Below are 72089 nucleotides of genomic sequence, written 5' to 3' on the forward strand. Positions count from 1 at the left end.
GCGAGTAATAGACACACAGATCTGCAGTGTTCGTTTTACTCTTTGCCTCTACAAAGTGTGAAATGAACACACACGCAAAAGTTGCAGCACCAGCATGGGGAGATAATATATTTAAAGCCAGGAAATCATCATGTCCTGTCATTTAATCTTTACACTATCTTGATCTTTTTCTCGCCTGCATTTCTAAAATCCACTCACCATTGCGCAAATGTTGAAAATATTTAAGCCACATTTAGATTCATGAGATAACATCATCTCTTAACCACGTTGTTTTCTGGGAAAACAATCATCTACGAAGATCACTGTGATGTCACCACACGTCATAAACTTAAAAACACGAGTAGGTGTTGTTGTGCAGGCAGAATAAATATCTTAAAAACAAGAACCACGCTGCCAAATAATCTTTCTTGTGAATATTTTGATGACTATTGTTCTTGACCTCTTGTTCAGATTAAGAAGTGAGAAGATATTGTATGGCTCTCAATAAATAAATAAATTGATGTAAAATAACCATTTGTCTTCCTTCATCTACATTGAAAAAAGATTTTTTCTTTTTCCTAGTAACATGTCATGGGTGTAACAAAGGTAATACTAGTGCTTTAATAAAAGGAATGACTTAGACTAGCTCAATGTGTCATGATCCTGGGTCATTTGAGTTTTCCGGTTTGAGTTTTCTGTTTTTTTTTGTCATTTTGTATTATGTTTCGTGTTTAAGACCTCTTTGGAAGTCTTAAGTTGATTGTGTAGTGCCTAGGTTTTTTCTGTGTAGATTTTAATTGTTTTGTATTTCCACTTGTGGCTTGTTCCTCTCCTTGTGTTTCCCTCCTTCATGTGTATCTGTGTTTCCTCAGCCCGTCGTGTCTCTCTTTTTCTCTTGTGTTCCCTCGCTCCCTCTCATCTGCCCCGTCCCATCAGTTTCTGGGGTGAGGGGGGCTAGGGCCCGGTTGGTCCCTGCTCGGGTTTTCAGGCCGTTTGAGGGTTTGCCAGTCCCTTCACCCGTACAGGCTCCTCAGGTGGGCCCAGCAGTTGCTGGTGCCTGTCACGGCTCCCAGGTTGACCGCGGCCATGTACCAGCTCACTCCTGCACCTGTAGCTACTCCTCGGGGGGGCGGGGGGAGTGACTGGTGTCCAGTCTGTCCCGGCGGTGAGGCGTGCCAGAACACAGCCGACCTATGCACCCATACCTACTCCTAGTGTAAAATCTGTGTGAAACTCTGCACTCAAGTTTCAACTTACAAGTTCGAATTTTGACCCTATTTTTCTTCCTTTCAGCTGATTGGTCAGTGTCATGTCAATCACAAATTGAACAATCCAGTCATAGAACAGATGGGTTTGGCTGTCAGAGGGGCACTTTTTTGAACTGCAGGTCCTTGAAGGGTAATACAGTTTGAAGCTGAAAGATTTCTATGTAAATATCACATAAGGCTCATAAGCTGTTGAAAGGATACAGTTGTGGTATACCAGTGGTCAGATATACCATTATTACTTTAGCATTACTTTGACTCAAAATCAGGGTTGATCCGGGACCACTGCTATGAGTCACACTATGCTGGGTGACCATATTTTGATTTCCAAAAAAGAGGACACTTGGCCCAGTCATGAAGAACTTTAATAATACTGTTTGCTTAGAGAATATTTGAACATATTTAAACGATGCCTTCTCTGTGCGGTTAATGAACGGTGAAATAAAAATGTCATATAGGCTTTAACATGTCAACAAGGGCAAAACAAAAAACAAAAAAAAACCTTTGGAATTAAATAATGGTACAGAAATAAGGCGTCATCTGTATGAGAAAAGCTACCAGTACTGGGTCGGTACGAGGGAAATTTCTTTTGCAGTTCATCTGAAAACCTGCAGTTGCGCTTTGGCATCTTTTAAACATCATTATGATTTTTTGCCCACACACAAATCTTTTTTACACATACAAATCCTGATTTACAAGTACAAAATATTTATGACCACAATTTGAGCCTATACATGATAAACCTAATAAATGAAGAGGCGCACAGTGAAACTGTCAGGAGTTGTGTCGTGGACGAGAGGAAGAAGGAACCCAAACGCAGGACTCGCAGGTGGGTGAAGACTGGTGAGGATTTATTATAAGGAGTGGATGAACAGAAGGTAAACGGACACTGACTGGCTGGACAACTGAATGGCTGACTGAACTGAGGAAACGCACGGGAAGGACATCACATGAACATCAACATCATCAGTGACACGACAGAGAACTGGTGAAACCGAGGAACTTAAATACACAGGTTGAATGATGACAATGATTGGAAACAGGTGAGTACAGGGCTGAACATAATCTGACTAATGACGCGGGAGACAAGCTGACACGGGGAAAAAACAGGAAGTGAGGACATTAATGTGGCGAACTAAACTGAACATGAACAAACTGAAATCACTGGGTCAACGACCCAGGAACCCTGACAGTACCCCCCCCCCCCCCCCCCCCCCTCCAAAGGCCGGCACCCGACAGCCAAAAGAAAAAAAAACCAGAACAGGGCGGGCGGAGGGGGCCCAGGACGGAGGGACGGAGTCCACACAGAGACAGTCCAGGCGGGCGGCCACGTGGAAGGCAGCCGCGACCACTAAGCCGGTCCGGTGGGCGGCTGCGGCGGTCGAGGTGAGACTGTTCCGGTGGGCGGCCACGTGGTCCGCGGCCGAGACGAGACAGTTCAGGGGGCCGACCGTGCGGAAGGCAACGGCAGCGACGTGGACACAGTTCGGGAGGCCGACCGTGCGGAAGGCAACGGCGACGATGACAGCGCTGGTCTGGGGGCCGACCATGTGGAAGGCAACGGCGGCGACGTGGACACAGTTCGGGAGGCCGGCCGTGCGGAAGGCAACGGCGGCCACTCAGGCAGAGGCGGTCCGGGGGCCGGCCGTGCGGAAGGCAACGGCGGCCACTCAGGCAGAGGCGGTCCGGGGCCGGCCGTGCGGAAGGCAACGGCGGCCACTCAGGCAAAGGCGATCCGGGGGCCGGCCGTGCAGAAGGCAACAGCGGCGGCGAAGGAGACGACGGAGCAGTTCAGGGGGCCGACCGCGCGGAAGGCAGCGGCGGTTCTCCAGTGTTAGGCGTGCTGGCCATGGCCCGGTGGGCACAGGACCAGACGAGGCAGGATCAGGCGACGGCGGGGCCGGACCAGGCGAAGCACAGGCCGGAGCTGCAGCAGGCGAAACAAAAGCCAAAAAGGCTGGGCCAGGCGAGGACGAAGGCTCTGAGGCTGGAGCCGGACCAGGCGGAGCAGAAGCAGAGGCAGAGGCCGGGCCGGGCGTGGGTGCAGCTGAGGCAGAGGCCGGGCCGGGCGTGGGTGCAGCTGAGGCAGAGGCCGGGCCAGGCGTGGGTGCAGCTGAGGCTTCTGGCTGGAGACAGGCAGGGCCAGTAGGCGCGGACGCCTCTGGCTGGAGACAGGCAGGGCCAGTAGGCGCGGACGCCTCTGGCTGGAGACAGGCAGGGCCAGTAGGCGCGGAAGCCTCTGGCTGAGGAGCGGCCGGGCCAGCGGGTGCGGAGACCCCTGGCTGAGGAGCGGCCGGGCCAGCGGGTGCGGAAACCCCTGGCTGAGGAGCAGGAGAGCTCACAGCTGGCTCTGGGTGCTGTGGCTGCAGGTCCGGGAACTGAACGGGATGGTGGACAGGCGACTGGGAAACAGGAGGCGACTGGACTACAGGGCACTGGGCGGCAGACTGGACTGGCTGGAGGACGGGCGACCGGGGGACAGGAGCAGACTGGACAGGAGCAGACTGGACTGACTGGACAGGGGACTGAGCTACAGGAGACTGAAGGACAGGTGGAGACTGAGCTACAGGTGGCTGGAGGACAGGTGGAGACTGAGCTACAGGTGGCTGGAGGACAGGTGGAGACTGAGCTACAGGTGACTGGAGGACAGGTGGAGACTGAGCTACAGGTGACTGAACTGACTGGAGGGCAGCAGGAGACTGGACAGCAGGTGAGTGAACTGACTGGACTGAGGAGACTAATGGATAAACAGAGGTCGGTGAGGCTAATGGCTGAGCTAAAGAGTGAGCTAGTGAAGGGGACAACAGTGCAGCCTGGGCTAATAAAGCTGGGGCCTGAGCAGAGGACACCTCAGCTAGCCTAACCAGTGATAGTGCGAGGGCATGAAAAGTTGGATCAGGAGGTGGATGAAGAGGTGAAGTAGCAGGTGGACTGGTTAGCTCTTCCAAGCCTCCAGGGGGTCAAGCTGGGTTCTGGTTGCCCTCAGCCTGGGCGCTGGGACGGGCACGGAAGGTGGCTGGACACCAGTCACCCCCACCTGAGAAACAGAAGCAGGTGTGGAGGTAGACCGGGTCACAGCTGCCCTCCTCCTGGGGGCTGGAACTGGTGTGGGCGTAGGCTGGGCCCCCGTGCTGGTGGGAAATGGCTGAATAATGGGTGTGGAAATAGTGGCGGTGTGTGTGTTACTGGCAGGTTTATTGGAGGTTGTTCTGGTTTTTCTGCCATCACTATTTACAGTCTTTGGAGAAGAGCAGAAAAACTCTTCCCAGTCCACGTCCTCGTCTAGGAGGGAGACTCCCCATGAATCAGAAGTGGGTCTGTAGTGCGTTTCAAGTGAGTAATCAGATGGTGAGTGCAAAAAACAGTCACTGGAGCTCACCATCGGGAGTGGCTGAAAGTAGTCCGTTTTATGGTTTGTGTTTTTAGTAACTGTGGATTTCCTACACTGAACACATATGTTCCTTTTCCTGCATGCACTTTTTTTTTTGCATTGACAGAAAATTTGCGACTAATAAATTACTTTTTAGTTTCTAGCCTAATTATTTCATTGATATAATTTGTAACCTGGAACAACAGCTGAATTCAAGCTGCAAAAACACATGCTGCCAATAACTGGCAATAACAAGAAAAAAGAGAAAATCAATGTGCAAAAACGGAAGACTTGTGGTTTATGTTCAAGGTTCTCACGCCAAATGTTTCCTGTCTCACATATTTATACAAATTTGTGCATCACATCCTGTTAGTTTATCTTGGCACCATCTCTCTCCTGCGCTTCACTTAAGGAAATGTATTAGTATTCTACTGTTGCAGCTTCTTTGAAATATGCACTCTATATTGCTCTGGTCAATTATTTTCTCTATACAATTACAGAAACTTGCATGAAACATGTTGTCTAGAAATAGCTCAACACAATAACACTCTAATATCCACTGTGGCTCAATCTTTACTGTTGGGGTTTCTGAGCTCATACAGGTTCTCATTGTCCCTCTGTGCTCTGATATTTAAACTGTGGGGATTCGAGTGAGACTGATGCAAGTTAAAGTAAGTCATTAAGCTTTCTGTTTTATCTACAGGAGAAGGACACCTGTCAATACATGCCTGGAGTACATAAAAAGGGGGTTAGGGTCATGAATAAATAATGAGATCTATGGCCAAACTACTGTATTTGAATGCATTAGTTGCAGTTTGAATGGCTGTACCTAAAGCCAATGCACCTTGGTTGCACTGATTGAATTTATAGGATTATAAAACTTTATTAAATGTCTTGTTAAACAAAAAGCTTGAAATGCTTTTTGCATGACAGTCCAAATGATCCTGAAGTGAGTGCTGTTGAAAACACCTCATGGCATCATGTTGTGTTTGAATGTTAGGGAACTGGACTTTTATTATCCCCAAAAAATGCATGCATTCATGATTTACTGAGACTGCAGCAAATGAAAGAGGAATGAACAACTAAACTTATCATGTTTTCGATTGTTGTCCCTTTCTTTTATATAAGACCTTTTCCATTTTAACTTGAATTGTCAAGCTGCAAGTAAAAGAAATTAAAAATGATACGAGGCCTAAAGAGTAATGGAAAGTTAGAGAGAGGAGGAAACTCACAGTGTTATGACAGTTGAATATTATGAGAATACCCATAATCGCTGGTAATCAGGACCCTCTATCCTCTGTGAAAAGCATTTGCAGGGAGACAGTCTACTTTAATTTTTCCTCTCTTAAATTTAACTTTATGGTATAAAAGACATGGATTGATTTCAAAACCAACAATGTAAAAGGTCAACCAGGCCTATTGCATTGCTAAGGAGTAACGAAAACTATGAACACAACAAACAGGTAACCGGAGATTGTGATAGCTGGTACGAAAAACGGGAAACAGATTTTGTGCCTACAGTCAGTCACACAAGGTGAATACGCCCACATAATCACACATTTTGTCACCTTACACCTCAGCTTGATCTGTACCCGCTCGCTGTTTGAGTGCTTTGGACTTTTCGTTTTTATTTTTTTTAATTAAAAAAAAAGTCTGCGGTGACACGCCATCTCCTCACAGTATTAAGTGAAATAGAACAAGAGTGACTTTCGTTGACACGAAACTTTTAATTCTTCTGAAGTGAGTGCAGTTAAAACTCATGACGTCACGTTGCGTTTGCATCCTGCCACCGAACAGAGGGCTCATTTCATGGCTGCAATTGGACTGAGATATTAAGCTGAATTTCAAAAAGACTGTGATACCTGGTGTAATTTTACAGGACAGAAGCTGAAGCCCCAGCAGGCACCTAACTGCTCAAGATGTGGAAAAACCTCCTGCTTTCTGCAGTTGGTCCTGGAAAAATCGGCACCGTCGCGACAGTCATCGGGATATTCATTGCCACTGTTCTTCTGCAGACCGCGACGTGCGCTTGCAGCACTTTTGAATGTAATGAAATCGTCGTCGTGCCTGTTTTTTTAATATTTTTCCTGGTGCTCCTGATAGACCAGACATTTCGGAGCACCGCGAAACATCCATCTACGTTTTTATGCCTTGTACTCAAGCGCGTTATCAGATCGTTTCTAATCAGTCTGCTGTGGATTGTAGCATTGTTGATTTTCACGGACTGGTATGGTTGCTGTAACATTGATGAAAACACGAGTAAGCTGTTCTGCAAATCTGAGAACCTCACAACCGAACAAGAAGCTCGAAAATCTGAAGTGAAAATCAAGTCAAGGGTGAGGACTTTCTTGCTCTATGCTCATTCGGCTTTTTTAATGAAATTACAGCAAACACACATTAATGCTGTTATATTTTGCATGCTTGTTGCTTCTTTTTCAGCTTGCTGCTTACTCTCTGCTCCTCGGCATGACTCTTGCAGCTTTCTTCATGACTTGGAGTGGGTGGAGAAAGTGGTTTGAAGAAAAATACAGTTGGTGCAACAAGAAAACTTTTTACTACAAACTGATTTTGGAAGAAGAGAAAAAGGTTCTGGAGGAGCTTTTGAGGAAAGAAGCAAATGAAACTCTGACTAAAGAAATCACGAGCAACATAAAAAGGAAAGACTGGGACGGCTGTTTTAACGTTGCTCAACAAATGATCAGTAAAGCAAAACATCAAAAACCAGAAGCAACCAACCAGCAGATCAACTGGATCAGTGAGGGGAGCTCCAGCAGAGGGGGACAGCATCATCAAGCAGCAGCACATCAGCAGGTAAAAGGCTCTGTTATATACAGATGTTACAGCTGCCAGACTCTGCCAGTCTAAAATGGCGGAACTATTTTTTCTTGCGTTCTGATCTGCACAGGCACCCAGGTCACCATCATATGACTGCAGCTCACTATTAATAACTTTAACATGTGATGTTGTAGTTTAGTTAAAAGTTAACTATAAACCCTAAAATACATTTGTGTGCAGAAACAAGATAAATGTCTTAAGCCGTTCCTTATTTGAACAGATGGATCTACACATATAATTTGACACAGCGTTTTTACTAATTCGTAAAACTCTTTTGCAGGCTCAAAACTATGAACTTGATGAAGTTGCACAAGGTAAACACACCAACACTCCTTAATTCACCACGCAGCTCTCATAAGATCAACTAAAGTCGCTTTCACTGCAATATACTAAAAACCTTCACTGATTTGATGATGATGATCTTCCCAGTGACCACTAGAGGTCTCTGCTGTTCCTGTTTTCACTGAAACTCTCACATTAAGGGTTCAGGGCTTGCTTTGACCCAGCTCCATGCAACACTTGTTATGCATCTACCAAGCGAGCAGAGGGTTGAAATATCTTATATCTCATAGCTCATAATGAGGCTTTTAATATTGCGCTGGTGATGGTTGGAGTTCATTTTAATCACTTTAGAGATTGGCCACAATGTGTTACTGTATAAAATATTCGTGCATGTTATTTGACTCCTACCCTCCTGCTGCACCAGAACTGCCAGAATAACAGTTTTATTTCCTCAATAATAAAGTTACTATCAAAGCTCAGAGTGTAGCAAATTAAGCAAGTTACTTTTCAGAACCTCCCAGTCCTCTTATTTCCCCTTTTTCCTATCCAAAGAATGTTGAATGTAAAAACCTACAGCTGCAATCGGGAGAGATACCAATAAACAACAAAAAAGATCTATCTTATCTTATAATAATGATGGATTGCATTTACAATTCCACTATTCATTTACACACTGGTGAATGCAAGCTACAGTTGTAGCCACAGCTGCCCTGGGGAAGAAACGACAGAAGCGAGGCCATATCAGAATCAGAATCAGAATCGTGTTTATTGGCCAAGTATATGTGCAGACACATACAAGGAATTTGGTTCCGGTAGATGGAGGCTCTCAAGCACAGCAATGTAAATCACACACACACACACACACACACACACACACACACACACACCTGTGTAAACCAACTATAAATAACGAATCTAAACTTCTATACATAAAATACAGAAATGAATGAGGTGGAATGAATACTACAGAATGTACATAAGGTGCAGCTGCAGTCTGGCAGTGGGAGCAGTGTGTCAGGTCAACTGTTAAGAAGGGAGATGGCGAGGGGAAAGAAACTGTTCCTGTGTCGGGGGGTCCTGGTCTGCAGGCTTCTGTACCGTCTGCCAGAGGGCAGCAGATCAAAAAGTCTGTGTGCAGGGTGTGAGGGGTCTGCGATGATTTTCCCTGCCCGTTTCCTGGTTCTTGAGAGGTACAGATCCTGGATGGAGGGCAGGGGGGTGCCGATGATCCTTTCTGCTGCCCGTACAGTCCGCTGCAGTCTGCTCCTGTCCTGTTTAGTGGCTGCTCCATACCAGACTGTGATGGAGGAGCACAGGACAGACTCAATGACCGCAGTGTAGAACTGGATCAGCAGCTCCTGTGGAAGACTGTACTTCCCCAGTTGTCTCAGGAAGTACATCCTCTGCTGGGTCTTTTTGAGGATGGAGTTGATGTTGGTCTCCCACTTCAGGTCCTGGGAGATGGTTGTACCCAGGAACTTGAAGATCTTCACAGTCGACACAGGGCTGTCTGATATGGTGAGGGGGAGCAGAGTTGAGGGATGTCTCCTGAAGTCCACTGTCATCTCTACAGTCTTAAGAGTGTTCAGCTCCAGACTGTGCTGACGGCACCAGAGTACCAGCCGCTCAACTTCCTGCCGGTATGCAGACTCATCACCATCCTGTGTATGTATCACGCCATCGGCCCCTCTGGCCATCACCAGTAGGCAGTAGGTGAAGTGTCTTGCCCAAGGACACAATGACCGAGACTGTCCGAACCGGGGCTCGAACCGGCAACCTTCTGATTACAAGATGAACTGCCAACTCTTGGGCCACGATCGCCCCTGTGGTCTCCATCCTTTTAACTCTGTGACTCTGTGGACAGGTAATTTCCTTAGGGATTAATAAAGTATAGTGATTCTGATTCTGATTCAGCTAAACCTGAAATAGTTAGTACAGTTGAAGTCTGGACCATTAACAGTAACTCAGTAAAACATCTCCATAGCAGAGATGTTGTAAGACGACCATCATATATGAGTGAGGCAGAAATGAAATCAAATTATAAATATTTAAAACAGGGAAGCATTTTATTCCAGTAATGACAGAAATAATGAATTGCTCTACAAAAAATGAGGTGTTACAGCCCGTTGGTAGGTTTAGTTCTTTTTTACATGTTGCCATGGTGAATCATGTTATCAGAGCTCCTCTCATGAATCTTTTCCTCTTCTAGTCATCCATGTACTTAACTCAGCATGCTTCCTGTAACAGGGTCCAGAAGTACACAGTTCAAAATACAATTTTAGAAGATCACAAAACACCCACTGTCCTGTAGACAGCTCAGTAAATGACTCCTCAGGCTCAAGTTAAACAGTCAAACCATTTCCAGTATATCTTTGTTTTATGTTCATTTCTTGGATTTTCATTTTTCAAGTCTTGTTTATTTTTATTCAGTTAAACACTTCATTTTAGTTTTCACTACAGTTTTAAATGTAATCATTTTGCTCTGTACAGACACAAATCTTTGGTTTCTGACAAAAATATTTTCCACCCTGTAGAAAACACAGACACCATGCCGTTATTTAACAAATCCGCCTGAAAGAACACAGTTGACACAGTGACGCAGCTCCAGAAACAACGCAAGCGACCACAGACAAGTTATACACCTTGACAGAGTGGGCGCTCCTTGTCATCACAGCTGAGAGGGGATAAAAAGTCTTAATGTTCAGCCTAATGTGATTAAAAATGATCAGAGTGCTAAAACAGAACTTTTCCCCTTTTCCCTAAAATCTAAGTTTGATCGACATATTAATGAGAAAAGTTGTTTGAGTAGTAAAAATGACTGTTCTAATGTCATTGTTGTGTGTGTGTGTGTGTGTGTGTGTGTGTGTTAGTGGCTAGATCCACTGATCTCAATGAATAACCCGACTTTTAAATCGATTTAATAAAAAAGTTGTATGAAATAAACAGTGAATAACAAACAGAGTTTAAAAAGGATGCAATCCTCAGTATTTGAATTAAAAAGGGATTATGTTACAATGAATGTTCATGTGAAAATGTGCTAAAGACAAATCTAATTGAAATAGAATTACATGAACTGAGGCTACGTCCACACGTACACGGGTATTTTTGAAAACGGAGATTTTCCATTTTCGTTTTAAAAAATAATCCCGTCCACACGTAAACGCAGAAATGAAGGAAAACACTGCTATGAACATGCCAAAGCAGCAGGTGGCGATATATTCCTAACCGTGCAGAATTGTTGGCCAATCAGAAGTCTAGAAGCCTCGGTGGGAAAAAGTAAACAAAGCTGGGGCATAGAAGCAGAACCGAGTCGTATGTGTGGAGGGACAGTAACTGTGTGTATATGTAAGCATTTAAACACTGCAGAGAGTAGAATTAACAGTAACAGTAATGTAGAAATTCATTTCACCGAAACAATAACGTGGCGCACAGTGTGACGTCAAAAAACATGCACACCTTTGACGCTGCGTTTTCTGCGTTTTTCTCGTCCACACGTAAATGCAAAAACTGAGTTTTCAAAAATATCCACCCTGGCCGGAGTTTTTAAAAATCTCCATTTTCAGTGACCAAAAACACCGTTTACGTGTGGACTAAAGGTGCAAACGCATAGAAAAATCTGCGTTTTCAAAAATTCCCGTGTACATGTGGACGTAGCCTAAGTGAAACATGAAGTGATGACCGAATATTTATATGTGATGTGAATTCTGTTATGAATGACAAAGGAAAAATGATGACCTGATTTTAAAGTTTAAACTTGGTGTTAAATCTTCTACGTCAGCTAGACAGAGATACGATGATACAGTGTGGCTGGAATGATGGATCTAATGAATGATTAGATGTTTGTAATGTGACTGGATGTCCGGAAGGGTGAAGCTGGATTCCATCTCTGAAGATGTGACATTCAGTGGCAGAGGGGGACTTAAGGGTCAGCATTAGCATTAGCTCAGAGTAGGTTAATTAGATAAGTGTAATTCAGATGTTTTCATTCATGTTTTATGATTTTTACTATTTGATTTTGCTTTTGTTTTGCTCTCACTAAATTGCTTTATTAAAATTTCCTGCAGCTAAAACCTGTTGTGGATATTCACTTTTAAAGTCTTTGTGAAAGAGTAAAACTCTTTATCAGTGCAAATTGCTCCAATGCTTTACATTACAACATCTGATCACCTTCCCTCAAGACTTGCTGTTCAGGCCTCTAAAGTCCCATGACTGATTGGGACAGTATAGGATTTGACCTGCAAGGCTACTCAGGTGTGGTCATCTTATCATCTTAACACGGGGGACACATGGACGATTTCTAGGTAGTTAGTGCTGGGCGAGTCCCCTCACCCGCATTGGCTCCAGCTGACCTCTGCATTATCAACTGTCTAAGATTCATAGGATGAGACATTAGGGGTTTTAATCACTGAAATATTTGCAAGTTAGCTGAGTGATGCAATCTGTCTTTATAATCTTTGTCAGACTGTGTTTGATAAATCTAAAGAAATGTTTCTTACATGCTTCATATTCTCTGGAGCCTATTGACCAATCAGCTTTCACATGAACATGCTTAATGACATATAAATAAAGATAAATAGATAAATAGATTAAAATAACAGACTATGTATAATATGCTAAACTGCTGAACAAAATTCCCAACATTCCCATTCATGAATCATTATTGTTTATTACAGTGAGTGAAAAGAAACAATACGCTCAGCCTGAAAACAACCAATGACAAAAGTACAGAAAGTCATTTATTAATATCAGTTCTTTGTTCCTTCCCTCAAATACAACCCACATGTGTGTACCCCTACAGGTGGCAGGAAACAACTCAGACTTACGCTTAGAGACTTACAGCATTGTGCAGTTTCTTGCACAGCGAAACTGGGAAACCAGAGTGATACACCTGCTGCTGTCAGACCTGCAGGTATCAGGCTGTGATCTTCTCCTTTATAGTGGACAGAAATTTTGGGAGTGGCACAAATAATTTGTGTGGCATCTTATTGAATGCAGAACAGCTGATTGTTCTGTAAATAGTTTGAAATGGTTATAAAGGGTAAATGTCATGGTCCTGAGTCTGACAGCTCAGTGTTTTGTGTTTCTTCATATTATTCCTTGTTCTTGTTTATTCTGTTATGTCTTTGGGTTCGGTTTGCCATTCGTTAGGGGTTTGTTTTGTGCCTGCCTGCTCCCACTTCTCTGTGTTCCCTCTGTCTGTCCATGGTGTCACTGTGTCTGCTTGTGAGTCTGTCTGTTTAGTGCAGTGTCTTGTCTGGTTCTCTGTGTGAATCTCCCTCCGTCATCCTGTGAATTCTGCCTGCAAGTTGCTTTCTCTCGTGTTTAGGTTTAAATTTAAGTTGTGTTTTTTGCCACACTCCCCTTTTGTTTGTTATCACTCGGGTTCTGTGTCAATAAAGCTCTCTCACTTCACTGCATATCCGCATCTTGGGTCCTTTGTTAAATTCACAGTAAAAGGTAAATGGATGCAAATAACTTTGTTGTTTGCAAAACTTGTGCATATGATTTTAAAATTTACAATTTATATTTGCATTTAAAGTTATGAAATATGATTCAGTAAACACGTTTGTGGTTGTTACAGTAAAAAAAAAACTATTTCTACTCGGATTTAATGTTTTTTGTCTGATTTTAGACCAATTGTGTTAATACAGTATGTCAAATTGAAAACATAATTGTACTTTCAGACACGTGAGGTTGAGCTGAACAGAATGATACCAAACAAGGCAAATAAACAGTTTTTAAAGGTGAAATGTAGAGGAAACATCAAAAGTAGTTTAAAAAAATGGCCAATTACATCCTGGACCCCAGAGGGTTAAATATTTTTTTTGAAAGTAACGCAATAGTTACTTTCAAGTATTTAATTTCTTTTAGAATCTTGTAACTCAGTTACCTTTTTTGAAAAAGTAACTAGTAACTATAATAATTACTTTTTCAAAATAACTTGCTCAACACTGCTGTAGATGTCCCTCCAAGACATCTACAGGAAGCGCTGCCTGAGGAAAGCGGGGAGGATCATCAAGGACTCCAGTCACCCCAGCCATAAACTGTTCAGACTGCTTCCATCAGGAAGGAGGTTCTGCAGCATCCGGTCCCGAACCAGCAGACTGAGAGACAGCTTTTTCCATCAGGCCATCAGACTGCTGAACACGTCATAGACACCTCAGCTTCACTACTGGAACTTCAACACTATGCACTCCATACTGTATATAAATGCCACTTGTTTTGCACATATTCAACTCTGTATATTTTTATATATTTTATTTATTTATTTATTTTTACTATTTAATTTGTAAAACTGTGTATACACACACACACACACACACACACACACACACACGTAGGACAATATTTAGTATACACATCCAGAAATGCATACACTATTATATATTGTACATATATTTATTAGTTTCAGGTTGGCCATTCTTGTATTTTGCTCGTTTGTGTTGTTGTGTTTGCACATCTCTGTTGCTTGTGGGGCTCGCACACAAGAATTTCACTCGCATGTGCTGTGCCAGTGTGCCTGCACATGTGATGTGACAATAAAAGTGATTTGATTTGATTTGATTTGAAGTCAGCGCTTTAAGAACAGGAATGGCTTAAATTTGCTAAATGGTGTCATTAGTTTTTCATTTGTATTTCTAGTGTTGAAACAGTGACAAATGGCCACTGCACTGATGATGGGTGATGTAGGTTTAAATCTTTGATGTTTAGTGGGGTGGCTGTAGCTCAGGTGGCAGAGCAGGTCAGCCACTAATCAGAAGGTTGGTGGTTCGATCCCAGGCTGCATGCCAAATATCTTTGGGCAAGATACTAACCTCGTGTTTGCCTACTGGTGGTGGTCAGAGGGCCCGGTGGCTCCTGTGTCCGGCAGCCTCGCCTCTGTCAGTGCGCCCCAGGGCAGCTGTGGCTACAATGTAGCTGCCATCACCTGTGCATGAATGGGTGAATGACTGAATGTAGTGTGAAGCGCTTTGGGGTCCTTAGGGACTAGAAAAGCGCTATACAAATGCAGGCCATTTACCTTTATATGTCACTGATTAGCCAATCAGTATTCAACAAAACACATCAAGTATGAAGCTACATGCTGTTGTTTTTTTTAACACGACTAGGTTTAAAGAGACCTAGTCGTGTCTCTTTAAACCGGCTTTAGAAATTGTTAGAGATGAGCAGATTCACCAATCTGCAAAAAACCCTGTCTACAAATTGTTTTGTCTAATTCATTTTCTACAGTGCAAAATGTTTTCAAAAGATTCTAAAAATCAGGAGAAATCAATGCGCACAGACATAAGGCCAAAAATCAACACTGAATGCCAATGAGCTTCAGACACTTCAGCCACACTGCACTAAATACATCTAAAAATGCAGGTTTAAGCCTGCAGAAAGGAAGTCTGGTACGATACACAATCTGTATATTTCAAGTTATTCTAAATAGTCTTACCATTGAAACATCTTTCAGTATCCTGCTCTGTTTGCACACTACAACGTGGGTTATCCACTTATCTGTACCTTAATTTTAATAACTGTACAGTTCTGTTTTGGTAACTATTGTCCATGATGTAAATATATAAAAAATGTGTGTGCTTCTGTTCCATGTCCTGTTTCCTGTTCTGTTTGTAAATGTGTCTTTTTGCTGCTGTTACAACAAATTTTTCCCCTTGTAGGACAATTGAAGGATGATTCTATTCTATTCTATGTGAGCTTAATTCAGAAACACCAACATTGTTTCTTTGCAAAACCTCATAAAATGGACTGAGGCAAAATGGCAAACAGTCAGAAAACAATGGGACAATACTCCTCTCCCAATGGTCCAGTAACCGGTGTCCTTGGTTCCCAGATGTTTACACACTGCTGACAAAATAACAGAGGATGCTGCAGTGGTAAACATGGCTCTGTTCCATGCATCCATGTATTTTTAAATACAATTTAGTGGCTGGATTGATTTAAAAACCAAAAATGCAATGAGTCAGCCAGACCTGGAAAGATTTGCAGCGTAAAAAACACCCATAAACACATCACAAGGGTAACCAGACACTGTGATAGTTGGTATGAAAAACAGGAAACATTTGTCTTCCTGTGGTGTTGGAGTTGTGTGAGAAGAGTCTTCTGTGTAAAACATTACCAAATACAAAAACTGTAAGCCTGACTTGCTGCTGCAGTTAATTGTGATAAAAAGTAATTAACCATCAATGACACCCTGACACTTTGTGACAGCCAGCCCCATAGTGGGGTTGTTTGCCAAAGGTTTTCTATATCTATTATGGCCCTTATGACAGGTAGAAAACAGATCTGACTCCTTAATACAATCACAGATTTTAACAATAGTGTCATCTGTTAGGCACAAGTCATTTTTTAAAAGTGAATGCAATTTACCTAAAGCATAATGCTGGCCCAACCCATGCACGTTTTGCATCTCTTCAACAATTGTCTGTATTGTTGAAGCTGGAAGGAGCAGCTGTCCTTGCAGTTTTAGGTAAAACAAACACACATTCCTGAGGAAGGCCTCACTGAAATTCTGTGGCAGTTCAGTGCCTTCATTTGTTGTTGCCTCATTTAAGCTATGTGGAGCATCTTCACCTGCAAATACAGCAGAAGACTGAGGAAGTGTCCCCCTATAGATGTCGCTTATGCTTTCAACAGAACATTCTCTATGTTTTCTGGACATATGAGCAGTAAATGATGATTTCACAGAGAACATACTTTTACAACCAGTTACTGGACATGCCACAGGTCGCCCCTCCACTATATGCTGTGTTAACATAGCATAGCATAGCATCTTTATTTATAACGCACTTTACATCCAACAATGTTGACCAAAGTGCTACAAATATAAAACAGAGAGGAAACAGTTTAAATTACATATAAAATATCTTAAAATTAAAAATAATATGATCAATAAGAAACGTATTAAGAGACATCAACAAGTCCTGCTGTGCTAAAAGCCAAGGTAAATAAATATGTTTTAAGACGTGATTTAAAAACAGATAAGGAAGGTGCCTGTCTAACATGTAAAGGCAACTCATTCCACAATTTTGGTGCTGCCACAGCAAACGCCCGATCCCCTCTGAGCTTACGATTAGTCCTGGGCACGCTCAGGAGGAGCTGGTCTGCCGACCTGAGGGACCGGGAAGGTATGTATCAGAAATCAGAAATCAGAAATCAGAAAGGGGTTTATTGCCAAATGTTGAGCAGGTTTACAACATTAGGAAATTGCTGCGGTGCTTCAGTGCAAACATAGTGTCATAAATAGCACTTAAATAGACATGAAAAAATAAAAGTAGGAATAAGAATTAAAAGTGCTACGTAGAAAGATATGTGCATGAGATATACATGAGATATATACATGAGAATAAGAATTAGAGTGCCACGTAGAAAGATATATACATGAGTGCAGGTGGTGATCAGTGCCAAACATGGAATGATGCAGTGACACAGCGTAGGGTCATGTGTTAGTGGTGGGAACAGTCATACGGTTATTGTTCATGTGTCCCACAGCAGAGGGGAAGAAACTGTTCTTATGGCGAGAGGTTCTGGTGCGAATGGACCGGAGCCTCCTGCCTGAGGGGAGCAGGTCAAACAGACTGTGTCCAGGGTGAGAAGGGTCAGCTGAGATCCGGGCTGCACGCCGCAATGTCCTGGAGGTGTACAGGTCCTGCAGAGATGGGAGTCTGCAGCCAATCACCTTCTCAGCAGAGCGCACAACACGCTGCAGTCTCTGTTTGTCCCTGATAGTGGCTCCAGCGTACCACACGGTGATGGAGGAGGTGAGGATGGACTCGATGATTGCGGTGTAGAACTGCATCATCGTCCGTGTTGGCAGGTTGAATTTCTTCAGCTGCCTCAGGAAGTACATCCTCTGCTGGGCTTTCTTGATGACGGAGGTGATGGTGGGCTCCCACTTCAGGTCCTGGGTGATGGTGGTACCCAGGAAGCGGAATGAGTCCACAGAGGTGATGGGGGTGTCAGTCAGGATGATGGGGGGGAGTGGGGCTGTGTGCTTCCTGAAGTCCACAATAATCTCCACTGTCTTCTGGGCATTCAGCACCAGGTTGTTGTGGCTGCACCAGGACACCAGACGTTCAGCCTCCCTCCTGTAGGCAGACTCATCCCCGTCCGAGATGAGCCCAATAACGGTGGTGTCATCTGCAAACTTGATTAGCTTGACAGACTGGTGGGTGGAGGTGCAGCAGTTGGTGTACAGGGAGAAGAGCAGAGGAGAAAGAACACAGCCCTGAGGGGAGCCGGTGCTGATGGTCCGGGAGTCCGAGACATTCTTTCCCAGCCTCACATGCTGCTTCCTGTCCGTCAGGAAGTCAGTGATCCACCGGCAGATGGGATCAGGCACATTCATCTGGGAAAGCTTGCCTCGGAGATGGTCTGGAAGGATGGTGTTGAAGGCAGAGCTGAAGTCCACAAACAGGATCCTGGCGTAGGTTCCTGGGGAGTCCAGATGCTGCAGGATGAAGTGTAGGGCCATGTTGATGGCGTCGTCTACAGACCTGTTGGCTCTATATGCAAACTGCAGGGGGTCCAGGAGGGGGGCCGTGAGGGTCTTGAGATGGGAGAGAACTAGGCGTTCAAATGACTTCATGACCACAGATGTCATGTCAGAGCCACGGGTATGGATGAAGAAGCTCAGAGAGGTACACAGGGGCAGCATTTGACAAACATTTAAAAACAAATAAAAGCAGCTTAAAATGGATCCTAAAATGCACGGGCAGCCAATGAAGTGAATATAAAACTGGGGTGATATGCTCGTATCTACGAGTGCCAGTTAAAAGGCGTGCAGCAGCATTCTGGACTAACTGCAGTCGAAAAACAGAAGATCGACTCACCCTAAAATAAAGAGAATTACAGTAATCCAGCCGAACGGTTACAAAAGCATGGATTACTGTTTCAAATTGCTGTCTCGTAAGAAAGTGCTTAATTTTGGCCAGTTGCCTCAGATGAAAGAAACTAGACCTTACAACCAACCCGATCTGGCTTTCAAACTTAAGCTCAGGATCCATTTTAAAACCCAGATTAACAATCTCTGGTTTACAGAATGATTTCAGGGATTGCAAATCAACACACGGAACAGCAGTGGAGGCAGGTCTGAACACCATTACTTCAGTTTTAGAATCATTAAGACAAAGAAAGTTTAGCGACAACCACGACTTGACGTCCTCCAGACATGTTTGTAAACGATTTACAGACGACCCATCTTTCTTTTTAAGAGGAGCATAAATCTGGCAGTCATCTGCATAATAGTGAAACGAGAGTCTGTGTTTTCTAAAAATTGAGCCCAATGGAAGTAAATAAAGTGAAAACAGGATAGGGCCCAGAATGGAACCCTGTGGTACTCCATGAGACAACGGAGCACGGGAGGACTCACAGTTTCCTAAGCGAACTGAAAAGGTTCGGTTTGTTAAGTAAGACCTGAACCATTTCAGAGCCACACCTGTTTTACCGACACACTGCTCCAAACATGAGATTAAAATTTCATGGTCTACAGTGTCAAATGCAGCAGTTAAATCGAGTAAAATAAGAATGACACTTTCACCAGAATCACATGATAAAAATATATCATTAAAAATTCTTAAAAGTGCTGATTCAGTGCTATGCATTGCTTTAAAACCAGATTGAAAAATCTCCTGAACATTTTGTGCATTCAAGTATGAGATCAATTGGTCATATACAATTTTTTCCAAGACTTTAGATAAAAAGGGCAGCTTAGATATTGGTCTAAAGTTCTCAACAGCGTTTGTATCTAGCCCAGGTTTCTTAAGAAGTGGTTGCACAATTGCATCTTTGAAATTCTTTGGAACCATACCTGAAGTAAGGCTGCTATTTAAAATGCAGCCTTACTTCAGGTAAGGTGTTAAGGTGTTAAGTGGGATATAAGTTCTTTCACTGTGTGAAATTGGCGCTCACAGAGTGTAGTGGCCAGTGTTGGGGAGTAACGGAATACATGTACCGCCGTTACGTATTTAAAATACAAAATATGAGTAACTGTATTCCGTTACAGTTACCGTTTAAAAAGGTGGTATTCAGAATACAGTTACTTTGTTGAAATACATGGATTACACTGTGGTACTTTCCTGTTTCATATTGTTGCGGGTCAGGACTGTTTGGGTTTTGTTTGACAGCTACGCTCTGTTGTTCCAGGCGGCAGCGTTATGGTTGCCATGGTTACAGGGCGACGCTCTCTCTCTCTCTGCGACTGTGTGTTTCCTGGGTGAGAGAGCGCCTTTTCGTTGTTGTTGTTGTTGTGCTAAGCTAACAGGCAGAATGCTACAAGCATAGCTCTAAAGAATGTAGCATCATGGGCAGTGTAGTCCGTGTTGCGGGGAGAATGGACTGCCATACACATTATGGGTCTGTGAGCGCGAGGAGGGAGAAAAAGGGAAGTGGAAAGGTACGAGTTGTCATCGAGCAAAAACGGGAGCTGGACGCATGTAAATATAATAATAACCACTGCAGCCAAGAAGAGTGCCTGACGAGCCCAGTTGTAAGTAAGCTATTAAGACTCGACTGTACACCGTGTTCGTGTTTTCCTCCGAAAACAATAAGTTCCGTTGGAGCAGTCTTTTAACGCCTCTCTGTCTCTCGCAAGAAAAGTTGACCCACACAACAAAGTAAAGCTATTTTTCGGCTACGAGCCGACAGGGACCCCGCCGTATTAGTCAGAGGTCCCTTTACTACAGTTCGGAGTCGCGGACCTTCAGTGATAGTAATAAATCACACAGCAATAGTACATTCATGTAGTTGTAAAAAGCATGATAATATATTAAGTAATCCAAAGTATTCAGAATACGTTACTGTCATTGAGTAACGTAACGGAATACGTTACAGAATACATTTTGGGGCATGTATTCTGTATTCTGTAATGGAATACATTTTAAAAGTAACCTTCCCAACACTGGTAGTGGCACATTTCAAGTCCGTAAAAATGGCGCTACCAGCAATAGGGGGTGCAGGTACATTGTGAACCTGATAGAAACGGGCTTTAAAGGCTGCGTAAGCATAAATGTACACCTGCATTCACTACCGACGCATTTGAAAAAATGATGGGGGTCGTTCCTGTGAACTCTACAATGCAGCACATAACCCCTCAACGTCTTCAGCGTTTTGTTGCAAAAAGAGCACGAAATCATTGTAGCTGTCGACAGCACATTTGCTTTAGGTTACTAACCTCCTATGACCTTTCAATAAGCACTGCTTGAAAACAGCATGGAAAAAATAGGACTAGCCTATTTCTCGGTCAGACGCCATTAATACTATTACTGGAAAACATACTCTCATGTATTTAAAGATAACAGAAAATGCAATGTTAGCTTACCAAAACTTTTGCTTGTGCTAAAATAGCTGAATATCTCAATGTATACACATCTCCACCACTCTGCTCGCAGACTGAGCGAGTAAAGGCACGAGCCGCCAAGCTTGCTACTCCCGCAATAATTTAAGTAGTCCAATCAAAGAACAGAAACAAACTCTCACGCTCAGTGATTTGCCAAGGTAGAGCTCGTGTAGTTTTAAATACTAACACACTTTGGGCAATTAAGAAAAAATAAATATTTGAGCAAATGATTAATTTAACTTTTACTAAATCTGGCTAAAATTGATTGAACATGGTGCAAAATTAAAGAAATGACTAACATGGAGGAGATGACCAGCTGTCTATTTGAAAGATAATCAGCCCAGCACAGACTCTAGTCTGGCCCACTGGCCAGCTTTGGAAATTTGGATTTTAACAAGTTTTGGATTTTTCTCCCACTGAAAAAGACCTTCCCCATAGCCATTCATACTACAGCAAAGTAATAACAACTAAATGAAAGAAAAGTTCCTGTCTTTTCACTGTCTATAAAAAAACAGGACATTTTCTATGAATCAACAAATCCTTTCTATTTTATAATTACATGACAGTCTGGCCAGTGGGCTGCCATAACTTTTAGGTCATTTTTAACATTTATTTATTACAGTTTAAGACTAAAGACTTATGCTGAATGATTTCATTTATTTACTACAGCAGTTTGTCTACTGTTGAAATTGTACTGTCATATAAAGATATCTCTGATAACTTCTTTACACTGACAGAAATTGTACTGGTCTGGCCCACTTAGAAAGTGGTCTGTATGTGACCAACATTGTAAATGAGTTTGAATGAATTTGTAAAATGTAATACAGATACTTTCTGAATTTAAAAGAAAATTAACAAACTATGTCATTTTAACATTATTTTGTTACTGTTTCAGTTGTATGTGTTGTCTTTTAAATTACAATTTTTTGGTGTTTATAAAAGAGTAAACTGTAAACTAGGGGAGGGTCTGTGCTGACGGACGTGGGTTACTGACCTGGTAGCCTGGCTGCCCCTGGGTGGGTCCGGGATGGGCGTGAGGTTCTGGGGGCGCTCTGTCTCTGGGCTGGGGCCCTGGCCGGACCTCGGGGGCTTGGGTCCTGGTTGGTGTGTTGCCGGGGTTGTGGGCGGGCGGGTGCATGGGGGCCCAGCCCTGGCGCGGGGTGCCGCCGGTGCATCGAGCCACCTGGGGGGCTCTTCAACTGGTGGGGGAGATTGTCACATCTTGCAGGAGCTCTCCTCTCTTCAGGAACTCTCTCTGCAGGAGGGGGAGATACAGGAGAGGTGGAGGAAGATCTCAGCCTGGGTGTTTATTGTCTTATGTAGTCTGGAAGATGAGTGGATGGTGGGGTGGGTGCAGTTTTCTCTGTGGTGGGGTTGGGTGGACTGTCCCGGGCTCTGTGGGGCCGGGTGGCGCTGCTGCACTGGGCCCCGGTCTGGATGGGCCTGGGCCCCCTTTCCCTGGCGGGTCGCGGAGTATGGGGGTGCCTACTGGGGTCAGCGGGGGAGCTGGCCCCAGGGAGGGGTCACTTGCCCCTCCCTTCCTTCCCTCCCCATCTCCAGCTGCCTCCCTCTTCCCGCTTCACCACAACCACCCACACATGCAGGGCCTTGGAGTAGGGGTATGTCACCAGGGTGCAGAGGAAGCTACCCCCCCCCCCCCCCCCCCGTCCCCTTCTGGCTGCCTCTGCCTCAATTTTATCTCACAACTTAGACATTCACATTACTCACACTCTCATTACACATACATATAGGATCTTGGGGGTGGGCACGATACACGGAATCCAAGTTACCATCAGGGTGTACACCTCACCCCTGGCGTCGTTGCCCACCTCTCAATTTTAAATACACTTAGTCATTGAGGGCTAGCAGGAGGGACTATGCGCTTACCTGCTGCTCTCTGGCAGGTAGCTCCATGCCCTCCTGGGTTTTAATTGCACCTTAGAACACACATGCATCAACACTACAATGAGCGGGTGGAGGGAGGTTTGGAGTCTTCTCCCACCCCCGTTCTCTGCGGCCTGCTGGAGCGGGGGGGCTAGGAGGAGGAGTTGGCCGTCCGACTGCAGTCTGGAGTGTGGGGCCTCCCTGCTGCTGCGGAGTCGGGGCGGTCTGCCTCTCCCCACCGCAGGGAAAAGGGTAACACCACCTGGGTCTGGGTGCAGTTCCCCCCCTCCAGGGGGCAAGGGTACCTAGACCCGGTTTGTAGAGTACGCTTGGGGAGTGTGATCGTGTGTACAGCGTCTCTTTATGTCTGTCTCCACGTTGGTTGAGTGTGGAGTAAGTGCATATGAGAGCATGAGGGTGGGAATGGATGTTTGTATCTGTGTGTGCCTGTATGTCTGTGTCTATATGTCAGGTTGGGTGTCAGGCGCCACCTCTCTGGGGACATCTCAGGCCCTCCAAGGTTTGGAGGCCTATCTCCCCCCACCACCACTTCCCCTGCCAGTGGCGGACTCCCTCAGACATCGGTGCGTTGGTGGTTCTTTGTGTCTGGGGATGGGCGTCCAGGTACACGCCGGCTCACTCCTTGGCGGCCGCTTATCAGGGCCTGGAACCTGGGGCTCGCTCGGGCCACTTCGGAGGTGGGGTGCCCCCGGCCTCTCGGCCTGGGGCTCGGTCACTCAGGCACAGCTGGCTGCCGGCGGAGCTCACGGGCGCGTCACTGCAACTCCCCCTGGCTTCTGCTCCGCGGCTGCTGGGTGAGCCCTCATCTGGGACTCTCCTCAGCTCTTTCTGGGACAGTGGCGCGGCTGCCCCTCTGTTGGTCTTCCTTGGTCTCTTGTGTTCTGAGGGCCTCTGGATGTCTGGAGTTTTGATCTCCTCCATACCTGCTTCATGCCCTGGAGGACGGGGCTGTGGCCCCCCCACACCCTCTAGCAGATCATTACATGAAGGAACCTTTTAAAAACAAGCGCGTCCATGCTCACAGGTGTACACACGGGTGATCACACCCACAAACTACACCCTTTTTGGCTCCTACCTCAAAGCACACTGTGTTCTGTTGATCTTATGTGCTGCACAATAATGTTTAATATTTAGTATTTACTGTTATATTCCCATATATCATTGTGATGTTGTTTATTCTATTACTCTTGTTCTCTTCTGCTTGTTTTCTTTTTTCTTTCTCAACAGGTGATCCAGGTGATCGATAGATGCATTTTTTTTTCCTTTTTTTGTTTTTTTATTTTTATTTTTTTCATTTTATTTTTTTTATTTATTTATTTTTTTCTGCCCATTCTGTTGGTTTTTGTTTTTTGCCCTTCTCCCCCGTCCCTCTTCTCAGCTGTTTCTCTTTCCCTCTTTCTTTCTCCCCTTCTTTCCTCCAGTCAAGTCTGTCCCGTATTCAGCAAGTGAAAATAAAATAAACAATAAAAGGTGAATCAAATGGACCATTATGGCAAGGCTGGGATGGTCAATTTGGTAAAGTAAATCCGTTGGGCATCTTTCTTTTCCTTTAGACAATAATTCTGATGCAAAAGAGCCAAACGGGACAGGCAAAAAAAAAAAAAAAAAGAGAACGAAAACAAGCCTGGTGGAGAAATAAAAAGACAAATGCAGGAGACGAGAGTGTTTATCTTCTTTTTTTTAATTCACAAAGTTTTGGTTCAACTGACATAAAAAAAAAGGAAATGAGCATTAATTTAAACATTTATCGTCACTTTTTTTCCCAAGCTTTATTTTCATTTTTAAATTGGAAAACAAACAAAAACAACAAAACAAAAACATTTATCATCACTTTATTTTGACCCTTATACTCTCCTCCTCTTTCTCACCCCGAGTTACTATTGAAAGGAAAGGAAAGGAAAGGAAAGGAAAGGAAAGGGAAGGAAAGGAAAGGAAGAGCAGAAAAGTAAACAAAGCAAGACTGAAGAAACATAGAAAGGAGAAAGTGAATGATAGGAAAGGAATGCACTTAAGAATCAAAAGAATAGGAAAAGAAAGAAAATGAAACCAAGTCAGGGGAGAGAAGAAAAATAAAGAGAAAAAAATATTGAAAGAAAACCAAATAGGAGACCAAATAAAGGAAAGGACAGAGGAAGCAGGATGCAGGCAACATAGAAAGGGGAAAAAAGGAGGATGAACTGAGCGCTCGACCCCTCAAGTGGCTTCAATTAAGAAAATTACAGAGAGATCGAAGGCGAAACCAGAGCTGTCAGCTGATTACAGGGCCAACCCTGTGCTGCAGACCCAGAAGTAACCCCAGCCTAAACCTGAACCCGGACCAGCCCGAGTCCCCCCTCTCGTTATTTTAGGCTCAGCATGCTCGGTGTGGAAACACTGAGTCTGCTGCTAACAGACCACATCAAACTCTCTCCGACTTCACTCATTTCAGCTGCTTTTATTTCAGTTTTATTTGCCCTAAATCATCCTCACGACGCCCTGAATGACACGGATCGCGTAGCCTCAGCTGGAGTTAGCTTCTATTAGCTTCTGATAGCTGACTTTAGATGGTTGATTTTAGTGTCTGATATAAAAATTATTGTTTTTACTGTTTTGATGCTTAACTTGATTATATGTCATTATAATAACCATTAATCAATGATTCCAGCATTTTTAGGGGTTTAAATGTGTGTCTGCTTTTAGGAGGGCGGCTGTGGCTCAAGTGGAGCGAGTCGTCTACCAAGTGGAAAGTCAGGGGGTTGATCCCGAAGTTTGTATCTTTGGGCGAGATATTGAACCCCTGATTGCCCCTGAAGCATCCAGTCTGAATGTGCGTGACAATTAGAAAGCACTCAGGCATAGATAAAAGCGCTCTGTGTGTGTGTGTGTGTATTATAGTATATAGGAAGATGATATATAAGTAACAGTCCATTCATCATTTTTCGTAGACAGTCGTCCAGTTGTGTCAAACCCAGAACGTCCACAGAAAAGCGCAGAGCAGCGGCGAGGTCATCCTTAGACTGTGAAGTGAACAGAAACCATCAGAGAGATGACTAATCAGAGAAAAGAACACTGTGGTGTGCTCGGTACGATAAAGGAGTCCTGGAAGAATGACCCTGAAGACAATCACAAGGTCTTTTCTTCAGAATTATGTGAAGAACCCTCTCCAGGAAGTAGACAGATCTTTGTCCATGTCTTTTATGAAGGGAAGTCTCCACCTAATAAAGTACAAAGGTGAAAACTAGTGACAAAATAAAACAAAAAGTTAAATAACTACATTTTCATGTTTGGGTCAGGCTGGCCGGTTCTGTCCCTCCTCTCCCTCTGGGTGGCTCTGGGAGGGATCATTTCGGGCTCTGCCTTTGGGCAGGTCTCATTCAGAGGCTGCTACGACCCAGCTATGGTGATGGATCTCTGCTTGATCGTTACCTCCACTCTGGGGAGCTTTGTAGCCAGAAAACTCTTACCTGTGGAGGAGTTTCCAGTCACTGGTCAAGTCCAGCCCTTCATCCAGCACCACAAACTTTCCTTTCACCTGTAGACTCTGCCCGCCCTCTTGCAAGTACCATGATCATCGTCTGTCTTTGGACATCAAACCCGCTCGGACGTCCGGCGCTCTCTTTTGTTCCTGGCCACCCGGCTCACTCATATTTACATCGCTTGTTGTAAATAAACTCCATAAATCTGCCTAAAGCCGTCTGGGTTTACTTCCTAGGTTCAGTTAAAAAAGAAAAAGAAAGAAAAGCGTCATGACACAAATAATTGAATAAATCTGTGGTGCTTACATCTCACATTTAAAATCTTATCAATACCCATCCCTATCCACAAGTGTCTATACTGACATGAAGATGCTGTTTGCACAGTTGCCGCTGGAGGTCAAAGTCAAGTCAAAGTCAAAGTCAACTTTATTTGTCAATTCTACCACATGTACAGGACATACAGAGAATAGAAATTTCGTTACTCTCAAACCCTAGATGAAATAGCAAAAGAACATTTAAATATAAGAGAGTGATTAAGAAATGCAAGTAAAATAATTAAAAAGTAAAAATTTAAATAAATACAATACAATTATACCAAGAAAGCTATACAATATACAATATACAATATTCAAGTAAGGGTAAATGACATTGAGTGTAAACCAGGCAGAGTAGTGCAAATAGGCAAATAGTGCAAATGGAGATTTAGTAATGTACGGTAAGAGATAGTGTAACAACAAAGTCTTATGAGGTAATGGCAGTCCAATGCTCCACAAGGTGACTGGTAACTGGTGCAGGCCAGTGAGTGAATCAGAGAGAGTGTGTGTGTGTGTGTGTGTGTGTGTGTGTGTGTGTGTGTGTGTGACAGAGTTCAGTGAGACCATGGAGGAGAAGAGGGGAGAGGGGGCAGAATCGGGAGGGAGTTAAGCTTCCTGACAGCCTGATGGATGAAGCTGTCCTTCAGTCTGCTGGTCCTGGCCTGGAGACTCCGCAGTCTCCTCCCTGACGGCAGCAGCTTGAAGAAGCTTTGCATTGGGTGCGTGGGATCAGCCGCTATGCAAAGGGCTTTTTTAGTCAGACGGGTGCTGTAAATGTCCTGGAGGGAGGGGAGAGAGACACCAATGATCCTCTCTGCAGCTCTCACTATGCGTTGGAGGGTTCTATGACAGGACGCATTGCAGGTTCCAAACCACACAGTGATGCAGCTCGACAGGATGCTCTCGATGGTGCCTCTGTAGAAAGTGTGCATGATGGGGGCTGGTGCTCCTGCTCTTCTTAGTTTGCGGAGAAAGAAGAGACGCTGCTGTGATTTCTTGGCCAGTGCTGTGGTGTTGTACGTCCAGGAGAGATCCTCTGTGATGTTCTGTGATGTTCAGCAGAGGTCTCTGCTGTACCCATTTTGACTTAAACTGGCTCACATAAAGGACTCCCTTGTAGCGCTACTGTTAAGTTTGGAGACAGAGCATGCATAAAGACTGTTAAAGGATGAGAAGACCGCTGTAGTTCTGCTGCTGGGAGCCAGGTAACCACTGCTGGGAAACTGAGAGTATTGTATTAGTGATCAAACTATAAAAACAATCCTAAACACAAAATTAAAGAAACATACAAACAGATCATGTCACAGCATAACGTTAGTGAACTCCCAGTTTACCAATAAAGCCTGTGGCCAGTAGCAGCCACCACAGCACTAGAAACAAAAAAGGAAAAACTACTACTATGTGAATCTCAACAATTAATTTGCAAAACAAGCAAATGAAAGCTGAAACTATCATAGAACATACAGCAGTCAGTTCTCTGCCTGCAAACAAACAGAATACTGTTATACTGTTTATAAGAATGGCACGGTGGTTAGCACTGTTGCCTCACAGCAAGAAGGTCCTGAGTTCAATTCCACCATCAGGCCGGGGTCTTTCTGTGTGGAGTTTGCATGTTCTCCCCATGTTTGCGTGGGTTCTCTCCAGGTACTCTGGCTTCCTCCCACCGTCCAAAGACATGCAGCTTGTGGGGATAGGTTAATTGGATAATCCAAATTGCCACTAGGTATGAATGTGAATGGTTGTCTGTCCCTGTGTGTTGGCCCTGCGACAGACTGGCGAACTGTCCAGGGTGTACCCTGCCTCTCGCCCTATGACAGCTGGGATAGGCTCCAGCGCCCCCCGCAACCCTGAAAAGGATAAGCGGAAGCAAATGGATGGATGGATGGATTTAAAAACCAAAAATGTGGTGCCTCAGTAACAAAAGCCATGAACACAACACAAGGGCTAATAGTGCCTGTCACACGTGGTACAAAAACAGGAAACATAACCCTCTCCCTGTGCGTGGTTGGCTCAAGATGCTATCTGTGAAATCTGTTTTAAGCCAGCTGCTGTGTGCCAGCCTTAGAAATGAAATTTAACCAAGCCAGCAACAAAAGTCATTTTTTAATGAAAAAAAGAACAAAAGAATTCATATGAATGTTAGTCCAATAAAAATCATCTGAAAGACCTGAACATAATTGAACTTCCTTTAATTTATTGAGCAATAAAGCACAGTGGTTGTCACTGTTGCCTCACAGCAAGAAGGTCCTGAGTTCAATTCCACCATCAGGCGGGGGTCTTTCTGTGTGGGGTTTGCATGTTCTCCTTGTGTTTGTGTGGATTCTCCCGACTTCCTTCCACCGTCCAAAGACATGCACTTAGTTAGGAGTGAATGTGAGTGCGAATGATTGTCTCTTTATATGTGTTAGCACTGCGACAGACTGGTGACCTGTCCAGGGTGTTCCCTGTCTCTCACCTTAAGACAGCTGACATAGTTTCCAGCCCCCCAGGGACCCTGAAAAGGATAAACTGTAGAGAATTGATGGATGGAGTAATAAATTATTTGCAGATTGCACTCTGAAGCTACACAATGAAACTACTAAACAATGTAAAGAAAGGAAGTGGTCTAGATATATGCAGTGACAGAGATGAAGGCACATCGCATGAAAAGGAATCAGAAAGGTTTTATGAAAACAGAATTTTGACTAGATAAAGTAACATGGTGTGAACATGGTAACAAATGGACTGGTATTTAGAGGAAACAAAATAAATAATATGAGAGTAAAGAAAGAATGTCAGGAAATGAACAGATGCAAAGTTGAAAACTTTTCTGTGGAAAGATGAATTGTGATGTGAAATTCATTTTGGAAAAGATGGATGCCACGTGCTCTGGACTAAAGAGTAGGGAGACCATCCAGCTTATCATCAGTGCTCAGTTCAAAATCCTGCATGTCTGACTGTATCAGAGTTTGTGAGTGCCTATGAAACCGCTAGATCTGACATTCATTTTGCACATGTTGTATCTCTCGGCACCATCAGTGCTCTAAGCTATTTACAGTACAGATTTTTAGGACAACATGTGCTCCCATTCTCATATCTTTTTTTCAGAAGTCACAAAGTCTCAAGGACATTAAACCACAAGCATAATTTGAAGTATGATTTTAGAAGTTCACAAAACACTAGAGATCTTTGTGTCAGTTATTCAATACATTTTTACATGCATTTTTTAGAATACATTGATTTACAAACCAAAGCCACAGTGGGTTCACCAGACCTACAAACATTTGCTGTAACAAAAACCATTGACTGGGCACCACTGCTAACAGAAAATATGATAATTTGCATGAACACAGGAAACATTTGTCTTCTTGTGCTGTTGTGGTTGCCCCAGAAAGGGTATCCGGTGTGAGATGATGCCAAATCAAACAGCACCTACAAACGTGACTGACTGTATTAAATTTAGTACAGTAGCATTAATCTGCCTCCTGCAGATCTGCCTTTTTCTCGGTAACACCATCTCCAAACCATACATCACAGCAGGTCTCACTGCCATCTTGTAAACTTTCACTTGTTCTGCCACAAATCACCCCTGGCAGTCATCTCCACTCACTCCACCCTGCTTGCATTCTTTTTCTTCTTTGAACTGGAGGGTTATGAATTCACATTTATAACTAGGCGAAACAAAGGAGGAGGAGGAGTGGCCTTGTATGTGGACAAATCTTTGAAATTTAATGTGGTGGAAAAGATGACGATGGTGATTGATAATGTACTAGAATGTATTACAGTTGAAATTTGTAAAGAAAAAAGTAAAAATGTAATCATTAGCTGTATATACAGAGCTCCAGGTAGTACACAGCAAATCCAGCATGTCCAAATTAACACTGTCGGATTTGATTTCAACACTATTAAAGTGTCTATATGGGTCCACACCAGAAAGTGTTAATTTAACTCTTTTTGGAGAGTTGGTACGTTAACTCTGATTTAGTGTTAAACACCAAATCTGTCTGGAGTTGATAATTTAACACTTGGTGTTAAGAGTTTATATATTAACTCTCAAAGAGTATTTTAGTTTAACTACGTAAGAGTTATCTTCTAATTCATTCTAAAAAGTGGGAATTTTACTGTTCTGAACTTCTAGAAATTTCTTTTGGAAATAAACATTTACTAAAAAGATGCAATGGTTTTTGAAAAACATTTATTCTGAACTGTGCACCTCAATTTCAAAACATTTTCTGAAAGATGTAACAGTATACATGTTCTCACTTTCATTAGAATTTTGTTTATCAAAAGGTCTGACATGGTAAATGCAAATAACAGCATTCTCATCACTTATTTCTTCAATACAATATGCATGTCCTTCATTCATCCCTTTGTGGAACTTCAACGCACTTCTGCTCTCCCCCATATTCCATCTTCACAAGCATATCCTGTGTGGAGATTGAATAAAAATTAGTTGACACTAATTAATGGCACAAATAATCCAGTAAACAATTGCAGCACAGTAAAAAAAAAAAAAAAAAAAAAGGGAATCCTCTTTGAGCCATTACTTGTGTAAAGTATTTTCCCAAAAGACAAGGACACAGGCAACAGGTAATACTGAACTAAATGTAAAACCTCAACCTTTTTCATTTTTACCTAAACCGTGTGCACAAAACTCTGGAGGGATCTATGCTAACGTAGAATCCAGTCAGGACGTCTGCTACTGCTGTTTGCTCGTTTATTTTTTATTTTTTATGGGCGATCGTTTTCAGGCTTCAAGTAGCACCATTATACCAACATTTCACATTCTAGACATTGTTTTAGGTGTATTTGACCAAAAGTTTGACTGAAAATTCACATGCAAGCTTTTTTTCATGGCTGTGGTATTTGCCCGCAAACAATACCTTTCAGCTAGCTAAAACAGAATATTATGCTATCAGCGAGCAACATGGCTAATGCCTTTCACACAGCTTTGTCTCAACTCCAAAGAGCCACAGAAGTAAAAGCTCATAATAATAATTGAAACAATCTTTGAAAAAATGACTTACCAAGCATGGCAAACAACTCAAATATGTAGAGCAAAATGTTCTGAAACGGCTTCACTTCAGCTTCGATTGGAGCCGTGCTGGGGGCGGAGTCTGTGAATTTACTCTGTTGGTGTCATAGCCCCTCTAGGAGTTCAGAGTTAAGAGGTCAAGAGTTAATGTTTCCATTGTAACACCTCCAGATTTGACAGAGAAACACTCATTTTTAACACTCGATTTTAACTACTATCATTTTACACCTCAGAGTTACATTAAAAGAATGTGACTCTGCTTAGAGTAAAATTAACTCTACTTTTGCAAAAAGACTATTAACACCAAAACATTTAACACTTTTGAATTTGCTGTGTAGTATTGAGACATTTAAAGACTGGATAGAAGAAACATTTATTGAACTAGCTCACAAAAAAGTTTTCATTTGTGGAGACTTCAATATTGATTTGCTAAACCCAAATAAACATAAAACCACTGAGGAATTTATAAACACAATGCACTGTATGAACCTATTCCCTAAAATTACTAGACCTACCAGGATTACATCACAATGTGCAACTCTCATAGACAACATTTTTGCAAATGACATTGAAAATAAGACTGTAAGTGGACTCCTGATTAACGACATAAGTGACCATCTTCCAATTTTTACAATCTATGATAGGAATTACAAGATCAATAAAATGGACAGTAAAAAAGAGTACAGACGAGTAAGAACAGAAGAAAGAATGAATGCATTTAAAAAAGATTTATTGAAGGAAAACTGGGGTGAAGTATATCAGGAACAGGACGTTAATAGTGCTTATAATGAATTCCTTAGAATATTTACATTACTGTACAATACCAACTGTCCAATAAAGCAATATAGTAGGAAACAGAAATATATGGACTGTCCATGGATAACAAAAGGTCTGCAAAATGCATGTATAAAGAAAAATGCTCTATACAGAGAGTTCTTAAGAACGAGAACTAAAGATGCTGAAATCAGATACAAAAGATATAAAAATAGGTTAACTAATATACTTAGATTTAGTAAAAAGGAATACTATAAGAAGCAATTAGATATAAATAGAAATAATAATAAAAGATTATGGGAAATCCTGAACAGTGTTATAAAATGTGGGACTGGACAAAAGAACTATCCCAAGTATTTCATTTGTAATGACCATGAAGAATACAATATGGATGTTGTGGCAAATAGTCTCAATGAATTCTTTGTAACTGCTGGACCTAATTTAGCAAGAACAATCACTCATCCTGGGAAAGCACAGGAAAAACCCGATACACTGATTGACAGAAATCCATATTCTATGTTTCTCACAGCCGTTGATGAAAATGAAGTTCTTGAAATTGTCAAAAAATGTAAAAATCACAAATCTTTGGATTGTAATGATATTGATATGATAGTGGTTTAAAGAGTCATTGAGGCTATTATAAAACCATTTACATACATCTGTAATTTATCATTTCAAACTGGTCGATTTCCACACAGATTGAAAATAGCAAAAGTTATACCTCTATACAAATCTGGAAACAAACACCATTTCACAAACTACAGGCCTGTCTCTTTACTACCTCAATTCTCAAAAGTTCTTGAAAAACTGTTTAAAAACAGACTGGAAAAATTTATAGATAAACATAAACTACTCACTGAGAGTCGGTACGGATTCAGATCAAGCAGATCAACATCATCGGCACTATTAGATTCAATAGAATACATCACAAATTCCATAGACAAAAAGCAATATGTGGCTGGGTTATTCATAGACTTGACAAAGGCATTTGACACTATAGATCATGATATATTAATAAGAAAACTGGAACGTTATGGTGTCAGAGGGGTAGTTTTAGATTGGGTCCGGAGTTATTTAAGTGACAGAAAGCAGTTTGTGAAAATAAATGGTGGTTGCTCCTTATGTATGGACATTGCTTGTGGTGTACCCCAAGGGTCAGTTTTGGGTCCAAAATTCTTCAACTTGTACATTAACGACATCTGTAAAGTGTCCAAAGTATTAAAAATGGTTCTCTTTGCTGACGATACAAACATTTTTTGCTCTGGTGATGATCTGCAGAATTTATTGGAGGATATGACAAATGAAATAAGTAAAGTGAAGTTCTGGCTTGATAAAAACAAATTATCATTAAATTTGAATAAATCTAAACTTATGTTATTTGGAAATAGTAGTTTAAATACAAATGCAAAGATTCAAATAAATGGTGTTGATATTGAAAGAGTCAGTGAAAATAAATTTCTGGGGGTAATAATAGATGAAAAACTTAACTGGAGAGCTCACGTAAGATATATTCATTCCAAAGTATCACGAAGCATTGCAGTACTAAACAAGGCAAAACAGGTATTCGACAGAACATCACTTCATATTCTCTACTGTTCACTGGTTTCACCATACTTAAACTATTGTGCAGAGGTCTGGGGCAATAACTATAAAACCACATTACATTCACTTTTTACTCTTCAAAAAAAAGCAGTTCGAATCATCCACAATGCAGGTTATAGGGAACATACAAACTCACTATTTTTGCAGTCTGAAATATTGAAAATTGACGATATAGTGAAATTCCAAACAGCACAAATTCTATTCAAAGCAAAAAATAAAGAACTGCCAGGTAATATTCAGAGTATGTTTTTTTTGAAAGAAGGAAGTTATAATTTAAGGGGTTTTTGTAACTTCAAAACAATGAAGGTACGTACTACAAGAAAAGGCTTTTGTGTTTCTGTTCAAGGGGTGAAACTATGGAACAAACTGAATATGGAATTAAAGCAATGTCCAAACATAAAACTGTTCAAAAAGAGTTATAAAAATATGATCTTCTCGATCTATAAAGAAAAGGAAAATATTTAAATTAAGTGAATGTCTCTATTTAAAAACAAACAAACAAAAAATTCATGATGTGATATTATAGTATATAGTATATCAGAAATCTGTTCACTATTTTTATTACAAATTATATCAGTAAGGAAGCTGACTAAATATTCACTGATAATTTATGGGACAGGGGTGGGATTAAATAAGTGTATACTTCTTCCCACTCCCTTTCAACATGTAAATTAATCAGAATGTTTTTTGTATGTAATTTGTATAGTATTTTTTTCTCTCTTATTTCTTTTCTAAATGTACTTGTATATTGTTCACATGTTGAAATAAATTACCAAACCAAAACCTCTCTTGTTCATGTTTGCTTGACATTTTTTGTTCAACACTGAATAAAAAAGTTGGTTGAGCCATTGCCATCTCTTTACAGTAGACTCCACAGGCTGTGGTGACTAAATTGTGTTAACCACACGTTTTAACATCTCATGACATAAATAACATAAATTCACTTTGTATCTGTAACACTCTACGCTTCAAACTGTGAATAGAATTCATCATTCCAACCATAGCTGGACTGGCCATCGGGCATACCGGGCATTTGCCCGGTGGGCCGCTGGCGATTTTTTGTTTTTATGGGCCGATGGATTTTTTTTATTTTATTATTATTTTTTTAGGAAGGGTATATATAATGAAAGGCGTTGGATTGGCCAATTGGTCATGATCGACTCTGGGCTGGACCAATTACAGCCGAGGAGGCTGGATGCACCCTCCCCCTTGTTTAGCAATCACGTGATTTTCGCGCATTGCATGCCGGGAACTCGTGGCAAAACAATCCAAGTACCGCATCAAATGCAAACATTTGCAGCACCGCAAAACGTTCATTCTCCGGTTCCAATACCTTCTTTTTTTTCTTTGCCGCACAAAAAAGGAATGTACAAAACAAAAGGAGAACAATGCCGGTCCGTACAAAGACAGACTCGACGAAAAGACAAAGAAAAGATACGAGGACAAAATCAAAGGAGTGAAAGAGTGGACAAAAGACGTCAGCGTGCTGCCCAACTTTCACCACGCTCAGATTTATAATTATACGGTTCTTGGAGTGAGTGCATACACTCATGAAGTTTAGTAACTTCAGGTCACTGCAACAAGCCCAGGTACAGTTTACCGACGGATGGGTACAGGACCTTGAAACGCACCGTGTAGAACGAAAGACTATTGTACATATCATAAGTTTACCAGTCTCACAAATCGTCTTCATAAATACACATTCATTAACAGTTTATTAATAGGACCTTTGAGCTCAACGGTAATTAATTAGTAGTGGAAATAATTTCTGGTAGTGTAACAGTGTTTATGTGGTATTATTCCACTTGCCACAAATATCAGTGTAATGGGGAAACAGCGCCCCCCCTCTCGGTGTGGCTGGCTGCAGTAATCGCTGCCAGTCTGCCGTAGCCATACGAGAGGTGAGTTGTATTGTTCCGCACACAATATAGCTAAGTAGTACAGACACATAAAACATGTTTGATTAGCTGAAGAGCACCGAGTGTAATAAGTGCTTAGTGGACACATGTCCAACACCAGTTTTATGTACTTTTCATTTGTTTTTTAATGTGTGAAACTGTATGCTAAAGCGGAATGCTAATGAGATGTTCTGCCGTAGTGTGCTGTGCGGAGTGGTGTGTGGCGAGCCTGTGCACTGATAATACACCGTTGTTTCCATTCAGGTACATCATTTGTTGTTGCTGTTATTTTATTGTATATTAGAAATTGTAATATTGCTGCAGTAATCGCTGCCAGTCTGCCGTAGCCATACGAGAGTGTGCTGTGCGGAGTGGTGTATGGCGAGCCTGTGCACTGATAATACACAGTTGTTTCCATTTAGGAAATAAAGTGGCAACGATCGATCAGAGACTCCTTGTCTTTTTAAAAACACTACACAACGCAGAGTCGAGGAGTCTGTTTGGGCCGAACTGTTGCAGCGGGATGAAGCAGAAACCGGTTACAGTAGCATTACAGAAATGTAGCAGTGACAATAATATTGTATGTTGTAATCGCAATGGACAATTAGTGATACAAAACAACTGTTTTATCTTGTGAATAAAAGTATATGGTTTTGTCAGTGTACCATGGTTATAACAGAAGCGAAACGCAATATTGTGTCAGGACAATTCACTATTTATGCACAATAAACAAAGGAGCATAGCGCGACAATTTCTGTTCAGCGCCAGACTTGCTTGTAACCTATATCACCAATTATGTTAAGAAAAATGACGTATTAACTACTACAAAACTCTGACCTTTGTGGGAATGCTTGGATCAGACTAACATGTGAGCTGGAGTGTTCTGAGATGTTATATTTGGTATATCCAGACCATCCGTCAGCTCTTACTTCGGAAACATGGCTTAAAAATTTTCACTTCAACGACGTAATCCGATAAAAAAAAAAAACGATCTCTTTACCCATCGGCTTCCCGTGGCTGTCATGCGACCGGCTATTGCAGTTAATAATACAACAGCTTCTTGCCATTTTTTGGGTTTCTTTTTATCGCTGTGTAACTGAGTTCAATTGAAAGCCTGCGTGCGCTAGTACCTCTTGCCACAAGTTCCCAGAATCCTTTGCGGTTTTATCCCTGAATGACGTCACATTTCAATCTTTATCCTGGTGGGCCGGTCTCTAGTCAAAATGCCCGGGCCGATTTTTTGTCCCAGTCCAGCCTTGATTCCAACTCATTCATCAAAAAACCTGTCGTGACACACAACCTCATCATAGTATAAAGTGTTTGGGAAAAGTTTGAAATTCGCTGACACCACATTGGAAACGGTTTTGAACAGAGTGCTGTTTAAACTCCTTCTCATGACGTCACGTTGCGTTTGCATCCTGCCACCTGTAGGAGCAGCACTCGTGGTTCTTATGTGAGGGTGGGAGCAGAGAGCTCATATCATCACTTTGACTGGAGGACTTGCTCACTTCACAGCTGCTATAGGACTGAGATATTAAGCTGAATTTCAAAGAGACTGTGATACTTGGTGTGAAAAGCAGGAAATATTTCTTTTTCCGTGTCTGTAATTTTACAGGTCAGAAGCTGCAGCCTCAGCAGGCACCGAACTGCTCAAGATGTGGAAAAAACTCCTGCAATATGTTCGTAGTGGAAAAATCGGCACCACTGGCACAGGCTTTGGGATTTTCTTTGCATTTTTCTATCTGCAAGCCAAGATGTGCGCTTGCTCAGGCCACACTTTTGATTGCAATGAAATGGTGGTCGTGCCTGTTCTTTTAGTATTTTTCCTGGTGCTCCTGATAGACCAGACATTTCGGAGCACAGCGGAGCATCCATCCACGCTTTTATGCCTTGTACTAAAGCGCGTTATCAGAGCGTTTCTAATCAGTCTGCTGTGGATTGTAGCTGTGTTGCTTTTCACAGACTGGTATAGTTGCTGTACCACTGATGAAAAAAAGAGGAAGCTGTTCTGCGAACCTGAGGGTCTCACGGCTGATGAAAAAGCTCAAATACCTGAGCTGCAAATGAAGTCAAAGGTGAGGATGTTTTGTTATTTTTCACACACAGTGCACATGTAATGTTATTGTTCTGTTTTTTTAATTTATGAAAGTATAATAAATACACACACACATTAATGCTGTTATGTTTTGTATGTTTTTTGCTTCTTTTTCAGCTTGCTGCTTACTCTCTGCTCCTCAGCATGACTGTTGTTGCTTTCTTCATGACTTGGAGTGGGTGGAGAAAATGGTTTATAAAAAAATTCAGTTGTTGCAACAAGAAAACTTTTTACTACAAACTGATTTTGGAAGAAGAGAAAAAAGTTCTGGAGGAGCTTTTGAGGAAAGAAGCAAATGAAACTTTGACTAAAGAAATCACGAGCAACATAAAAAGGAAAGACTGGGACGGCTGTTTTAACGTTGCTCAACAAATGATCAATAAAGCAAAACATCAAAAACCAGAAGCAACCAACCAGCAGATCAACTGGATCAGTGAGGGGAGCTCCAGCAGAGGGGGACAGCATCATCAAGCAGCAGCACATCAGCAGGTAAAAGGCTCTGTTATATACAGATGTTACAGCTGCCAGACTCAGTCAGGGATGTCAGACTCAATCACTGAAGGAGCCAGAACTCAAAATATACTTTAGGTGTTGGACCAAACAGGATGAACATTATTGAACAGACCAAAGGTAACCCTGTTTTAAACAGAAATGCAAACTGAAATATTGACATATTAAATTATGTTGCCGTTATTGGGCCTAGAGTCAACAAGTCTGGTCTAAAATGATGAAACTAGTTTTTGTTTGGATTCAGCTGACCATGAATAAGTTGAACTTGTAATTTTGGTGCAAGTTAACTGGAAATCGAAAAATACATTAGTTTACACTTGTGTTTCCTCCTAGTTTGCAAATAGATAAATAAAGGTTAATAAATAATAGGATCCATATTAGGAATCTGCTGAACACTAACACTGTGCAGAAACACAATGAAGAGCCAATAATTAGTGCACAGAGATTCTGTCATTTCTTTTTTCAGTGAGAAATACATTTTTTATTCATTCATAAAATTATTTTGCAGGCACAAAAGTATGAACTCCAAGCATTGTCACAAGGTAAATTAACCCACAATCCTTATTTCATCTTACAGCTCTTGACATCACTCAACTTCCCTTTTACTGTGAAAATACTGAAAATCAGACACTTCATTATGTTTCTTCACTGATGTGAAGACGGTGATCTGCACATTTGCCCCCCAAGGTCTCTGCTGTACTTGTTTTCACTAAAACCTTTTTGCTGGTTTTACATTTACAAAACTATCATAATGACTATGGAACGCAAGGACTGCTATAATGAATTAATTAAATACACCATTAAATAATTAATTAAATGTGGCAATAATTAATTAAAATTTGAAATAATAAAAAAAATTAACACATTTAATTAAGTAATTATTGACACATTTAACTAATTATTTATTTATTTCACATTTTAATTAATTATTGCCACATTCAAATAATTATTTAATGGTGTATTTCATTAATACATTATGGCTGTCCTGGCGTTCCATAGATGACACAGCAGACAGTAAATTTCTAAACTATAAAAGTAACAGGGAGGAGAGGGCGGGGCGGCATCTAATAACCAACTCGCAAAATAAAACAAAATAAAAACAAAACAACAAACACGAAAACACCAGACATCATGATACAGACTTATAATTTGCACCGATGTTTTTTCGAAACATGAAAAGTGAGCGCGAGAGCCCTCGATGCGCCGGCTTGCTGCTGAAGTCAAAGTAAACTTTGTCATCTCCGCTACATAGGTGAGCCACACGATCGTGGCTCAAGAGTTGGGAGGTCGCCTTGTAATCGGAAGGTTGCCGGTTCGAGCCCCAGCAGTCTCGGTCGTTGTGTCCTTGGGCAAGACACTTCACCCGTTGCCTACTGGTGGTGGTCAGAGGACCCGGTGGCGCCAGTGTCCGACAGCCTCGCCCAAGGCAGCTGTGGCTACAATGTAGCTGCCATCACCAATGTGTGGATGACTAGATGTGTAAAGCGCTATACAAATAGAGGCCATTTACCATACAGTCCAATATATATAGAGAGACGAGACGACGAGGCTCCAGTTAAGTAAACAATAAATATAAGAAGAGTAAGAAAATAAATATACACTTTAGGACTCGGGGTAAAGGGATCAATAACAATTTATAGTTTGATGATTTAAAGTTGCACACACAACCCGTCGAAAGGGGAGGGGCTGCTTCCAAATAGAGCACATTTCATTCATAATGATGTGAATCCAAGCCCATTATGTATTCATGATCTGAATCCTGGGTTGTGTGAAATCCCAGAAATAAACCTTAGACAAAGTGAATCTGTGAACTAAGGTGTAGGTCTGTTAGGTCATGTTGTGGTGATCCTCGAGTTGGTGGATTTGTGTTCATACTGGAGGGCAAAATTAAAACCAATGGAAGATGGACAAGAAACGTTGAAAGCCATCAGGTGCTCAGTTTAGAAATAATAGAAAAGAAGCGAAGAGAAACGAGCAAAAGATGCAGGCAATACAGGCCAGAGGGAGTGTTCGCCCGGGGCGCCAAACAGGCTAGGACCGCCACTGCAACTAGCATATGTATCGTCCCATTTGAATTAATGAAGGATGAACTTATTTTAGTGTTATAAATTTTAACTGTTAGAGTTTAATTTAACCACTAGTGTTTTTGATTGTTGAACAGGCTACAGTGTCTTAATTAATCTTTCAGAGAGCAGTGAGAGTGAATTTTGGGGGATTTTAAAACACTTTTTTTCTTGAGAAATGACAACGTAACAGCCATATTCATTAAAATATAGTTTTATTAAAAGTTTAAATGGAAAGAACATTCTGGAACAGTTGGGAATTATTATAAAACCATTACAGTCATTAAACAATGTCCTCACTTCTGTATCATAAAAAAATCACCATAGCTACTATTTTTAATTGTTACTGATATTATTTAATACTTAGTGCAGGAAACTTGCTCATTGCAAAGTAGTTTGTAAACAGTGGTGGGAAACACTGTGTTTGCTTCGCCAACCCCCCCTTTGATCCCTGTTTAATGATCTCAGTTGGCTTTTAATTACTGGATTCTAATTTAGTTATTGTTAGATTGTTACATGGGAGTTATTTGTGTTTGGAGTTGCAGAGCAGAACCACCAAATAATAACCTAGTGTATATATATCTATACTGGGCTTTTCTATTCTTTTTCTGTATATATGTCTATGTGACATATCTGAGTGAAAATGAGGCTTAAATTACTTTTGAAATTCTAAAATGGGATTAAATGTAGTCTAAAGGGAATTTTAAAATCCAGACTGCGTGTGGTCTGAACATTACAAGTAGGAACTTGTTCACAGAATGCGATTCGATCATTTAAATAATGTTAAACAAAAATTTTAATGGGTTAGTTTTTGAAACTTTGTCGCTCAATATATCTTTCGCTGAAAATGGTCACTTGGAGGCTTTAGAACTGATCAGAAAACCACATACGGATCAGAGTCCAATTGCACAATATGAACAAGAGTCATTAATTCAGACCAAGATCCAATTCTGATTTTGGTCTTTTCCCAGCTCTTCCTATCCAGATTAGATTTTGGATCTGCTCACAGTGTCCGTAAAACGACTCTTTTAATCCTTTCTAGTTTGTTTAGTTTTTCAAAGACTATCACCATCCACACTGACACATGTTCAATTCCTCACAGTGAGTCAGAACTGTGATTTTGTTGCACGCAGTGCCTGGAATAGAGCACAGAAGTAAAAACAAGCTATAAGTACAACTTTGTCTCAGTAAACGCTAACACTTGTTTTTTATTTATTTATTTTAATTGTTTGCATTTTTCAAGTCTAGTTTAATGTCATTCAGTTAACACAAGAGTTCAGGTTTCAGTCTAGAGTGACTGAAATAACTTTGTTCTTTACAGAGACACTTCTGTGTTTTCTGACAAAAATGTTTTTTTGTCCGATAGACATCAGAGACACCGAACCGTTATTTGATGAATACTTCTGAAAGAAGATGAAGAGGTGCAGCTACAAAATCAATACAAATGACCACTGACAAATCCTGCCCATCCAGCAGTCTGCTTTCTGATGCTTACCTCGGTTCAGGTGTTGGGTGCAGCAGTCTGATCAGAGACAGCCCGACCTCATTTTCCTTTGTAACTTCCTGCACCTCCCCCAGCTCCTCTGGAGTCCCACTGAGACGTTTACAAGTCTGCACGACACCCAGTCTCTCTGTATGCAATTTTTGTCAGACTATGTAAAGTGTCCATTCTGTGTTTTTGCTGTTTGGAATGATAAATCTAAAGAAATGTTTCCATGTTTGTATTATGCTTTATTTTTTTATGTAGCCTATTGATAATTCAGCTTTTACATTAATACACTTGCAAATGGAGTGGTGTAAGTAAATAACATTCATCAAAATAAAGTGCTCTGTAAAAAACAAAACAAATACCCTGTGATATTTTGTGGACTACCTTATGCTTTAATAGCAGCACATGTTCCCTGTGACACTGTATTGAAGCTTGTGCTGTGTCATTTTTCACAGAGATCTTATCCTGATGATGGGAAAACTGGACCACCACATGAAGTGTTCTCAAGCACATCCTAAAGATTCTCAGTGAGGAACAGGCGTAGACATGAAAATGATTTCAAGCTTCCTTAATCACTGTACATCAGGAATACAAAATAAAATAATGTGGTTCTGTATATTCAAGTATTCACCTCAGCTAATTTTTTGGGCACCTAACATTGTTGAACCTCGATCTCCAATCCAATCAGAAGACTCTTACCTCTTACCTGTTTTTATGTGATAGTGTTAAAATAGTATTTAGTGTTTTCTAGCTGGTTTTTTTTTCTTACTGCACAGTAAGAAGAAAGTCTACTACTTGTTTTTCTCTGCATTTCATTCACTCAGTGAAACAATGGGCAGCCACTAAGCAGGCGCCTGGGGAGCAGTGTGTAGGGACGGTACCTTGCTCAAGGGTACCTCAGGGTAGCTGTTCAGTTGATTCAAACCCCCGACCTTCCGATCACGGGGCGACCACTCTACCTACTGAGCTATCCCTGCCCTAACATAGTAGAGAGAAAGAGACATATAGTCTCAATCAAAAGTTTAAGACCAGTTGAAAAATGGCACAAAAAAAATCATAATTTGTATGGTTTGATCTTAAGAACATTCGAAACAGACCTTCAACAAGCAACATGAAGAAATGGGAATGAGACAAAACATTTTTTTAGCATGATAATAAACTGAAACAGGCTGTTTTACAGCTGATCAAAAATTTAGGGCAACACCTCCATGAAAACACATAAACCCCCCCAAAAACAGAACTCAGAGTTCCAAACATGAACTCAGTGATGAGTAGCTCCACTGTTTTTGTTGATGACTTAATGCAAGCGTTTTTATTAGGTGAGTGGAAATATTTCTCCAAGTGGTGAAGACCGCAACACAAAGAGCATCTACTGTCAGGAACTGCCGTCCATTTTTGTAAAAGTCCTTCACCATCCATCCCCAAAGGTTCTCAAGTGGATTTAGATCAGGGGAACATGCAGGATGGTCCAAAAGAGTGATGTTATTCTCCTGGAAGAAGTCCCTTGTCCTCCAGGCATTGCGTTCTGTAGCATTGTCGCTGTTGAAAAACCCATTTGTTACCACACAGACATGGGCTAATTACTGATTACTTCTCCAAAAAAGTAATCCTGTTACTTTACTGATTACTTATTTTCAAAACTAATTAGTTACTTAGTTACTTTTTAAAAAGATGATACACAACCTGAATAGGTTATAAAGCAATAGCTCTTTCAGCCCAATTCTACTTTTTCTGCATAATCCATCAAATAAAATGTAATCAAATGAAAAAGTCTCTTTTTAAAACTTGATTTAATAGTTTTGATCCTCTCCTGACTATTTCATCTGTGACATTTAACTTCGTCATACGTACAGATGTGGATTATTAACTTAATGAAAATCAAAACAATTATTTGTTCATTGCGCCTTCCAACTTTTGACATGTGACCATTTCTGGTTTTCAAGTTGAAATAATTCTATATTGATACCTTATCTAGAACTCAACCCCAGCGGTTGATGTAAATTTACAAATACAACCCTCAAACCCCTACCCCCCCCCCCCCCCTCCCCCAACAAATGAAGCCAGATGGGCTACTTGCTTGCTCATGCTTGGGTTGAGTGGAAACACACCTTCACCTTAATTATAGGCATCTGCCAGTATAAGGCCATGCAGGCTTTTTTCCCATTCATCGCTCCTTTGCCTTCATGTATATCATTGAGCACTAATATACACAGCAAATCCATGCCCAAATTAACACTGTCAGATTTGATTTCAGCTCTATTAAAGTGTCCATGTGGGTCCACACCAGTGGTTAATTTAACTCTTTTTGTGGAGTTGGTACATTAACTCTGATTTGGTGTTAAATATCAAATCTGTCTGGAGTTGATAATTTAACACCTATTAACACTAACTATGTGTTAAGAGTTTATATAGATAAATACGATACTCTCACAGAGTATCTTATTTTAACTACATAAAAGTTATCTTCTAATAAATTCTGAAAGGTGTAAAGGTTAGAAATTCCTTGGAAATAAACATTTATTAAAAAGAGGCTGTTTTTCTGAAAAAACATTTATTCTGAACTATGCACCATAATTTCAAAACAAAATTTATACAAAATTAAAAATTTCCCGCTCACCCCTGCTGGCGGCCTATCCTTCAAGCTCAGGTCCTCTACCAGAGGCCTGGGAGCTTGAGGGTCCTGCTCTCTTAGTTGTTCCTATGACTGCACTCTTCTGGACAGAGATCTCCGATGCTGTTCCTGGGATCTGCTGGAGCCACTCACCTAGCTTGGGAGTTAACGCACCGAGTGCTCCGATTACCACGGGGACCACTGTTACCTTCACCCTCCACATCTTCTCGAGCTCTTCTCTGACCACTTGGTATTTCTCAAGCTTCTCATGTTCCTTCTTTCTGATGATGCTGTATTTGGCGCAGATGTTTCTGTACACAGTCGGCGACCTTTCTGATGACGAGTGCCATCTAAAATTTCCTCAGAAGTCAATGTGCCATTTGATTGCATTAGCAGGGCTGCACTGGGACAAAAAATCGGCCAGGGCATTTTGACTAGCCCATCAGGTATTAAAGACATAAAGCCTTTGAACGGAAACAAATGCAGTTGTGACAGTGATGTACACTGTCTTGTTGGTATATGTATGATACATACTCTTAGGGAAGAGGAAGCAGGTTGTCTCTGTCTGTCATTGTCAGTGTTTTAACTTATTTTATTTCATTCTTTTATTTTTATAGCATCGGCTTGTGCTTTGTGGAACTTCTTTTAACGAAGATGGGTTTTTTATTTCGCATGGTTTTATTGGCAATCCTAAGAGTTGTTTGGAGTCATTGCTACTGTCATGGTCCTGCGACCATGACTCAGTGACTTTATGTTTATGTTCTTTATTGTTATTACTTTCATTATTATTCATGGCTGTTTTGGGATGGTTTGTGTTTGGGATTTTAGACACTGGGTTCTGGGTTTGTGCTCCCTCTGTTGGTCCCTGGTGTCAGTGTTCCCCTGTCTCGTCAGGTTAATCAGGTCCAGCTGTTTCCCCCACCTGTGTGTGATTTCCCAGTGTCTCTTTGTGTATTTATAGTGTGTGATTTCCTCTGCTCCTCGTCGCGTCGTCTGTGTTCATACCTGGTGTAATCCCCTGCGTGCTCTCCCTGCTGTTCTCCCTTCATGCTCAGGTTTGCTATTTCTTTGTGTAGTTTCTCCCAGTTAGTTCATCCTTAGTTCTGTTTTACCATCCCCACTTTATATTGGATATTATCAATAAATCACCCTCACACCTGAATAAGTGCTGCGTTTTGAGTCCTCCTTCCGCTCTCCACACGGCCGCTGCCCCGGACCGTGACAGTACGACGCGACCACAACATGGACCCAGCAGCGCTTAACCCGTCCAGGGAGCTACGGGAGACGCTCATCGATGCCACACAGGAGCTGATCGACCTGTGGCTGGAAAGCCCGGGTGGCACGTCCCAGCGCGCTATAGAGAGGCGGCTACAGCGCCTGGCCCGGCTTCAGCTACAGCTTCATCATCGCCTGGCCCGGCTTCATCCACGCCTGGTCCGGCTTCATCCTCAGCTTCATCCTCGCCTGATTCTGGTCCAGCTTCATCCTCACCTGGCCCAGCTTCAGCTACAGCTTCGCCCGGCCCAGCTTCAGCTACAGCTTCATCCACGCCTGGCCCGGCTTCATCCACGCCTGGTCCGGCTTCATCCTCAGCTTCATCCTCGCCTGATTCTGGTCCAGCTTCATCCTCACCTGGCCCAGCTTCAGCTACAGCTTCGCCCGGCCCAGCTTCAGCTACAGCTTCATCCTCGCCCGGTCCGGCTTCAGCCTCGTGTGGTCCAGCCTTCGTGTCTGCATCCTCGTCTGGTCCAGCTTCAGTCTCGCCCGGTCCTGGTCCGGCTTCGTCCCTGCCTGGTCCGGCTTCATCCTCGTCTGGTCCAGCCTTCGTGCCCGCATCCTCGGCCACAGCATCCTCATCTTCACCCGCAGCACCTGGTCCAGCCTCCGCTTCAGCGTCCTCATCAGCTTCGCCTGGTCCAGCCTCAGCTTCAGCGTCCTCATCAGCCTCGCCTGGTCCAGCCTCCGTGTCTGCATCCTCGTCTGGTCCAGCCTCCGTGTCTGCATCCTCGTCTGGTCCAACCTCCGTGTCTGCATCATCGTCTGGTCCAGCCTCCGTGTCTGCATCATCATCTCCGCCTGCTGCGGTCCCGGCTTCCGTGCCCTCAGCCTCGCCTGGCCCAGCCTCGTTTGGGTCTGGAGCTAAACGGCCGTTTTCTGGACCGCTGGCTAGGCTACTGGCCGGGCGCCGTCACCTGAGCAGCCGCCGTTGCCTTCCGCACGGCCGGCCCCCGGACCCTCTTCGCCTGGCCGGCCACCTGAACTGTGTTTTGGACTCTGCTCCCCTGTGAGTTTTTTTTGGTGAACATTTGTTTGGGACTCTGGGGCCTCCGTCTTTGGTCTTGGCCCGGTCCCTCCGTCCTGGGCCCCCTGCCGCCCGCCCGGATCTGGTGGTGTGTTTCTGTGGCTGTCGGGGGCCAGCCCTTGAGGGGGGGGTACTGTCATGGTCCTGCGACCATGACTCAGTGACTTTATGTTTATGTTCTTTATTGTTATTACTTTCATTATTATTCATGGCTGTTTTGTGATGGTTTGTGTTTGGGATTTTAGACACTGGGTTCTGGGTTTGTGCTCCCTCTGTTGGTCCCTGGTGTTAGTGTTCCCCTGTCTCGTCAGGTTAATCAGGTCCAGCTGTTTCCCCCACCTGTGTGTGATTTCCCAGTGTCTCTTTGTGTATTTATAGTGTGTGATTTCCTCTGCTCCTCGTCGCGTCGTCTGTGTTCATACCTGGTGTAATCCCCTGCGTGCTCTCCCTGCTGTTCTCCCTTCATGCTCAGGTTTGCTATTTCTTTTTGTAGTTTCTCCCAGTTAGTTCATCCTTAGTTCTGTTTTACCATCCCCACTTTATATTGGATATTATCAATAAATCACCCTCACACCTGAATAAGTGCTGCGTTTTGAGTCCTCCTTCCGCTCTCCACACGGCCGCTGCCCCGGACCGTGACAGCTACTCACAAAAAATTACATACTCACGGGAGTTTCTTCTGGATCTTCTGTTCTTGGGGACTTTAATCGCTACGACTTGAAGGAAACACTGAGCAGTTTTTATCAGTATGTGAACTGTCCCACACGCTTCAATAAGACTCTGGATCTATGTTACGGTTCCATAAAAGGTGCGTATACATCTGTGGCTGGCCCCGCCCTCGAATCCTCGGATCACAACATGGTGCATCTTCTGCCAGTTTACAAGACTGTGCTGAGAAGAGAGAAGGTGGGGAGACACCACATAAAGGTTTGGAGTGACGACGCCTCTTTATCCCTGCAGATCTGCTTTGACTGTACAGACTGGTCGGTGTTTAGAATCATGTAGAGATATTAATGAACTCACTGACGTTGTCTGCAGCTATATCTCCTTTTGCAGAGACATGATTATCCCCTCAAAGGTTGTGCATTTTTCCCTAATAACAAACCATGGTCTTCCAAAGCTCTTATGAGGCTGATTCATGAAAGGAAAAAAGCTTTTATTAAAGGGAATATCTTGAAAGTGAGAGAGTTTAGGAAGGAGATTAGATCAGAAATTAAAAAAGCCAAAATAAAATACAAGGATAAGGTAGAGGCGGAGATGGGTAGCAATAACTTAAGGGTTGCCTGGGCAGGCATGAAACACATGACTGGTCACTGTCACAGTGACTGTAATAAGACAAGTCTCCCTGGTTTTAGTTCAGACTCTCAGTTAGCCAATGAGCTGAATAGATTTTATTTGAGATTTAATGACAATTATAATTTAAGGAATACACGTGATTTCTTAATAGAGAAATCCCGTGTATCCCCCCAGCTTTAGTCTTTAATGAAAGAAGGGTGGAAAATCTTTTTAAAATGAGTAAGACTAATAAAAGTCCAGGTCTGATAATATATGTGGCCAGGTGCTTAGAACATGTGCTGAGCAATTATGCAGTATTGTTTATTACATCTTTTTTTTTATCACTTCAGCAATAGAAGGTTCCAGAGGTATGAAAAAAATCAATTATTTCTCCAGTTGCTAGGACCACAAAACCTACATCATTAAATGATTTTAGGCCTGTCGCTCTAACATCCTTAGTGATGAAGTCCTTTGAAAAACTTGTCAGGAAGGAGATCCTGCAGCAAGTAGAGAAGCTTATGGATCCACTACAATTTGCATACAGGCCTCGTAGAGGTGTTGATGATGCAGTGGTCACTCTGTTGAACTTCCTGTATCGCCATCTTGATGGCGCCAAAGCTCATGCTCGGCTCTTATTTATTGATTTTTCTTCAGCTTTTAATACTATCCAGCCACATCTGTTGGTTGATAAACTTCTTAACCAGTTGATTTTAATCTCGTTGGTTGGATTTTAGACTTTTTAACTGACAGATCTCAGTGTGTGAGAGTGAACGGCTGTTTTTCCAAACGGCTGAACTCGCAAATGCGACCAAATTTTTCAGTGGTGCGACTAAAAAAAAATATTTGGTTGCACCTGTGCGACCAACTGTTCAGGTAGCAAAAAATAAAAATAAAATAAAATCTGCAACCTTCCCTGTGGTCAACAACAGACACATTTTGCCCCTATCGTGGACTAAACCAATCAGAGATAGTAAGGGGCGGGACCTCTCTGATTGGCCGTGGTCCAGTTGAAAGTGCAGGTGGAAGTGGGAGGTGAGTAGCTTGAATAAAGCGATATCAATTCATTAAATCCTGAATCGACTTTTAAATATAACTGTGTTTGGCCAGAAACGCCAGATTCTCAGATTAAAGCTCACAAAACCATTTCAACAACAACCAAACAGCAGATGAGAGCAGGTACACGGACTCCACACAAAGACGTAAACACAGACCCGACGCATCAGAATCAACTTTGTCTTTCTCGGCTTTCTCACCCGACGGCCCGTAGACGGACACGCTGTCGGAGCTCAGCGATCCTGATGCGTCCGGTCCGCGCTGTGTTTACCTCTTTTTGCGCTGATTCTGAGCTGCAGGTTTTGTCTCTCCAACCAAAATTCACCGAGCCAGCAGCAAAAGAAGCAGCAAACTGCGCTTCACATTTGATCAATGTCGTCATGAATTTTGCTGTTTTGCTTCCACGACTATTAAAATCACACTTCATGCACAGCTAGTTCTCTCTCTCTCTCTGTACTTCAAGAACAGTTTCCCGTCTCCAATCTCTGTTTTCTGTATTATTCATTCGCTTATTACCCACCAGTCTACCGTTGTTTACAGCGCTGTGGCTGCTGTCTTTTTCTTTTCTTTTCTTTTTTTCACTTAAATGACCTCGGACAAGAAAGCCTATTTTTTTCTGTTGTTCAATACTGAAGAAATTTAAACTTTATATGCAGAACATTGCAGAATATTTTTAAGGTTATCTGCTATAAAACGCCAGACCAGGAAAATCTCCTTCATGTTTTTCTGTTTTATTCTCAGTTACTTTCACACAAAGGCATCTGCTGTGATGTTCACAATTCTGATGAAGTCAGTACTGATAAATGATCAGAATTATAATATTTCTGACTGTCTGAGGCTAAGTTGAATCGAATCGGGACTTTGAAAACCGGAATCACCTGGGTCTGGGTGCAGTTCCCCCCTCCAGGAGCAAGGGTACCTAGACCCGGTTTGTAGAGTACGCTTGGGGAGTGTGATCGTGTGTACAGCGTCTCTTTATGTCTGTCTCCACGTTGGTTGAGTGTGGAGTGAGTGCATATGAGAGCATGAGGGGGGGAATGGATGTTTGTGTCTGTGTGTGCCTGTATGTCTGTGTCTATATGTCAGGTTGGGTATCAGACGCCACCTCTCTGGGGACATCTCAGGCCCTCCAAGGTTTGGAGGCCTATCTCCACCTACCACCACTTCCCCTGCCGGTGGCGGACTCCCTCAGGTGTCGGTGCGTTGGTGGTTCTTTGTGTCTGGGGGTGGGCGTCCAGGTACACACCGGCTCACTCCTTGGCGGCCGCTTATCGGGGCCTGGAGCCTGGGGCTCGCTCGGGCCCCTTCGGGGGTGGGGTGCCCCCGGCCTCTCGGCCTGGGGCTCGGTCACTCAGGCACAGCTGGCGGCCGGCGGAGCTCACGGGCGCGTCACTGCAACTCCCCCTGGCTTCTGCTCCGCGGCTGCTGAGTGAACCCTCATCTGGGACTCTCCTCAGCTCTTACTGGAACAGTGGCGCAGCTGCCCCTCTGTTGGTCTTCCATGGTCTCTTGTGTTCTGGGGACCTCTGGATGTCTGGAGTTTTGATCTCCTCCACACCTGCTTCACACCCTGGAGGACGGGGCTGTGGCCCCCCCACACTCCCTAGCAGATCGTTACATGGAGAAACCTTTGGAATACAAGCGCGCTGATCCACACAGGTATGCACACGGGTGTTCACTGCTCGTAGACCCAAATTACACCTTTCTTGGCTGCTACTTCGAAGCACATCTGTCCTGCGTGCTGCACAACAACATTGAATATTTAGTATTTACTGCTGTTTACACTTAGCTAGATTAATGCGATGGTGTTGTGTTTAGTATGTTGCTTTGTTTTTTTGTTTTTTTTGTTTTTTTTGCTTGTTTTCTATTCTTCTCTCAACAGGTGATCCAGGAGATTTTTTATTTTTTTTCTCCCCCCCTTTCTCACTGTCCCTCTCCCCTTCTGTTTTTCCTTTCCTTCCTCTTTCTTTCTCCCTTTCCTATCTCTCACTCATGTCTGTCCCGTCTGTAACATCTGAAAATAAAATATAATAAATAATAAAAACAAAGATCGACCAAATGGACCAATACGGCAATGCCACGATGATCCATTTGGCAAAATAAATCCATTGGGTATCCTTTTTGGTCTTCAGACAACAATTCTGATGGCTAAAGAACCAAATGGGACAGGCGGAAAAAAAAGAAAAAAAGAAAAAAAAAAAAAAAGAAAACCGGAATCGAATGGATTATAGAAATCAGTGATGATACCCAGCCCTAGTGAGCAGCCTAGGCAGGACAGAAGTGGATGTAGCTGTAATAGTAAAAGAACTATTGCTAACTTTTCTGTTAAGGCCTCCCATACGGAAAAGAAATAGTAAAAACTTATATGTGATTACTCATGAAAGTGGCCACTTTCGAATTACTTTCATACATTGTTTTAGTAAGTATCCAAAACATACAAGTTTCATTATATAATTTTTCAAGGGATCTTATATCTGTTTTCACACTTATATGCTTTTCATACAAGTTTCACACAAGACAGATACAAACTTTATAAGATTTATATATATCTTTTCCATATGGGCTGATCCTTCTGAAATTCATATCCAGTGCTCTGACACGGTGTCATCAATCTTTGAATGCTGAAAAAGCACAGTGTATCCAGAAAAACACATTATATTATATAAATTATTATAAAATTTGTGTGCGCCTAACTTTTGTGCCGGTACGCCCATGGCAAAAAGTTAGTCTAGAGCCCTGGTCCTTCTTAATGATTAACACCTTGAAAACCAAGGACATGGTTATTGACTTCAGGAAGACATCCCCCCATCCTGCACTAACAGTGGTAAATGGTGCAGCCATTGAACTGGTAGACAGTTATAAATATTTGGGGGTTGTTCTTGATAAGACTCTGTCCTTTGAGTCACATCTTGCTGCTACAGTGAAAAAGGTTCAACAAAGACTTTTTAAGGAGGTTGAGAGGTTTTAATGTTTCATCTGAAATGATGACTCTTTTTTATAAAACTTTTATTGAATCTGTTTTAACTTTCTGTATCATTGCTTGGTACAGTAATATGTTCTTGAATAATAAAACCAGACTTAGCAACCTGGTTAAAGTGGCTGGTCAGATTTCAGGGAGGTCTCAGGTCCAGCTTGTGGACTTTTATAACAGGCAGGTGCTGAGGAAGGCAACCTCTGTCTTGTTGTGTTCAGATCATCGTCTCTTTAATGATTTTCAACTGCTTCCATCAGGTTGTCATTATAGAGTGCCTGCAGTGAAGACAAAGAGACATAGATTGTCCAAGATGGCAGCATGCTCTTTGTTTGTTACGTGTTACGTGTCCGTCTAATTAGTTGTTTTTAAAAGATTTTTTAATCTATCTCTTAACGTATTTCTTAACTAATTTTTTTAACGTATTTTTTAACCAGACAGTTAATATTGCATGGATTGTTTGGAAAAACGTGTGGTTGGTAGATGCTTTGGAAGTTGATGGATGCATCTTCCTGGAGCTAACAAGCCTAGCCTGGCCCTGTACCATCCTCCTGGAGTTATTTGGCCTAGACCCGGCTCTATCCCATCTTCCAGGAGCTAACTGGCTAGGGTCTGGCCCTGCACCGTCCTCCAGGAGTCAATTGGCTTAGGCTTAGGCCTGGCCCTGTGCCATCCTTGTGGAGCTAACAGGCTAAGGACCAGCCTTGTACCATCTCCCATGAGCTAACTGGCTTAGGCCTGGCCCTGTGCCATCCTTGTGGAGCTAACTGGCCTAGGTCCGGCCTTGTACCATCTCCCATGAGCTAACTGGCTTAGGCCTGGCCCTGCACCGTCCTTCAGGAGCTAATTGGCTTAGGCCCGATCCAGCATCTTCCCACAGGAGCAAATTGGCTAAGATCTGCCCCTGCACTGTCCTCCAGGAGTAAACCGGCTTAGGCCTGGCCCAGCGCTATCCTTTTGGAGTTAACTGGCTTAGGTCTGGTCCGGTGCCATTTTCCTGGAGCTAACTGGTTTGCTTCACCCAGAGGTCTGTACTGTTCACTTCTGTTAAGTACTAAAATTGTGGATGATGGCAGTATTTACTATTCTAATTTGCCTCTTGGCCTTTTTGGACCCTCGGATAAGCAATTGCTTATGGACACATAGCAGGGGAACCTCTGAAAATGATTTTTATCTACAAGAGAATTTTGAAAAAGGAACACGCTCTATAATGTTGCAAAAATCAGAGCAGTTATCAACTCAGTTGGATCATGACATTAGTTTCATGCATGTTTTGCCCAGAGACTTACCTAAACTTCAGTCTATTCTGGCCTTGCATACTTATTTCATTTGCCCATTTAATGGAGGTTTCAGCTCGGGTTCAACATATCAAAGCATTGAACCCAAATCAAAGGCGAAACAGAGGTTGTTGATTGTCTTGCTTCTACTTTTGTCAGGAAATGTGCAACCAAATCCTGGCCCTGAACTGCAATATTCCCAGACTCCTTCTGATTTTAAAATAATGTCTGGTGTCAAATATATTCATCTTAATGTGCGCAGCCTACTACCGAAGATGGACATGGTCAAAATTTGGGTTAAATCTACAGATGCAGATGTTGTTATAATTTCTGAAACTTGGTTAACTAAATCTATTACTAATGAAGACATTAACATATATGGGTACAATGTATATCGCACTGATAGGCCAAAAAAAGGAGGCGGTGTAGCTATTTATGTCAAATCAAGATTTAATGCTTCGATTGTTCTGTCCCAATCGATATGCAAACAAATGGAGTTTTTGGCCTTGAATGTAGATATTGCTAATACTTTTTCGATAACCATTGCTGGGTGTTACAGGCCCCCATCTGCTTCAAAAGAGGCATTATCTTCATTAAAGCACCTTTTGGCTAAACTAAATTATACCGAACTACTAATGGCTGGAGACTTGAACTCGGACTGGCTAAATGCAACTTCTGGTGAATTTAAAGAATTCTGCGATTCAATTAATCTTACCCAGCTAGTCTATCTTCCTACCAGGCCAAATCTTAAATGCCCTGAAAAGTCTACATTAATTGATTTGGTTTTAACAAATGTACCTCATAAATTCTCTTCACTTGGTGTTTTCTGTAATGACCTAAGTGATCACTGTGTTGTTGCTGTTTGCAGAAATGCTAAAATTCCAAAATGTAAGCCACGCATAGTGTGCAAAAGGAATCTTAAACAATTTAATGAACAGGCTTTTCATCATGATTTGTCATTAGTTAATTGGGAAAAAATCGGACTATTACCAGATGTAGAGCTAGCTTGGACATATTTTAAGGAAAGTTTTATGGGAATTGTTAATAAACATGCCCCCTTACGGAAAGTTAGAATTAAAGGTCGAGAAAATCCTTGGTTTTCGCAGACACTCGCAGATAGCATACACAAGCGTAATAGAGCATGGGACAAGGCGAGACAAACAGATACTTCCACTGATTGGTCTGTTTTCAAACAGCTTAGAAATAAATGTACTTCTCTTATTAAAAAGGCCAAATCTGAATACTTTTTGTCTGTCACCACTGAGAACCTCAATGATCCACAGAAATTTTGGAAAGTAATCAAGTCTTTTTCCGCCAATAAAATGACTCAAACCTTTCCTAAATCTGTTGTAAAAGATTCAGTCTCAATTAATGATAAAACTGAAATTTTGAATTGTTTTAATGAACACTTTCTATCAGTGGGTTCCTTGTTTGCTTCTGCAGAAACTTTTTTAACAAATACTTGCCCAGAACTCTCTATGTTTTCTGGAGACCGTTTTAACTTTGTACCTTTTAGTGTTTATGAAGTGCATAAAGCTTTAAAGGCTTTGGATCACAGAAAACCTCCTGGTCCAGACTTGATGGAACCTTATTTTTTGAAGTTGGCAGCTGATTTTATTGCAGAACCACTCTCAATTCTATTTAATTTTTCAATTAAAACCAAAGAAATTCCAGCGGTTTGGAAATCAGCTTTCGTTTTGCCTTTATTGAAAGGAGGTGATCCATCGGTGTTGACTAATTATAGGCCAATATCAAATTTGTGTGTTTTATCCAAAATCCTGGAATCTCTAGTTTGTGACCAGTTGAAAGAGTTTTTGTACTCTAATGATATTGTCTCCAAATTTCAGTCAGGCTTCAGGAAAAAACACAGTACTAACACTGCCACTATGAAAGTGATAAATGATATTATTGTGGCACTTGATAAGAAATTGTACTGTGCGTCACTCTTTATTGACCTCTCAAAAGCTTTTGACACTGTTGATCATGCAGTCCTAAAAACAGACTGCTCAGCCTTGGCTTGTCAGAACATGCATTAGCGTGGTTCTCAAATTATCTGAAAAATAGAACCCAGTGCATTAAACTTGAAGGTCTTTGTTCTAAATTTGTTGCTGTCCACAAGGGGGTGCCACAGGGCTCAGTTTTGGGTCCCCTTCTGTTCCTTTTATATATCAATGACTTGGGTCAAAATGTCTCAGACACAAATTTGCATTTTTATGCTGACGACACTGTTATTTACTGTTATGGATCATCTCTTGCTCAGGCCATTGAAACCCTACAGAAAGCCTTTGTTGCTTTCCAGCATTCACTTATTCAGCTAAAATTAGTTCTCAATGCTGACAAGACTAAGCTAATGTTGTTTTCCAAGTCAAAGAAGGTCCCGGAGCCTATTCCAGTGGTGTCCACCCTTGAAGGAAATGTCATAGAGATAGTTCATGAATATAAATACCTTGGTGTCTGGATTGATGACTCCTTCACCTTTAAACCACATATAGAGAGACTAGTAAAGAAACTGAGACTTAAACTTCGTTTTTTCTTCCGTAATAAACAGTGCTTTTCTTTTGCAGTAAAAAAACATCTTGTCACTGCAACCTTTTTATCTGTGTTAGATTATGGTGACATTCTGTATATGAACGCTTCTTCTTCATGTCTTCTAATGTTGGACATGATGTATCATGCTTCCTTGAGGTTTATTACCAATTGTAAATACCTGACCCATCACTGTGATTTGTACTTAAGAGTAAAATGGCCTTCTTTGGCCATTAGAAGACAGGGGCATTGGTACACTTTTATTTACAAAGCTATGCTTGGATTGCTGCCTCCTTATATTTGTACTTTGGTCACAAGGACAAATAGTGGTTCTTACTCCTTGCGCTCAAATGATCAGCTGCTGTTGTCTGTTCCCCTTGTCCGCACAGAGCTGGGTAAGAAAGCCTTTGTCCACTCTGCGCCTTTTTCATGGAACATGTTACAGAAAGACTGGAAACTAACTGAATTGTTGTCTTTAAATGTTTTTAAAACTAAACTCAAAGGCCTACAGGCTGCCTCAATAATGTGTAATTGTTTTGTGTAATTTTAACTTTGTTTGTTCGTATGTATTTGTCTTGAAATGTGCTGCCTCTTGGCCAGGACTCCCTTGAAAAAGAGGTCTTTGATCTCAACGGGACATTCCTGGTTAAATAAAGGTTAAATAAATAAAATAAAAATTTTGTACCTACTGCTATTATCATAGTTAAATCTATTTACAGAACAATCAGCTGTGCTGCATCAAATAAGAAGGCACACAAATTATTTGTGCAAGTCCAAAAACTGTAGTTTGTGTTCAGTATAAGACAGAGGAGAACAGCACAGGCCTAAACCCTGCAGGTCTAACAGCAGGAGGTGCATCAGTCCAGTTTTCCATGTGGGAACAGCGTTTACACTGGAATCTGCCTTTGACGGCTTTTTTAGAGCAAATATGAAATTCAGCAGTATAACTGACACACAAGACAAAACAATAACTACACAACACACTAACTACAGCCTCCAAACACATGAAATGTCTCGCATATGAAAACTCGCTCTCTCTCTCTGTCTTTCGCTCGCCTGCTTTCCGTCGCGGGTGTCACTCCTAAAAACTTCCCCTTCTGCCTAAACAACCAAATGTCACATGTTGCCATATCATTTTTTTGATTGGCTGACATGGTAAACTGTTAGGGAGTTTTTATTGTTTTATTTGCTTATGCTTCAAAAGTTATGTTACACATATTTCACCAGACACAGTTTTCTGTAGAAACAGGAAGCTGACCCTGTGACACTGGGATTTACCGCAAGAGACCAGCACAGAAATACATATCCGCAGAAGCTGACTTGCATCTTATTATTCTTAGAAATTGACTTGCAACACACATACTTTGTGACACACACACACACAGCTTGCACACAGACAGCATCAGGACCTGCGTAACAGGAAATGTGATTATATTTGCATATTGACGATGTAACCTATAAAAATAAACGAATACTGCAGTTCGGTGTGATTTGCTCTGAGCTTTTCACCCGTGCCGCACGTTGTCAATCTTAAGTGTCTCAGTGTTGATTATTCATCTGACTGTTTGTTAACTGTAAATCTCTGACATAAACTCTAACACCAATAGGGAAGGGTTTTTTTTTCTTTTTCTTTTTTCGCTCGCAAGCGGAGAGTGTTTGCTAGCACTGTCTGTAGAAAATGCCGTTTTTACCGTTCTTCCCGCTGTAAACACCACTGTTTTGTTCATAAAAAAACATTGTGTGTATTTTTTATCATAACTCTGGTTTTACGTGGCCCATCGACACAATTCAAAAACTGGTATATAGTTTGAAGTCCGCACTTTTGGTCATGTGATTTTGACACGCCGGCGTCCAGCGACCCCAGAGGGTTAACCCTCTCAGGCTCAAATTAAACTTTTTGTTGCTAATGCACAACCAAGTCCTGCAGTGGTAAAACTACTAAAAAAACCTCATAAAATATGTATGTGGGGTAATCAGGTTGTTAGTTTTTAACTGTTGCAAATCAGCAACGCCTGCCTCAAGAGGGTTAACTCGCTAACGAGGGAGAGCTTTGGTCAGAACCAGGCGGTGGAGCTTAATGCTCATCACCTGTCTCTAGCCCAAATCCTTCAAAGAGTAGTTTCCCTCGCAGCTATTTATTCCCATGACACTTATTATTGGTTCACCATGCACAACACAGGTGAAGCCATAAAAGGGCAGGAAGTTTACCAAACAACAAACAGAATCTTCACAAGGGATGTGTCTACAATAAAACCTCCCCCAGCACAGAGTGGCTGGAGAGGTGGTCAGGATCAAAGGAATGGCTTTGATCCTACTGCTTGAACTAAGACTATACAAATTTAAGAAACACAATGACATATTCAACAATTTGACTTAACATTCCCCCCTTTTTGTCATTGTATACTTAAATTTCAACCTATGCACCCTTGTTTTTGACAGTGTCAGTGTAGATTTCATTCATACACAGCTCCTCACGTCATTCACCTCCTATTGCTTCAAAAGTTCACAGTTAATACATGTAAGTAGTTAACCTGCTTCTCATTGATCTCATACACAGTAAACTGCAACTTGCAAGTAAACAAATGAATATCAACAGTCAAACAAGAAGAATCAACATTCTGAAAATCATATCAACTGTATACAGACATAGGCATTCAAACACATCAGTTGATTTTATTGTTTGTCCATGTGGCTTTCAGCTATTTTCAAAGCTGTAGCTCGGTCAACACTCCTTTTTATGACTCCCATCAACCCCTCAAATCTTCTCACTGTAGGCATCCTGTGGGGGTTAGAGTCAACTGGTGAAACATCTGCATTTACAACTCTTCTCCTTTCCTGTTGTCCCTGCAGAAAAAGATTTTTAAAAGGAAATTGGATCAAGTTGTTTATGATCTTCTCCCCCCTTTTTGAGTCATGTCCACCCATGGCTCAAAACTTCAACCAGCTTAGAGAAGTTTACATGATCTTGCTCTTGACGAAGGCGGTCGCACTTTTCTCCTCTCCTCCTCTCCCTTAGCTTCCCTGCTTAGCCTCTTATGTCCTTGTCTAGTCTCGTGTTTTTTGTATTACTTTTCCCTGGAACACTCTCTAACAGTCTGTTCTCTAAAACCTAAAAGAGGAATTATGGATTTGATCAACTGGTCCCTAAATGCAATTGACACCCCTTTTCTTAACGAGAAGTTTGGGCTCGGGTGAGCCTGAGTGCTGAAGATATCTACCTATTCAGAACCATGATAACAGGGTTCTGGCTGATCGGAGCTGGCTTGGCCCTGACTTATCGAAGAATTAAGGAAGCGGAACCGGCTGTTCAAACCCCCACAAGGCTGCCCGCTGGGATTGGAACGATGGGAGAGGCGTGAGTTTCTCAAAATGGACTCATTGAGTCAGCACGGATAAGATCTTGGAAAGGCTGATGGCTGCTGTGAATACTCGAATAAGATCTCTGACTGCAGACTGGATACATCTCGGAAGGGCTCGCTTGGAATAACATCTCTGAGCGCAAATTGGATGACATCTCGGGGAGGCACACTGCCGTGAGTTCTCAGAATCGGCTCTTTGAGCACAAGAATGACAACATCACAGAGCGGAGCAGAGAGTATGGTGAAGCTCACGGCTCTCCAACGGGAGATTGAGAGACCAGTGTTGGACTGTAGAACTGCTTTGAAATTCATATGAGCTGTTCGCACTAAAGTAAAAAGCACCATCACTTCATGCGGATAGCCTTTTGGCGCCAGCTGCGGTCGCAAGGCTGGAGCCGAACAAAACACCCTGATAACGACTGTGTTTAGTCTGTTCCTTCCCATTCCATGAAAGGCCACCTGGGTTGGCTGGAAGACTGTTTACTTAGCCTGGCAGGATGAAGCACACTGTCTCAGTTGAACTCTGAACACGCACACACATACTGATAAGCACTCACCGACGCATCAACCTCCCTACCCCGGATCTAACGCCACCTCCAATGCTTACCTCCCCTCTGATGTGGACATCGGGTCAGTTGGAGGCGCAGTCGAAAGATTGCAGCGGTCCCAGATCAAATGTAGACACTGGAACTCTTTCCCATGTTGCTTGTCTGTGTTTATTGTGCTATGGTGTGTTGATATCTGTGCATTCCTGTATTATCCTTTTGTGTTACACATTTCGATGTTTTTTTCCTCGCTACCTAGCCTGACCTGTCTCCCCAATGTGATGTTTGTGTATTGTATGTACGGTCGGCAAGGTCTGTCATCTCGGTTGTGGGCAAAAGACCTGCAACTGACAAATAAAGGCTATCTCATCATCATCTCATAATATATAAAGAAAAATGTTTGATACATTTTTTTTTTTATCTACAAGTGCATCCTGTGTACCCTACCTCATTATCCATGTGATCTCTTATCACTGACACTTCTCTCTGGAAAATAATTAATAACGTTTTACAGTTACTACCGTGCTATTACTTAAATACCTCTAGTCATCTTTTAAGATTCAATCACTGATCAGGTGTGTCTTCTTCAAATTGAGAACAATTTATGTTTACATTATGTTTATGTTCTACAGTTACTTCAGGACACCTGGAAGGAAATTCACAGAGCAAATAATCATGTGTTCTGGGAAAGACGGATGTTGGTCACATTAGCTAGCAGTGGAGAATTCTTGAAACTGTTGACATTGATGCTGCCAATGTTTGATTATTGTGTCATCTTATTGTTGACTTCTAAACCTCAAGTAGCTCATGTTTCTGCTGCTGTTCAAACAGACTTGTTTAATTTAACTCTAACTGTATATTTAGTTTCAGGATCTTTGCCTGTTCAAACAAAACTACGTTGCGTTTTTACACGACACGTGCTTCCCTTAGGTAATATTATCTGAAATTTCTGCACCCATTTCCATTGCAATCCAGTTACATTTGTTCATGAAACCAGATGACACACATCAATCTAAATCAATTAATGGCCTGGATGACCTCGAATGTCCTGGTTCTAAATTCAGATAAAAGTGAAATATTATAGTTGGCCCTGAAAATATGGCATTACATTGGGCTCCAGGGACACAAGTATTCTTGGAGGATTAAATATGTCCTTCAGTACAAACCCATATGGAAAAGATACACTGAAAAAAGTGATATTGGCTCCTTTTAGATATAGCATATTTTATTTTGGTATATCTTTTTAATTCAAATGAGTCCTGTCTACATATATAATTCGAGTAACTCCAGAATACATTCCCTGCGTTATAATCCAATTAATTTTAGTTAATTAAATGCAGCTCAAAATACTTAAGTATGTTTTTCATAGCATCCTGCTGGGCCATTTTGCACATGCATTAGGACAGGCCACCATTTTGCGCGCGGACTGAAAAAGCGGACGCTTTTTGTGTGCTGCAAGCGGGTTCAAGTTAATCACACAACTTCGTGTAAAGGTGGTCTAGCTTCGGTAAGTAAACCTTTTACGGTCGTTTTTGTTTTATTTTTTTTTTACCTCAGTCAAAGCATGTTGACTCTTTAAGACGTGTACACATGGAGAAAGAAGTCTAAGTAGTTGTACACCTCTGAACTTTGTCGTGATTTGACTTAAGCTAGCTATGTGCGCTATTAGCTACTGCTCTATTAAAAGAGTAATTGTATTGATGAAAACTGCTACGTTAAAATGTCATATGTTTTTAGCTTAGTTCTGGTGGCACTCTTTGTACTAACAAATTATGAAACGAGGCAATTTCTCTGTAGTTAGCTGTAAAGTTCACTGTACAGTCGCCTGCAGTTTTAAATTGAGAAATCGTCCCTCCCGCCACAACATTAGCATTAAGGAATCGTCGGGCGGGGGAGGGGGCTTCTGAACGCACCTGCACAGTCAGGGGTGCAGCAGGAAATAAATAAGTAGGATTGGCGTTGCGCAACGTCTTTTGTGCAGAAACAAATAATGGTTGTAAACTGTGGAGGAGAATAATTCAGTGGTTGCCAAAAATGTGAGATCAAAAGGCACTGAGAGTGAGGTTTGTCAGGACTGAAATTAACTCAGAAAAGAATTTGCTTCACGTGATAGAGCTGTTGAGTGCGAGACCTGTCAGCGGTCTGGTTTGGCATTTGAAGTCTCGCTACGTGCTTCCAAACCGCTGCATTTAATCTCAGAGAAAACTAACACAGAGAAGTAAAGCAAGTGTGTAAGTTCATCTCTGTATGTTTCCATAGTATTTCCATGTTGAGCTTAACAACCGATGTATGGAGCCACAGCTGGACTGGCTGTCGGGGTTTTGTATTGAGGGGGAAAGGAAGCGATTTGTTTCGTACTTCAGCTAGAATGAAAAAAGACACAAAGATGGAGTTATTTGGCGTCTTTACGCTGAACAGCTAAAACTTCTTCCCTCATTCTCCCCCCTCCCTCTCCTGTTGCTACTTCAATCATGAAACTGATCAATTAGCAGTTGATCGGCTTTTCTGTCGCGAGTCCCGTCTCTCGTTTGTTAATCGCCCAGTTTGCGCTAGAAAGAGGAAAACGGCAGATAAACAACAGCAGCACGTTTAAGCTTGATAAGCTGTTGCTGTTTTTTAATATTACTTTCTAGTATCAGCTTGTGTTTTCTGGAGCCACAGCCGTAATAGCTGCTGGTCATGATGTCGGTTTGGATATGTGGTGAGAAAGAAACATGAAGGTGAAACCAGGAGAAGTTTTTACTGAATCATCAGAGCTGAACAGGTAATGAAGAAACAGGTTTACCTGTTTACGTGGGTTCACTCCGGGTACTCCGGCTTTCTCCCACCGTCCAAAGACATGCAGCTTGTGGGGATAGGTTAATTGGAAAATCCAAATTGCCATTAGGTGTGAATGTGCGAGTGAATGTGAGTGTGAATGGTTGTCTGTCCCTGTGTGTTGGCCCTGCGACAGACTGGCGACCTGTCCAGGGTGTACCCCGCCTCTCGCCCTATGACAGCTGGGATAGGCTCCAGCGCCCCCCGCGACGCTGAAAAGGATAAGCGGAAGCGAATGGATGGATGGATGGATGGATGGATAAATTCGATTACGTCAATTAAGCATTATGAGGCAGAGGGTGGTTTCCTAATATTTTTGCTGGGAGTTGGCAGCCCTATTAGTTAGGTTGTTTAATATTTCTATGTACTGTTTAGAATACCTGAATAAGGAGGATGGTGTAAGTTTTTTAGGTTGATCAGTATTGCTGAAGTATAAAATATTTTGGGTGCAGTGTATTTTTTGCATACAGGTATAACAGAATAGCTTTAATGTTTTGTTTTTAAAACTGAGTATGAACTTATACAAAATGCAGCAAAACATTTATAAAAAAACAGTTTTATTTTTTATAAAATACACTATATCGGATTCATATCGGCATCGGCAGATAATCAAATTTATGATATCGGTATCGGACATAAAAAAGTGGTATCGTACCATCTGTAGTTTGTACAGAGGCACAAGTAAGATTTGTTTTGTTACAAGGGAGTATCATGAAGTAATGCACTAATGGCTTGGAAAACGGTAATTGTTATGATATTTTGATACCACGGTAAGCATTTACAGGATATTGTTTTATACAGGAAAACTGTTACTCAATAAGGCCGATCTACTAGTTGTTTTTCTCTTTCTCTGTGACCCAAGAATCAATGTGTAGGACTCACGAGCTGGTACCCCAAGGTCGAAAACACCACAGAGATGAGACCACTTCCTTACTCCCATCCTCCCTTTTTTCTTTATCTCCTGGAAAAGGCTCGTTAAAGGCTAGGTGGTTTGTTTCAGAATTCACTAATGAAAGAACTCTGTATTTTATGTCTAGGAGTGTATTTTGCTGGGATGATCATAAATTATAGCTGAACTGATAAACTACACAAGGGATACTTTGCTCAGAAGGCAGGAAGACGTTTCCTTATTTAGTCTGTACCGGTTTGAACTGGGAAAGCTGACACACGAACCTTTTTTTCTCTATATAAACTGCTGTGTATCAAATAAACCTTTGAGTTGATTCTGGGAAAGCAATCTGAACAGTTTCTGTATCACTTTGTTCTCCTAGCTGCTCCCGATATCGTAACTAACCCCGCTGAACGGCATACCTGAGTGTTACTTTGAATAATTAGGAGTCTTATAAGGAAAGGACAAACTCTGCTTATCGCTCACGCCACGGAGGAAACCCGGGAAGGCAATTTCCTTCAGTAATTGTCTTTTTTTTTTTTTTTTTTTTTTTTGCCTGTCCCGTTTGGCTCTTTTGCCATCAGAATTGTTGTCTAAAGGCAAAGAAAGATGCCCAACGGATTTACTTTACCAAATTGACCATCCCAGCCTTGCCGTAATGGTCCATTTGATTCACCTTTTATTGTTTATTTTATTTTCACTTACTGAATATGGGACAGACTTGACTGGGGGAAAGAAGGGGAGAAAGAAAGAGGGAAAGAGAAACAGCTGAGAAGAGGGACGGGGGAGAAGGGCAAAAGACAAAAACCAACAGAATGAGCAGAAAAAAAAAATGCATATATCAATCACCTGGATCACCTGCTGAGAAAGAAAAAAGAAAACAAGCAGAAGAGAACAAGAGTAATAGAATAAACAACATCACAATGATATATGGGAATATGACAGTAAATACTAAATGTTAAACATTATTGTGCAGCACATAAGATCAACAGAACACAGTGTGCTTTGAGGTAGGAGCCAAAAAGGGTGTAGTTTGTGTGTGTGATCACCCGTGTGTACACCTGTGAGCATGGACGCGCTTGTTTTTTGTTTTTTAAAAGGTTCCTTCATGTAATGATCTGCTAGAGGGTGTGGGGGGGCCACAGCCCCGTCCTCCAGGGCATGAAGCAGGTATGGAGGAGATCAAAACTCCAGACATCCAGAGGCCCCCAGAATACAAGAGACCAAGGAAGACCAACAGAGGGGCAGCCGCGCCACTGTCCCAGAAAGAGCTGAGGAGAGTCCCAGATGAGGGCTCACTCAGCAGCCGCGGAGCAGAAGCCAGGGGGAGTTGCAGTGACGCGCCCGTGAGCTCCGCCGGCAGCCAGCCGTGCCTGAGTGACCGAGCCCCAGGCCGAGAGGCCGGGGGCACCCCACCTCCGAAGTGGCCCGAGCAAGCCCCAGGCTCCAGGCCCCGATAAGCGGCCGCCAAGGAGTGAGCCGGTGTGTACCTGGACGCCCATCCCCGGACACAAAGAACCACCAACGCACCGATGTCTGAGGGAGTCCGCCACTGGCAGGGGAAGTGGTGGTGGGGGAGATAGGCCTCCATACCTTGGAGGGCCTAAGATGTCCCCAGAGAGGTGGCGTCTGACACAAATTGAGAACAATTTATGTTTACATTATGTTTATGTTCTACAGTTACTTCAGGACACCTGGAAGGAAATTCACAGAGCAAATAATCATGTGTTCTGGGAAAGACGGATGTTGGTCACATTAGCTAGCAGTGGAGAATTCTTGAAACTGTTGACATTGATGCTGCCAATGTTTGATTATTGTGTCATCTTATTGTTGACTTCTAAACCTCAAGTAGCTCATGTTTCTGCTGCTGTTCAAACAGACTTGTTTAATTTAACTCTAACTGTATATTTAGTTTCAGGATCTTTGCCTGTTCAAACAAAACTACGTTGCGTTTTTACACGACACGTGCTTCCCTTAGGTAATATTATCTGAAATTTCTGCACCCATTTCCATTGCAATCCAGTTACATTTGTTCATGAAACCAGATGACACACATCAATCTAAATCAATTAATGGCCTGGATGACCTCGAATGTCCTGGTTCTAAATTCAGATAAAAGTGAAATATTATAGTTGGCCCTGAAAATATGGCATTACATTGGGCTCCAGGGACACAAGTATTCTTGGAGGATTAAATATGTCCTTCAGTACAAACCCATATGGAAAAGATACACTGAAAAAAGTGATATTGGCTCCTTTTAGATATAGCATATTTTATTTTGGTATATCTTTTTAATTCAAATGAGTCCTGTCTACATATATAATTCGAGTAACTCCAGAATACATTCCCTGCGTTATAATCCAATTAATTTTAGTTAATTAAATGCAGCTCAAAATACTTAAGTATGTTTTTCATAGCATCCTGCTGGGCCATTTTGCACATGCATTAGGACAGGCCACCATTTTGCGCGCGGACTGAAAAAGCGGACGCTTTTTGTGTGCTGCAAGCGGGTTCAAGTTAATCACACAACTTCGTGTAAAGGTGGTCTAGCTTCGGTAAGTAAACCTTTTACGGTCGTTTTTGTTTTATTTTTTTTTTACCTCAGTCAAAGCATGTTGACTCTTTAAGACGTGTACACATGGAGAAAGAAGTCTAAGTAGTTGTACACCTCTGAACTTTGTCGTGATTTGACTTAAGCTAGCTATGTGCGCTATTAGCTACTGCTCTATTAAAAGAGTAATTGTATTGATGAAAACTGCTACGTTAAAATGTCATATGTTTTTAGCTTAGTTCTGGTGGCACTCTTTGTACTAACAAATTATGAAACGAGGCAATTTCTCTGTAGTTAGCTGTAAAGTTCACTGTACAGTCGCCTGCAGTTTTAAATTGAGAAATCGTCCCTCCCGCCACAACATTAGCATTAAGGAATCGTCGGGCGGGGGAGGGGGCTTCTGAACGCACCTGCACAGTCAGGGGTGCAGCAGGAAATAAATAAGTAGGATTGGCGTTGCGCAACGTCTTTTGTGCAGAAACAAATAATGGTTGTAAACTGTGGAGGAGAATAATTCAGTGGTTGCCAAAAATGTGAGATCAAAAGGCACTGAGAGTGAGGTTTGTCAGGACTGAAATTAACTCAGAAAAGAATTTGCTTCACGTGATAGAGCTGTTGAGTGCGAGACCTGTCAGCGGTCTGGTTTGGCATTTGAAGTCTCGCTACGTGCTTCCAAACCGCTGCATTTAATCTCAGAGAAAACTAACACAGAGAAGTAAAGCAAGTGTGTAAGTTCATCTCTGTATGTTTCCATAGTATTTCCATGTTGAGCTTAACAACCGATGTATGGAGCCACAGCTGGACTGGCTGTCGGGGTTTTGTATTGAGGGGGAAAGGAAGCGATTTGTTTCGTACTTCAGCTAGAATGAAAAAAGACACAAAGATGGAGTTATTTGGCGTCTTTACGCTGAACAGCTAAAACTTCTTCCCTCATTCTCCCCCCTCCCTCTCCTGTTGCTACTTCAATCATGAAACTGATCAATTAGCAGCTGATCGGCTTTTCTGTCGCGAGTCCCGTCTCTCGTTTGTTAATCGCCCAGTTTGCGCTAGAAAGAGGAAAACGGCAGATAAACAACAGCAGCACGTTTAAGCTTGATAAGCTGTTGCTGTTTTTTAATATTACTTTCTAGTATCAGCTTGTGTTTTCTGGAGCCACAGCCGTAATAGCTGCTGGTCATGATGTCGGTTTGGATATGTGGTGAGAAAGAAACATGAAGGTGAAACCAGGAGAAGTTTTTACTGAATCATCAGAGCTGAACAGGTAATGAAGAAACAGGTTTACCTGTTTACGTGGGTTCACTCCGGGTACTCCGGCTTTCTCCCACCGTCCAAAGACATGCAGCTTGTGGGGATAGGTTAATTGGAAAATCCAAATTGCCATTAGGTGTGAATGTGCGAGTGAATGTGAGTGTGAATGGTTGTCTGTCCCTGTGTGTTGGCCCTGCGACAGACTGGCGACCTGTCCAGGGTGTACCCCGCCTCTCGCCCTATGACAGCTGGGATAGGCTCCAGCGCCCCCCGCGACGCTGAAAAGGATAAGCGGAAGCGAATGGATGGATGGATGGATGGATGGATAAATTCGATTACGTCAATTAAGCATTATGAGGCAGAGGGTGGTTTCCTAATATTTTTGCTGGGAGTTGGCAGCCCTATTAGTTAGGTTGTTTAATATTTCTATGTACTGTTTAGAATACCTGAATAAGGAGGATGGTGTAAGTTTTTTAGGTTGATCAGTATTGCTGAAGTATAAAATATTTTGGGTGCAGTGTATTTTTTGCATACAGGTATAACAGAATAGCTTTAATGTTTTGTTTTTAAAACTGACTATGAACTTATACAAAATGCAGCAAAACATTTATAAAAAAACAGTTTTATTTTTTATAAAATACACTATATCGGATTCATATCGGCATCGGCAGATAATCAAATTTATGATATCGGTATCGGACATAAAAAAGTGGTATCGTACCATCTGTAGTTTGTACAGAGGCACAAGTAAGATTTGTTTTGTTACAAGGGAGTATCATGAAGTAATGCACTAATGGCTTGGAAAACGGTAATTGTCTTTTTTTTTTTTTTTTTTTTTTTTGCCTGTCCCGTTTGGCTCTTTTGCCATCAGAATTGTTGTCTAAAGGCAAAGAAAGATGCCCAACGGATTTACTTTACCAAATTGACCATCCCAGCCTTGCCGTAATGGTCCATTTGATTCACCTTTTATTGTTTATTTTATTTTCACTTACTGAATATGGGACAGACTTGACTGGGGGAAAGAAGGGGAGAAAGAAAGAGGGAAAGAGAAACAGCTGAGAAGAGGGACGGGGGAGAAGGGCAAAAGACAAAAACCAACAGAACGGGCAGAGAAAAAAAAATGCATATATCAATCACCTGGATCACCTGCTGAGAAAGAAAAAAGAAAACAAGCAGAAGAGAACAAGAGTAATAGAATAAACAACATCACAATGATATATGGGAATATGACAGTAAATACTAAATGTTAAACATTATTGTGCAGCACATAAGATCAACAGAACACAGTGTGCTTTGAGGTAGGAGCCAAAAAGGGTGTAGTTTGTGTGTGTGATCACCCGTGTGTACACCTGTGAGCATGGACGCGCTTGTTTTTTGTTTTTTAAAAGGTTCCTTCATGTAATGATCTGCTAGAGGGTGTGGGGGGGCCACAGCCCCGTCCTCCAGGGCATGAAGCAGGTATGGAGGAGATCAAAACTCCAGACATCCAGAGGCCCCCAGAATACAAGAGACCAAGGAAGACCAACAGAGGGGCAGCCGCGCCACTGTCCCAGAAAGAGCTGAGGAGAGTCCCAGATGAGGGCTCACTCAGCAGCCGCGGAGCAGAAGCCAGGGGGAGTTGCAGTGACGCGCCCGTGAGCTCCGCCGGCAGCCAGCCGTGCCTGAGTGACCGAGCCCCAGGCCGAGAGGCCGGGGGCACCCCACCTCCGAAGTGGCCCGAGCGAGCCCCAGGCTCCAGGCCCCGATAAGCGGCCGCCAAGGAGTGAGCCGGTGTGTACCTGGACGCCCATCCCCGGACACAAAGAACCACCAACGCACCGATGTCTGAGGGAGTCCGCCACTGGCAGGGGAAGTGGTGGTGGGGGAGATAGGCCTCCATACCTTGGAGGGCCTAAGATGTCCCCAGAGAGGTGGCGTCTGACACCCAACCTGACATATAGACACAGACATACAGGCACACACATATACAAACATCCATTCCCACCCTCATGCTCTCATATGCACTTACTCCACACTCAACCAACGTGGAGACAGACATAAAGAGACGTTGTACACACGATCACACTCCCCAAGCGTACTCTAAGCCCCGGGTCTAGGTACCCTTGCCCCTGGAGGGGGGGAACTGCACCCAGACCCAGGTGGTGTTACCCTTTTCCCTGCGGTGGGGGGAGGCAGACCGCCCCGACTCCGCAGCAGCAGGGAGGCCCCACACTCCAGACCGCAGTCGGACGGCCAACTCCTCCTCCTAGCCCCCCCGCTCCAGCAGGTCGCAGAGAACGGGGGTGAGAGAAGACTCCAAACCTCCCTCCACCCGCTCATTGTAGTGTTGATGCATGTGTGTTCTAAGGTGCATTTAAAACCCAGGAGGGCATGGAGCTACCTGCCAGAGAGCAGCAGGTAAGCGCATGGTCCCTCCTGCTGGCCCTCAATGTCTACGTGTATTTAACATTGAGAGGTGGGCAACGACGCCAGGGGTGGGGTAATTGTCTTTCTAAAGTCCTCATTTTAATTTTTTGTATTTGTTCCTTTTCTGGCAGATTTTCTTCCCCTTATGTGTTATTGTTTATTCAAGGAAACGGTGTTATTTTGGTAAGTACATGCAAATTCCTTACATATTTATCACGGCAGTATTGCAGTGACAAGTTTATCTATCTCATCTTAAGGGTTCATGTGATTATTAATATTGATATTAATTAAAATCAATTAATATATATGATTAATATAGTTTAAGAAAAGATGCCTCTATATTTGGTACAGTTTTTTTCTTTTTAAAGACTAGGGCATAAAACACTGATTCCATGTGTTGCCAACAGTTCCCATCCTTTAGAGCAAATTATTTAAAGTTGAACATGAAAGTTGCTGGCTGTAACATATTTGTTTTTGGGGGTTTTTTTCTTTTATTTGATTGTTTAATTGGCACTGTTATGGTATTGCTTTCCAACCTGATCAGATTTTAGGTGCACTCTAGATCAGTGTTTCCCAACCCTGTTCCTCAAAGACCTCTGTCCTGCATTTTTTAGATGTCTCCTTGCATCGCCACACTGATTTGAAATAATGTTTACCCTAATTTCTTCATTAAGTTGTGCACAAGTCTGTCACTGACACAGTTAATATGTGAGGGTGCACTGAAGCAGAGAAACATCAAAAATATGCAGGATGGGCATCCTCAAGGAACAGAGTTGGGAAAAGAATGCTCTAGATAATACAGCCTACAAGCATACTTCTAAGATGCATCCATTATTGTAGGTTAACCACGGCTAAAGCTTTCTTTGTGTAAAGTACTAAGTGTGTTTTTTGTTTTGGTTTTTTTTGTTTCAAATTTTCTCTTTGTTGTATGTCCAGTTTATGTGGAAGTGTAAAGACTGCAGTGCTGAAGTTTCTAGACGATCAGAACTTCTTAAGCACTATAGACTGAAACAGTCATTTTGGGCGTGGCCATCACATTAAGTGCCTATATCCTGAGTGTCCATGTGTTTTAAAGACTTGGAATTCACTTCTGACACACTTGTCAAGGAATCATAGCAATACCTCAGAGCACTCTGACAAATTTACAACTTTTTCCTGTCAGTTATGTTGTTGTAGTGAATTAGGAACAGAGCGTGAATATTTTGTGCACATTAGCCGTCATTTAAAAAACAATGAGACAGTAACATGTATGTTTAAAGGTTGTGACTACAAATCAAATATTTACAGTACCTTTAAGTCACACATCAGTCGCAAGCACAGTTTACACTCGCTGGTAGACTTCAAAGAGGATATTGTCAGAGGATCTTTTGCAACTGAAACTGCAGAGCATGATGCTTCAAATGTTGAGGAATTGTGGGTGTTGTTGATTTAGAGACATCAAATGATCAAATGATTAAAACTAGAAAATATTTTTCACGTTCCAAGTGCTGCAGTTGATGAACTTTTGGAGGAATTTCAGTATTTGTTGGGCACAGCATCTTTGTGTAGTGCAGCAAAAGTTATCCAAGACACATTAAACAGTCACAGCTTGCAAATAGACCAGTCAGTCATTGAAGAACTTGCATCTGCACTGTGTACATCTAATCCTGTGTATAAATCGGTAGGTAAAGGCTGTCCCCTAGCAACATCCTTTAAGCACAAAAATTTCTACAAGGAAAATTTTAAAGTTGTAGAGCCTGTAGAGTATGTTTTGGATGAAAAAAAAAAAAGAACATTTCAGTATGTTCCAGTTTTAAAGGTTTTACAGCAGCTTTTCAGTGATTGCCACCTTCTTGCTAAGGTTTTGGATGGTAGTCGCTTAACAGAAGAAAGTGGGGAAGAAGTGATTTACAGGTCTTTTAGGGAGGGGTTGTTTTTCAAAGAAAACAGTTTTTTATCAGCAGGTGAATTGCGAGTGTTACTGAATTTGTATATTGACGATTTTGAGATTTGCAATCCACTTGGCACTTCCCGTAAAAAGCACAAAATCTGTGCCATATATTGGACTCTTAGCAATTTACCACCTGCTTGCCA

General features: G+C 42.2%; 2 protein-coding genes and 1 long non-coding RNA gene across 6 annotated transcripts; 2 read left to right on the forward strand and 1 right to left on the reverse strand.

Moving 5' to 3' along the window:
* Positions 1-6161: 6161 nt before the first annotated feature.
* On the forward strand, positions 6162-11804 carry LOC146685201 (uncharacterized). 3 transcript variants are annotated; one of them, XR_014917202.1, is made up of 5 exons: positions 6162-6950; positions 7054-7425; positions 7730-7763; positions 9183-9595; positions 10266-11804. XR_014917202.1 is itself a non-coding variant. In XM_085444175.1 (4 exons), exons 1-4 carry the CDS (start codon positions 6534-6536, stop codon positions 9212-9214), a joined length of 855 nt encoding a protein of 284 aa, XP_085300301.1. In that variant the 5' UTR covers positions 6162-6533; the 3' UTR covers positions 9215-11804. The 3 variants fall into 3 exon arrangements, 2 of the variants coding, with proteins under 2 accessions (XP_085300301.1, XP_085300300.1); XM_085444175.1 differs by having other exon boundaries at positions 9183-11804; XM_085444174.1 differs by lacking the exon at positions 9183-9595 and having other exon boundaries at positions 6163-6950.
* An 18882-nt stretch (positions 11805-30686) lies between these two features.
* Positions 30687-31919, reverse strand: LOC146685202 (uncharacterized). The gene is made up of 2 exons (XR_014917192.1): positions 31748-31919; positions 30687-31147 (listed from the first exon to the last, which is right to left on the reverse strand). It is a non-coding gene; the product is annotated as an uncharacterized LOC146685202 (long non-coding RNA).
* A 5496-nt stretch (positions 31920-37415) lies between these two features.
* LOC146685203 (uncharacterized) lies at positions 37416-42726 on the forward strand. 2 transcript variants are annotated; one of them, XM_085444533.1, is made up of 4 exons: positions 37416-38104; positions 38242-38613; positions 39143-39176; positions 42064-42726. In XM_085444533.1, the coding sequence occupies exons 1-4, from the start codon at positions 37685-37687 to the stop codon at positions 42102-42104; spliced, it is 867 nt and encodes a 288-aa protein (XP_085300659.1). In that variant the 5' UTR covers positions 37416-37684; the 3' UTR covers positions 42105-42726. The 2 variants fall into 2 exon arrangements, with proteins under 2 accessions (XP_085300659.1, XP_085300660.1); XM_085444534.1 differs by lacking the exon at positions 39143-39176 and having other exon boundaries at positions 37417-38104.
* Positions 42727-72089: the final 29363 nt, after the last annotated feature.

This window comes from Copadichromis virginalis, linkage group LG20 (assembly GCF_057382275.1).
Source record: "Copadichromis virginalis isolate Kocher_CV1m ecotype Utaka linkage group LG20, C_Virginalis_male_GT1.1, whole genome shotgun sequence".
Lineage (NCBI taxonomy): Eukaryota > Metazoa > Chordata > Actinopteri > Cichliformes > Cichlidae > Copadichromis > Copadichromis virginalis.

Coding starts and splice junctions, on each gene's coding strand:
- LOC146685203 (XM_085444533.1), top strand. CDS start 37,685: ATGTGGAAAAAACTCCTGCAATATGTTCGTAGTGGAAAAATCGGCACC. Junction 38,105..38,241: donor AGCTGCAAATGAAGTCAAAG/GTGAGGATGTTT, acceptor CTTCTTTTTCAG/CTTGCTGCTTACTCTCTGCT. Junction 38,614..39,142: donor AAGCAGCAGCACATCAGCAG/GTAAAAGGCTCT, acceptor ATTATTTTGCAG/GCACAAAAGTATGAACTCCA.
- LOC146685201 (XM_085444174.1), top strand. CDS start 6,534: ATGTGGAAAAACCTCCTGCTTTCTGCAGTTGGTCCTGGAAAAATCGGC. Junction 6,951..7,053: donor AAGTGAAAATCAAGTCAAGG/GTGAGGACTTTC, acceptor CTTCTTTTTCAG/CTTGCTGCTTACTCTCTGCT. Junction 7,426..7,729: donor AAGCAGCAGCACATCAGCAG/GTAAAAGGCTCT, acceptor ACTCTTTTGCAG/GCTCAAAACTATGAACTTGA.